At 35.5% G+C, this 72,089-nt stretch overlaps 2 pseudogenes; both read right to left on the minus strand.

Moving 5' to 3' along the window:
- Window positions 1–34,063: 34,063 nt before the first annotated feature.
- On the minus strand, window positions 34,064–41,224 carry LOC120116619 (annotated as a pseudogene).
- Window positions 41,225–41,699: 475 nt separating this feature from the next.
- On the minus strand, window positions 41,700–42,676 carry LOC120116620 (annotated as a pseudogene).
- Between the last annotated feature and the right edge of the window lie 29,413 nt (window positions 42,677–72,089).

Genomic DNA, 72,089 nt, shown 5'->3' on the forward strand with positions numbered 1-72,089 from the left:
ATATGCCGAAACATTTATTCACAACTTTAAATTTTTTTATGTGTGGTTTCATCATTCAATGTTTTATGCCACGGCATTTAAAAATTCTCTTATAAAATATTTCTAAGTTTCTCAAGCATGGAAAACATACAATCGTGTATTCAAGGGTTTCAAAGAACCAAGTCCTAGAGTTGGTTCTATCATCCTCAACCAGTCATGTACATTCTATCCACCATCAAGAATTCTTCATCATCGGGCATCCTTAATTAATTCTAGAAAACTAATTCTACATTTACTAATGTCATGGTATATTCATTATACTAATACTATCATTCAATGATTTGGAAGCCTACCTCCCCCAAACTTGAGAGAAGCATTGTCCTCAATGCTTACTAAAACTAAGGAAAATTAAACTACATGCTATGAAATGCAATGCAATACAAGGTACCTTAACTTCATGTTTTTGGTGGTGCGGCGGTCATGCGATGGGTGCGTTTGTGTAGTTGTGCAGAGCTGAAGTGTTCAGAGTCAGATGCTGGCGTAGCAGGGGGAGTACTGGGGCCTTCTAGGACTGTTGACAACTGGGGCTCCTTGCGCTTAGACACCTTCTTCAGTCGGCATCTACTCCTTCGCAAAGTAATTTGTTGTGGCATCTCAGATTATTTCTCCTCTATTGACTCTGTAGGCTGTGGCATGTAAGGGTGTTCCTCCGCCAGTGGCTCAATAAATTGTGGGGGTTCTGGAACATGTGCGAGTTGGAGGTTGGCTTCTCGATGTTCAGTTTGCGACACAATATGGAATGGATCAGTGTCAATTGGTTTTTCCTCATTGGCTGGCTGGTGAACCTCTTCACTAGCAGGCTGGTGGGCATCTTCATTTGCAGATTGGTGAACATCTACAGATGCTTCCGCATTTTCAAATGGTTACGAGAGCATGACAGGGATGGTTGGGATGTTAAAATTTGTATGCGAGAGAATCTCTAAGAAAGTGTTGGCAAGGAACTCGTCTCCACGCTTGGCATAGGAAATGTGGGTCATCATTTTGTCGGACAGCTGCCCGACTTGCTCTTGAGTGTGCTTAGTGACCTCTTCCAGGGCATCTGGTTTTACCCTGGCATGTGGAGTTGCAGCAGCACGAGAAGTGGTCTTCTCCTTTCCCTTGGTTTCCTTCAATGAAAGTAATATAGGGATCTTGACCTTTGTAATACCAGCCATGGCAGGTAAGATCTCGTCAAATTGTTCCTCTTGCACCTTCTTTTTACGACATATAGCCGTAATGGGATTTGGAAATACCAAGGCACTGGCAGACCGCTTCAGGCATGTATGAATTTGCTCCATAATGATTTTTCCTATGTCGATGGAACGCCCGAATATAATTGAATGCAACAGAAGCATCAGCTAACAGGAAACTATGGTGTTGTGGGAAGTCGGTAGAAGCTTCTGCTTCATGAAGTAATTCTATAATTTAACTTTCGGTTGCAACCGCTCTTGGTCCACTATCATTCGACTTATTTGCTGGCCATTCCACTGTGTGTCGGGAAGACAAAGGTCTTCTAAAATGCCATGGTATGTTTCATTTTCCGCCTCGTGCGCGAAAGTGGTGTGGTGGTCGACAACATCCTGTATTTTAAAAAAATGATTAATAGCAGTGGAAGTAAAGCGAATGAAAATGACACTAACCACCACGGCATGTTGATTCGGCTCAGTGATGTTGGTGTAGAATTCCTTCACCAACGATGCGTTTACGTTCTCAGGGTGCTTGGAAATTTTTTACCACTTGTTTTTGTTGACAATGTCGAGCACATTACTGCCTAGGTCGGCATCTTCCTCATTGGAGAAGAGAAATCCCAACTCAAAGAACACCCAACGGTTTTTAAGGTTTTGGAACCATTCTTGTGCGGCTTCATCCCCGAAGCGGGGTGGAGATGTTGCAACCGAGCTAGATGGACTGGATCGCACCATGATTAATGAACAAGACAAAGAAAGAGTGAAAATGCTTGGAGCTTTTCTTTTTTATGGAGGTTCGGCGCAAATGAGGGAAGAAGAAGGAAGAAAGTAAAGTGAAAAAGTGGGGTAAATAAGAACAAAATAAAATTTTGGGGGGATATTTAATGCGTTGGTGGGGTATAGGAGGGAAAATAACAAAAGTAAAAAAACTAAAGCAAAAGTAAAAGTGAAAAAAGTAAAAAAGTTAAAATTTTCCCTCCTCTTTTTCATCTTGTTACCGCCTAGTTTCTCTTTGCTTTTACCGTACATCTCACGTGCCGGCTGGGTGAATTTCATCTTACAAATGTATTAAAAATAATCACTAAAATAAAATAAAATAAAATGATAGCAAAGTAATATATTATTTATGCACATGAGTAAATCTAAAATGTCACAGCATCTTCAAGATGCTTGGCCAGTATCGACATCGTACAAGAGGAGTGCAAATTTCTCACACATGGGTGAGACTCCTTAATAAGCCTTTAGAAGCTGGCCATTGACTTTAAATATGGACCCATCGTCTATGTTTTTGATATCTAAAGCACCGTGAGGGTAAACATGGTGGACTTCAAATGGTCCCGACCATCGTGACTTCAGTTTCCCAAGAGCTTAAGCCTCGAGTTAAACAAGAGCACTTGCTGGCCAATATGAAAATGTTGTGGCAAAAGCATTTTGTCATGCCATTTCTTGGGTTTTTCTTTGTATAGCTTGGCATTTTATTATGCTTGTGCTTGAAACTCTTCCATTTCATTAAGATCGAGCAACCTTTTCTCTCCATCTAGCTAGGTGTCGAAGTTCAGCTTCTTAATCGCCTAATATGCCATATATTCTAATTCCATGGGTAGGTGATAGGCTTTTCTATATACCATCTTGACAGGTGACATTCCCAGAGGTGTTTTGAATGCCGTCTGATAAGCCCAAAGCGTTTCGTCCAGTTTTGGGGACCAGTCTTTCCGTCTAGGGTTCACCACCTTCTTTAGGATTTGCTTGATTTCCCTATTGGACACTTCAGCTTGCCCATTTGTTTGTGAGTGATATATCGTGGTAATTTTTTTATCTCACTCCATAATTTTGTAATTCTTTAGCAATTAGCTTGTTATCAAAGTTGGTGCCCTCGCCACTGATGATGGCTCTTGGTACTCCAAATCGAGTAAAGATGTTCTTGTGAAGGAATTTGAGCACCGTCTTAGAGTCATTCCTCGGTGTGGAAATTGCTTCAACCCACTTAGATACGTAGTCCACCGCAAGTAAAATATACAAGTCTCTAAAAGAAGATGGGAATAGTCCCATGAAATCAATGCCCTAAATGTCAAAGAGCTTTATCTCCAAAATATTTTGCAATGGCATTTCGTATCGTCTGGAAATGTTTCCAGTGCACTGGCATCTATCACATGCTTTGCAAAACTCGTGAGCATCCTTAAATAGTGATGGCCAAATGAAGCCTAATTGGAGGACCTTTGTAGCAGTCCTCGTACCTACAAAATGCCCTCCATAGGGTGTTGTGTGGAAATGGTGTAAAATGTCTTGTTGCTCCTTATCAGGGACACGTCGTCGAATCATTTGATCGGCGCATTATTTAAACAAATATGGCTCGTCCAAAAAATAGAACTTGGCATTATGCAGAAACTTCTTCTTGCATTTCCTGTTCAATTCGTAAGGAAAAATACCACTAACAAGAAAATTAACAAGGTCAACGTACCACGAGATTGTCATGGCATATAAAATTTTCTTATCACAGAATTCTTCTTTAATATAAATAATATCATGGCATTTTGAAATGTTTTCTAGCCTAGATAAATGATCTGCAACATGATTTTTAGTACCTTTCCTATCTATCACCTCTAGGTCGAATTCTTGCAGTAGTAGTATCCACCTAATAAGTCTAGGCTTGGCATATTTTTTGTTCACTAAGTATTTTATAGTTGTGTGATCAGTGTGAACAATGACTTTGGTGCCTATCAAGTATGGCCTAAACTTGTCAAATGCAAATACCACGGCAAGTAATTATTTCTCAGTGGTAGTATAGTTCAGTTGTGCCTCATTCAAGGTATGGTTAGCATAATATATAACATGGAAAATTTTATCACTACGTTGCCCAAGCACAGTTCCCACGAAAAAATCACTTGCATCACATATTAACTTGAACGGTGACGTCCAATCTGGGGGAACCACGATTGATATAGAGATAAGTCTTCTCTTTAGCTCATTGAATGTGCCTTGGCAATTGTGATCGAACATGAATGGCTAGTTCTGTTGAAGTAGGCTACATAAGGGCTTGGATATCATGGAGAAATCCTTGATGAATCATCTATAAAACTCAGCATGTCCAAGGAAACTCCTAATACCCTTGACAGAAGTTGGTGGGGTAGCTTCTCGATCACCTCGATCTTGGATCTGTCCACTTCAATTCCCCTTGTAGAAATTTTATGGCCTAGAACAATGCCTTCGGTCACTATAAAGTGACATTTTTTCTAGTTCATCACGAGATCGGTCTCCTCACATCGCTTGAGTACCTTTGCCAGGTTTCCGATGCATTTTTTAAAGTCATCTCCAGAAACAGAGAAATCATCCATAAAAATTTCTAGAAAATTCAACCATGTCTGAGAATATGGCTTGCATATAGTACTGAAAAGTTGTCGGGGCATTATAGAGTCCAAAAGGTATTCTTCGAAAAACATAAGTGCCATAGGGGCACGTGAACGTTGTCTTCTTTTAGTCCTCTGGTGCGATGGCAATTTGATTATACCCCGAGTATTCATCCAAGAAACAATAAAATGTCTTACCAGCTATTCGATCTAGCATTTGATCGATGAACGACAAAGGGAAGTGATCCTTTTTGGGGGGCTTGTTGAGTTTATGGTAGTCCATGCAGATTCGCCACCTAGTGACAGTGCATGTTGGTAGCAACTCGTTGTCTTCACTTGTCACCACGGTCGTGCTTCCCTTCTTTGGAACACATTGAACGGGACTCACCCAAGAACTATAAGAAATAGGGTATATCACTCTAGCGTCAAGCCAATTGAAAATCTCTTTCATCATAACTTCTTCATGATTGGGTTTAATCTTCCCTGCAGTTCTATGGATTTGACATTGTATTCTTCCAGCATGATTTTGTGCATGCAAATGGTTGGAGTTATTCCCTTCAGATCTGTCATCGTCTATCCTAACGCTCTCTTATGTTATGACAAAACACTTAGCAAACTACATTATTGGTTAGAAGTAAAGGAAAAGGAAATAATCACATGTAACATTTCATTACTACCCAGATAAGTATATTTAAGATGTTGTGGCAAATTCTTTAGCTTTAGGGTAGGTGTATGTTGTAATGAGGGCTTAGGAGGAACAAACTCTTCGTAATTAAGAGGTTCAAAGTGCGTACCTGGGCTAGCTTTGAAGAAACTAGCCTGCTGCTCCTTGGAAGAAAAATCATTAAGCTCTCCGGCCTTTAAATCTTCAAATAGCCTCTCATCAGCTTCTAACTGAATGAAATTGTCATGGTAAAATTGATTTCTTTCTCTTGCGATTTCTGTATCCACTTCAAAAATGCTCTGGCATTCTTCAGAATCATCCATGTATTTAAGATATCGGAAGAAATTCACGGTGACACATTGATCGGCCACTCTCATGGTCAGCTCGCCCCTCTCTCACTTGATAAGAATACGACATGTAGCTAGGAATGGTCTCCCAAGAATTATGGGTGCTGTGGTATTAACCTCACAGTCCAGAATCAGAAAATTGACTGTAAAAATGAATTTGTCAACCTGTAGAATGACATCTTTGATTCGCCCTTCAAGATGGACATGTGAACGATCGACCAATTGCAATATGATGAATGTGGGTCTCACATTTGCTATCCCAAGCTTCACGAAAATTGACTTAGGCATCAAGTTCACACTTGAGCCAAGGTCACATAGTACCTTCCCAACATATTTGTCTCCTATCGATCATGGGATGATGAAACTGCCCAGATCATGTCTCTTCGGTGGCAGCTTGCTTAAAGAAGAGAAAAATTCTTTTGTTGTGGCAATTATCTCATACTGCTCAGCCTTTCTTTTCTTGGTAACAATCTCCTTGAGGAATTTAGCATATGTAGGCATTTGTTCCATAGCCTCCAGAGAATAAACATTGATTTGAAGTTGACTCAGAATGTCAATGAACTTCTTGAATTGAATATCCTCGTTATGCTTCTTCAGTCTTTGCGGAAAATGAGGTGGGGGTCTGACTTCCTGTACTGACGGGGTGGGAACAGAATTTGCCTTGGCGTTTTTGTTGCCCCCTCAGTTGCTTTACTCGATGAACCCTTATCTTTATCATCTTCAACTGGTGCTTTTCCTAGTAACTCTTGATCAACTTGCACGGTTTCAGGGGGTGAATCATCCTTCGTTCTTCCCCCAAACTTGTCTTTGACATTGATTTTTGTACAACTTTGTAGAGTTAGCACACTACATTGTTCTTTGCCATGAGATTTTGTGACTTTAGTGTCACTCGACAGATGTTCTGGTCGTCATTCTTGTAATCTCACGGTAATTTGACCAACCTGACTCTCCAATGCCCTCAGCGACGAACTATGGCTCTGAAGCAGGGCTCCTTGGTTTTTTATAGAGGTTGCATGGTCTTACAGCAGTGTCTTCGTTGTTGCTAAGAACTCTTGCATTGTAGCCTCCAAATAACTGGTATTAGATGAAGATGGCCCTCCCTTATGAGAATTATGCCATGGTATATTTGATTGAAAACCATAGGAGTCATTAAAATTCTGCTACCGAACTGGTTGATAAGCATTGCTGGTTCCTTGATTTTCCCACGAAACGTTTGGATGCTGAAGCCATCCAGGATTATATGTGTTAGAATAGGGGTTGTTATTGCCTCGATTGCAGTTGCCCACATAGTTGATGGATTCTTGATTGGTCGGGCACACACTCTCATTGTGATTACCGTGGCATAATAAACATGCTGAATTAGCTGCCTTTACTTCTCTCACCTCACTTGGCCTTTGCAAATTCTTCAATATTTTGGTGATAACAACAAGTTGGGCGGACACCATATCCTTAGAATCTAGCTCGAAAGTTCCATGTGATTTTTGCCCAAGGCCAAGCCTTGTATATGGAAATTGATAATCATTGGTGGCAATCCTATCCAGAATGTAAAATGCCTATGTTGGTGATTTTTCAAGTAATGTTCCATTTGCCGAGGCATCTAGCATCATCCTCATGGTCGCATTTACTCCATTATAGAACATCACCACTTGTGTCCAATCTTGAAAACCATGATTCGAACATTTACAAAGCAATCCTTTATACCGATCCTAGCATTCATACATTGACTCGTCATCAACTTGACAAAAAGAGGCGATATCGTTCCTCGGTTGGGTGTTCATGTTCGAAGGATTATACCGTAGCAAAATTATTTTGCACAAATCAGTCTAAGACTCCATTGAACCCACTGGAACGCCACTCAACCAAGCCCTTGCTCAGTTACGCAGAGAATATAGAAATAACTTTAACTTTAAAACATCTTCATGCACTCATTGTTTACGAAAAGTATCGCATACCTCCAAGAAGTTATGAATATGTTTCTTGGCATCTTCATTTGGCATGCCCCAAATTGCCCTATGGAATTCAGCATATTGAACATGACAGGTTTGAGCTCGAAGTGGGCTGCCTGAATTTCTGGTGCCACAATTTCAGGATTTAGGTCATCTAAGATTGGGTTTAAGTGATCACGAATGACATGAGGTCTGGATGTATTCCCAGCACTTGGAATTTCCTCGACATCCTGATCTTCCTCATGACCAATTCCTTGATTTTCGGTTTGATACATGTTTGCACGTTGAACACATCTTATTTTCCTAAAAAGCCTCTCGATCTCAGGTTCAACCAGTTCTAATGGCTAGTCAGAGTGTCCTCTGGTCATACACCAAGAAAAACCTGAAAAAGATAAGAAAAATAAAAAAAATAAAACTATGTATAAAAAATAAACAAGTAAAATAAAAATGATATGACAAAACAAATTAACTTCCAGTTGCCAGTCCCCGGCAACGGTGCCAAAAACTTGTCTGACCTTGTGAGTACTATATATGGGTACGAAAATATGTGAAAGTATACACAATCGAACAAGTAATACAGTGATAAGTGAGTATCGTCTCCACGGGGATTGGAGGAAATTGAATAAGTTCTATCAAAGCGCTTTACTTTGTCACCTAAGTAAAGTTAGTGATGGTATGTACAAATGATAATGTTATGGTAAATTGAGATGAATATTGTGGAAGTGGAATGATAGAAGTATGGTAGAAAATGGATATGTTATGGCAAATTGGATGGAAATGTCTTGGCAAATTAACTTGTGTTGAGTGCAAACAAATGGAAATGTCAAGGTAAAACGCAATATAAATATGGGATTTAATTGATAGGAATTTGTCTTTCTCACACGATAAGTTACTATGGGAATGAGTGATATCAATTAATAAGGAAAACCTAAGTCTACTTCTTAGAATGGTCTTACTTATATGCCTTTTCTGCTCGACAGTGTCTATTAAGGTGCCATATGCTATCTGTAGTGAGGGACTCAATAGATTGAAGATCCCTTGGCAAAACTGGTTGGTGTAAACCCCTACAGTGATCCTATTGGTCCAGATAATAGGATATGTCTCGACAATACCATTTTATGGCAGTATTAATATCTAACCTATCGTTCATGCACAACTCATTTTAGTCGAATGAAATCCTAGCCTTATCTCTAAGGTGGATTAGGCCTAGTTACTATCTAGAACCCCTTGCTTATGTGGTTCCTCCCTAGTTTCTCTCGAACACTAAGGATGTGCTACCTAGATATTCTCTCGAACACTAAGTAATCTCATAAGGAATGGCTACTCTCGTAGCTCCTATAACCTTAAGGCACTAAGCTTAATAAATAAAATAGATTATAAATTAGAAAAAATACCATTCATTAAAGTAAAACTTAAACAACCAAAATAAACTCCCACCAAATAGGATTAGTTCATGGTGGGGTTCGATATAAGCAAGCATAAAGAAAGTTAATCCGTTCCTTACCAAATAATAAAATATGAAAGCAAAGGGAAGGAGAAAAAGCCTTCAACGTACACTGCCAGATCTTCTCTCGGTCACCACGAACTGTCCCAGCGAGCTAGCTCCTCTCGAACGCCTAGAGAGCCACTCCTTCTAGCTTGTCAATGGAGAAATATCACGACAAATAGGATTGGTGGAAAAAGGAGAGACCTTTTTCTCTCTAAATTTAAGCTCAAAACAGCGTGGAACAAAAGTCTCTACCATTATGGCTTCATCCTCTATTTATAAGGTAAGATTAACCCTAGGACTTGGTGTTGAAATTCCTAGGATACCTCAAACCATGCTTAATTCATGTGAGAATCGGGCAGATCAAACAGTGGTCCAGCTGGGCAGCTGGCATTAATCCAGCCTAGGTGGCTGGTTGAGTACTCGATAGAATCCTGTTGCAGATGGTAAAGGACAGACAAGATCAGCAGCATGGCGGCGTGGTTCAGCAAGATTGACTGTTGCAGCTCTGATCCCCTCCAGGCGAATCTTCATGTGGATTTCTTGCTCATGGTTAGAGATCACGTGAAAATAAGGACAACTGACTCCAAAAATATTTTCTTTCATTTTGTTTGCTCTCGAAATGCCAACCAAGTCGTCATTTTCATTCTGCTCAACAGTCTCCTTATGTCATGACATTTTCATTTTGCTTTTCCTTTATCTCAAATCCTACACATCACTAAACAAACAACTTCCCCATAAAGCAGCACTGATTACAAAATAAAATACCGCGGCAAACAGAATTCCACCACATGCAACTTTATGCTCCTAAATACATCTATATGGTCCTAAATGGGCTCTTAGACATTCAATAACTTAAGTGAAAAGGTCCTAAATATGACCTTTTACCGAGTTATCAGGTGCATTATTGGCATGAAATAATGCTATAGTTGAAATGTATATGGGTACATTACCAACAGAAAAGTATGATATAATTGAAATGTATATGGGAACATTTTGAACAGAAAAATATACTATAGTTGAAATGCATATGGGTGCATTATCAACAGAAAAGTATGCTATAGTTGAAATGTATATGGGTACATTTTCAACAGAAAAGTATGCTATAGTTGAAATGTATATGGGTACATTTTCAACATAAGAGTATACTATAGTGGAAATGTATATGGGTACATTTTCAACAAAAGAGCATGCTATAGTTTAAAATGCATAATGGTATATTATAATCATGAATGGAGGTTACAAATGAAAAGAAAGAATCATGACAATTGATTATAATAATTGGGAATAAAATATATATGTATATACAAGAGTTTATTTACTATATTATGATTCGTTAAGATAAACTTAATGTGAATATTTCCACGCGTAAGTAACAACAGAAATAATCAAGGAGTGAAGCCGTAGCAGTAGATATCATTCACCAAGTTTGACTCATCAGCAACATTAGGACGGTAGTAAACCTTTTGTAAACTTGTTGGCATGTAATTAGATTTAACATAATATTTTGTAATGTGTTTTAATGAATACTTATTTATTATGTTTATTTATGTGGAAATTAAGTTAAAACAAAAATTTTAAAGACTTTACAAAGTGAGTAAACCGGATTTAAGTGATGTGAAAATTGTATACGTATACGGAAAAAATATATACCTATATGGGTGTTACATTTATTGGTATAAAAGCTACATGTTTAGCCGATTCTTAGCCAAATCTAGTTCTATTTTAAAATAGAAAAAAGGATTACATGCCAATAAGGTTGTTAATGTTACTGAGATGGTGTCATTAGGAGGTGATTGATAATGCTCCTTACTAATGGTATTGTTATTATTATGAATGTTGCATTAGATGTCAAAATCTTCAAACTCGCGAAGAGCGGACGAACAAGAAATGCAAGAAGAAATGGGGAGTGAAAGTTATGAGGATAATAGTGCACCGCCTCTTCCTTCTAAAAATGCAAGCGCATCTGTACTTCAAGGGATTCCGGCGCCTGATTTTGGAACTTTCATGTAAGCCCTTGATTCCATACTGACTCGGTTTCAACCTCCCCCTGCTCCTTCAATACCTAGAATGTTGATTCCAAAGAAGTTAAAGAGTTTGAGAGCTCTAGAGTTCAGAGGAGATGAGGGTAAGGGTCCTATAGAGGTAGATATGTGTTTAAATGATGTGAGGATAATGCTTGAAAGCTTGAAATGTTTAGATCATTAAAGGTTTGGAGGAGTTGTATCTTTTTTGAGAGGATCATCTTGAGTATGGTGGTCCAACACTACGATGTATGCACCACCGGAACAAGTCACCTGCCAATTTTCCAGGAAGAATTCAAAAACAAGTATGTGAGTGAACAGTTTAAACAAGTTGAGTCATTCTTCCATTGAAGGTGTGCCAAATGACAAGGCAAGACGTGATTGGTTCATAGAGGGTTTGAGGCCAAAGCTGAAAGAGATGATGTTGCCTTTGAACTTGCCGTGTCTACAGGAAGTTATAAATAGAACCAAAGCTATCTAAAGAGCTCAGAAGGAAACAATAGCGGTGGAGTAGACTGTTCAAATGGGGAAAAGAGTGGGAATACCTTCACTCTACATTATGCTAAAAGTGGCAAAGACTCGAATAGAAACAGAGGGAGGGGTAAGTCCAGGGGACAGACAGAATCAATTTCGAAACAAGAGACTTGGGAAGTTGATAGAATTTACAACCTTAAGACCACTAAGGATCGAGATGACCTTGAGATCATAACAGGTATTTTCCATCTTTACGATGAACCTGTATTTGTTTTAGTTGACTCTGGTTCTACACATTCATACATTAGTACAAAGTTTATTAGAGCTAGTGGAATTCCTTTATAACCAATAGTGAGTGATATGATAGTGATAAATTCTATGGGTCACAGTGCGATAGTATCTAGAGTATGTAGCAAATGCCCTATAAAGATCCAGGAGATTGTGTTTTTGGCCAATTTAAGGGAATTGCCCTTCAATGAATTTGAAATTATTCTAGGCATGGATTGGTTGTCCTCACATTATGGATGGGTCAATTGTCGTAAGAAACGTTTGTTTTTAAAGAATACCGAAGGTGCATAAATTGTAGTAATTGGTGAAAGATAAAAATCACCCTCGAATGTGATATCTTCTATGACTACGAAGAAGATGATGTCGAATAGATGTATAGATTTTCTAGCCAATGTGATAGATACCAGAATTCCATAAGTTAGATTAAATGATATTCCTACAGTTAGATAATTTTCAAATGTATTTATAAGAAATTACCAGGACTGCCTCCAGATCGGGAGGTAGAATTCAGGATTGAAATTTATCTGGGTTCTGAGCCGGTGTCCATGGCTCCATATAGAATGGCTCCGACTGAACTACAAGAATTGAAAGCCCAACTACAAGAATTACTCGATAAGGGGTTTGTAAGACCTAGTGTTTCTCCTTGGGGAACACTTGTTTTATTTGTGAAAAATAAAGACGGGACTATGCGATTATGTATCGATTACCATCAGTTGAATAAGGTCACCATAAAGAATAAATATCCTCTTCCGAGGATTGATAATTTGTTTGACCAATTAAAAGGAGCATCGGTGTTTTCTAAGATAGACTTAAGGTCGGGGTACCATTAGTTGAAGATCAATGACGATGATATTTCAAAGACAACTTTTTGTACTCGGTGTGGGCATTATGAATTTGTAGTGATATCATTTGGATTAACTAATGCACCAGCGAAATTCATGAACTTGATGAATCGAGTTTTCCAACCATATTTGGATTAGTTCATGGTAGTGTTTATAGATGATATCTTGGTCTATTCCAAGTTAAAGGATGATCATGATTTTCATCTTCAAGTGGTCCTTCAGATGCTTTGTGACAAGAAGTTATATGCTAAATTGTCCAAATGTGAATTTTGGTTGTCTGAGATTTTCTTTCTTGGTTATATAGTGTCGGAAGAAGGCATTAGAGTGGACCCCAAGAAGATTCAAGCCATAGTAGATTAGCAATCTCCAAAGAATATTGCGGAAGTTCAGAGTTTCTTGGGGTTGGCGGGTTATTATAGACGATTTGTGAAGAATTTTTAAATGTTATCTCTGCCACTAACTAAGCTTTTACAAAAGGATGTGCCATTTGTTAGGATAGAAAAGTTCCAAGAAAGTTTTGAGATGTTAAAGAGAATTGTAACTAAGGCTCCAGTGCTTGTACAACCTGAGTCAGGTAAATAATATATCGTGTATAGTGATGCATCCCATAAATGGTTGGTTGTGTACTGATGCAAGAAGGGAAGGTTGTCGTTTATGCCTCCAAACAGTTAAAGAATCACGAGTGAAATTATTCGACGCATGACTAAGAATTGGTTGCACTGATTTTTGCTTTAAAAATCTGGCGTCATTATTTGTATAGTGAGCGTTGCCATGTTTACACAGATCATAAAAGTTAAAATATTTGCTAACTCAAAAAGAGTTGAATTTAAGGAAAATAAGATGGATAGATCTTTTGAAAGATTATGATTTGATTATCGACTACCATCTGGGAAAATCTAATGTGGTAGCGGATACACTCAGTCGAAAAGCGTTTCTATCTTTAAGGGCTTTAGATGCATTATTGTTTGTGGATGGAGATGGTGTTGTGATTTCTGAATTAAAGTTAAAATTGATGTTGTTGGATTGAGTAAAAGAGTTACAACGGAGAGATAAAAAGTGTTTGATGAAATTGGCGTTGATCAAAAAAGAAGAGAACAAAGATTTTGAAATAAGAGATGATGGATGCCTATATTACTGGGGAAGGCTTTATATTCCCGATAATGATGATCTGAGGAGAGTTATTCTTTACGAAGCTCATTATAGCCCTTTAACTATACACCCAGGCGGGAATAAGATGTATCAAGACTTGAAGAGTCGTTATTGGTGGCCTGGAATGAAAAAAGCAGTAACAGAATTTGTTGCTAAATGTTTATCATGTCAGCAAGTGAAAGCTGAACATCAGGTGCCATCCGGATTACTGCAACCTATATCTATTTTTGAGTGGAAGTGGGAACGGGTAACATTGGATTTTGTTTCGGGATTACCGTTGTCATCAGGTAAAAAGACTCGATATAGGTTATAGTGCACATACTGACCAAGAAAACTCATTTTATTCCGGTGCGAGTATACTACTCGATGAATAAGTTTATGGAGTTATATATAAAAGAGACAGTTAGACTACACGGAGTGCCGATATCGATAGTGTCCGATCGAGACCCCAGGTTTACTTCAAGATTTTGGAAGTCTTTGCATGAGACATTGGGTACTCGATTGAATTTTTGTACAACTTTTCATCATCAGACAGATGGGCAGTCAGAGCGAGTTATTCAGATACCAGAGGATATGCTTAGGGCATGTGTGATTAAATTTGTGGGATCGTGGGAAAGGTATTTTCCTTTAGCAAAATTTGTGTATAGTAATAGTTATCAATCCAGTATTAAGATGGCCCCATATGAAGCTCTGTATGGGAGATAATGTCGAACACCATTAAATTGGTTTGAACTGAAAGATCGAGATCTAGTCGGACCGGATTTGATGAAAGATGTGGAGGATAAAGTGAAAATTATAAAGAGTAATCTTAAGATAGCCTCAGATCGCCAGAAGTCATATACAGATTTGAAAAGGAAAGAAATAGAATTTCATGTGGAAGACAAAGTATTTTTGAAAGTATCACCTTGGAATAAGGTTTTACGATTTGGGCGAAAAGGAAAGCTTAGTCCGAGATTTATTAGATCGTATGAGATATTGGAAAGGATTGGACCCGTGGCTTATCAATTAGCTTTACCTCCGGATATGGACAAGATCCATAATGTTTTCCATGTATCGATGCTTAGGAGGTATAAATCAGATCCCTTACATGTTATCACTCTAGAAGAGATAGAAATCAGACCAGATTTAACTTATGAGGAAGAACCGATATGGATTTTGGCTAAGAAAACCAAGGAATTGCGTAGTAAAAGGATTTCGTTGGTCAAAGTACTTTGGAAAAATCATAAGGTGGAAGAGGCTACCTAAGAGAGACAGAAGGATATGAAAACACAATTCCCACATCTCTTTGCTTCAGGTATTTCTTTAAAATTCGAAGAAAAATTTTATTATGGGGGAGAATTATGATACCCCAAATACCGATTTAAGGACTATATTGAAATAATTAAAAAAAATATGAGGATTTATTCTTTTAAATAATAAAACATAAGAAGGATTAGGATTAATAATTTAGACTAAATTGTGATAATGGAGTATTAAGAGGGCATTTTGGTCTTTTAAAAGAAAAATAATTTAAAATGTCTTTTGATGGGTATTAAAGAGAAGGGAAAAGAGGGGTTAGGTTATAAAAAGTTTTCTTTCTCTCTTTTCTTCCTCTTTCCCGTAACCAAGTTCCTCTATAGCTCAAAGGTAAGTTTTCAAGTTAATAATTTATTTCTTCAATTTTTGTAAGTTATCAAATCATTGTATATGATGGAAGCTTAAGGAAGGTTTAGAAGAGATTAAAACTAAGTTATGAATGAGATAATAGAGATTAAAGAAAATTAGTTTTTGAGTGATATGTTGAAATAGGAGGGTTTAAGGATGTTTATTGGTAAAATTGACTTGTCAATGTGGTAAATGAAAGATTAGAAGCTTAGAATGAGCTTAATAACAAGTTCGAATTTTTGGTGTGATTCTAAGAATCAAATGCATTTGAGATATACTAGATGTTTTAAGTATCTGAATGAAGTAAAGTTAGTAGGGTTAAGTAGCGAAGTGTTACATAGTATTGTTAGAGGAAAATGAGAGGAAAATTGGTAAAAATTAGATAAGTTTCGGGTTGAAAACTGGAAAATCTGGGTAGGAGTATCGGTACTGATAGAACAGTACCGATACTATAGGAAAAAATTAGGCTAAATTAGCGGATAAGTATCGATATTGATTCAATCAATATCGGTACCGAACGAAGTGGTATCGATACTGGGTAACATCGAACCTAATTTTGGTATCGATACCATATAAGGGTATCAGTACCATAGTATAGTAGTATCGATACAATGGTAAGGGTATCAATACTGGGCCACATTGAATCTAATTTTGGTATTGATACTGGAAGGGGGTATCAATACCAAATTAGGGTAGTATCGATACCATGGTAGGGGTATCGATACTGAAGGGTCAGAAATTTTAAGTTGGGTTGATATTGTTGTAGAAAGGTTAATAATAAGTATTTTGATTAATATTTAAGTTATAATTGTTAGGAAATACACTAACAATTGATATTACACATGTATTTAATGAATGTGGGATAAATCGAAGTCAAGCTCCCGAGGCGAGTAAGGCGAAAGGCAAGGGTAAAGTTCTGGAGTAATCATCCTTGCTTTTGGACACTTAGCGAGGAAAGCCAGGTGAGTACATTTATTGTATTTAATATAGATGAAAATGTTTAGAAATAATTTAATATGTGTTGTTTAAATGTTAATGTATATTTTACTGTAATTACTATGTTTTATTGAATACATGGAAAGCATATTGTGTATGCGTTTTAAAGTATAAATTGCCCTAAAAGAAATGAAAATAATAATAATGCATATGGATGAATTATTGGCATGAAAAGATGACATAGTTTAAATATACATGGGTACATTATCAACAGAAAAGCATGCTATAGTTGAAATGTATATGGGTACATTTTCAACAGAAAAGTATACTATAGTTGAAATGCATATGGGTGCATTACCAACAGAAGAGTATGTTATAGTTGAAATGTATATGGGTACATTTTCAACAGAAAAGTATGTTATAGTTGAAATGTATATGGGTACATTTTCAACAGAAGAGTATACTATAGTTGAAATGTATATGGGTAAATTTTCAACAGAAGAGTATGTTATAGTTTAAAGTGCATAATGGTATATTATAATCATGAATAGAGGTTACAAATGAAAAGAAAGAATCATGACAATTGATTATAATAATTAGGAATAAAATATTTATGTATATACAAGAGTTTATTTACTATATTATTATTTATTAAGATAAACTTAACGTGTGTATTTCCACGCGTAGGTAAGAGCAGAAATAATCAAGGAGTGAAGTTGTAGCTGCAGATATCATTCACCAAGGTTGACTCATCAGTAACATTAGGACGGTAGTAAACCTTTTGTAAACTTGTTGGCATGTAATTAGATTTAACATAACATTTTGTATTGTGGTTTAAAGAATACTTATTTATTATGTTTATTTATGTGAAAATTAAGTTAAAACAAAATTTTTAAAGACTTAACAAAGTGAGTAAACCGAGTTTAAGTGATGTGACATTTGTATACATATACGGAAAATGTATTTACGTATATGGGTGTTACATTTATTGGTATCAGAGCTATAGGTTTAGTCGATTCTCGGCCAAATCTAGTTCTATTTTAAAATAGAAAAAAAGATTACATGCCAATAAGGTTGTTAATGTTACTGAAATGGTGTTATTAGGAGGTGATTGATAATGCTCCTTACTAATGGTATTATTATTATTATGAATGTTGTATTAGATGTCAGAATCTTCAAACTCACAAAGAGCAGGGAACAATAAATGAAAGAAGTAACGGGGAGTGAAAGTTATGAGAATAATAGTGCACTGCCTCTTCATTCTTAAAATGCAAGCGCATCTGCACCTCAAGGGATTCCAGCGCTTGATTTTGGAACTTTCATGCAAGCTCTTGATTCTATACTAAATCAGTTTCAACCTCCCCTTGCTCCTCCAATACCTAGTATGTTGATTCCAAAGGAGTTGAAGAGTTTGGGAGCTCCAGAGTTTAGAGGAGATGAGGGTGAGGGTCCTATGGAGGCAGATATGTGGTTAAATGATGTGAGGATAATGCCTGAAAGCCTGCAATGTTCAGATTAGGAAAATTTGGGAGGAGTTGTATCTTTTCTGAGAGGATCAGCTCGAGTATGGTAGTCTAACACTATGATGTATGCACCATCGGAGCAAGTCACCTATCAATTTTTCCAGGAAGAATTCAAAAACAAGTATGTGGGTGAACAGTTTAAACGAGCAATGTTGATGAAGTTCCTTAATTTAAAGTAAGGGGATCAAGCCGTTCATGAATTTGAGGCTGAATACAACAAGTTGAGCCATTTTTCCACTGAAGGTGTGCCAAATGACAAGGTAATACGTGATTGGTTTATAGAGGGTCTGAGGCCAAAGCTGAAAGAGGTGATGTTGGCTTTGAAATTGTTGAGTCTACATGAAGTTATAAATAGAACCAAAGCTATTGAAAGAGCTCAGGAGGAAACAATAGCGATAGAGAAGACTGTTCAAGTGGGGAAAAGAGTGGGAATACCTTTCACTCCCCATTATGCTAAAAGAGTCAAAGGCTCGAGTTCCAGATTCTTTTAGAGAGATAGTTTTGCAATAGCTTCACAGAAAAGTAGGTAATCCCAGGCTTTCAAAGTTAGCTAGGATAGAGCTTCTGGGGAAAGGAATCCATGTCAAACCTGTGGTAAATTGTACCAAGGAGTTTTTAGATTTTTCGGTGGAGCTTGCTTTCTATGTGGTGATATAGGTCACTTTTTCGGAACTGGCTTAAGAAATCTGGTGATAATTTGGCATAGTCTGAAATATCAGTGACAACCTCAAATAAAAATAGAGGAAGAGGTAGGTCCAGGGGATAGACAGAATCAATGACGAGACAAGAGTTTCATGGAGTTACTAGAATTTACAACCTTAAGACCACTAAGGATCGAGACGACCCTGAGATCATAACAGGTATTTTCCATTTTTACGATGAACATGTATTTATTTTAGTTGACCCTGGTTCTACATATTCATACATTAGTACAAAGTTTGTTAGAGCTAGAGGAATTCCTTTAAAACCAATAGTGAGTGAGATGATAGTGATAAGTCCTATGGGTCACAGTGCGATAATATCCAGAGTATGTAGCAAATGCCCTATAAAGAGACATGGGATTGTGTTTTTGGTCAATTTAAGGGAATTTCCCTTCAATGAATTTGAATTATTCTAGGCATGAATTGGTTGTCTTTACATTATGGATGTATCGATTGTTGCAAGAAACGTTTGTTTTTAAAGAATACCGAAGGTGCATAAATAGTAGTAATTGGCAAAAGATCAAAATCACCCTCGAATGTGATATCTGCTATGACTGCGAAGAAGATGATGTCGAAAGGATGTATAGCTTTTCTACCCAATGTGATAGATACCAGAATTCCAGAAGTTAGATTAAATGATATTCCTACGGTTAGAGAATTTTTGGATGTATTTCTGAGGATTTACCGGGACTTCCTCCAGATCGGAGGTAGAATTCATGATTGAGATTTATCCGGGTACTGAGCCAGTTCCATGGCCCCATATAGAATGTCTCTAACTGAACTGCGAGAATTGAAAGCCCAACTACAAGAATTACTCGATAAGGGGTTTGTAAAACCTAATGTTTCTCCTTGGGCACCTGTTTTATTTGTGAAAAGGAAAGACGGGACTATGCAAGTATATATCAATTACTGTCAGTTGAATAAGGTCACCATAAAGAATAAATATCCTCTTCTGAGGATTGATGATTTGTTTGACCAATTGAAAGGAGCATCGGTTTTTTCTAAGATAGACTTAAGGTCGGGGTACCATCAGTTGAAGATCAAAGAAGATGATATTTCAAAGACAGCTTTTCGTACTCGGTATGGGCATTATGAATTTGTAGTGATGTCATTTGGATTAACTAATGCACCAGCGACATTCATGGACTTGATGAATCGAGTTTTCCAACCATACTCGGATTAGTTCATGGTATTGTTTATAGATAATATCCTCGTCTATTCCAAGTCAAAGGAGGATCATGATGTTCAACTTCGATTGGTCCTTCAGATACTTCGTAACAAGAAGTTATATGCTAAATTGTCCAAATATGAATTTTGGTGTTATGAGATTTCCTTTCTTGGTCATATAGTGTTGGAAGAAGGCATTAGAGTGGACGCCAAGAAGATTCAAGCCATAGTAGATTGTCAATCTCCAAAGAATAATGCGGAAGTTCAGTTTTTCTTGGGGCTGGCGGGTTATTATAGACGATTTGTGAAGAATTTTTCAATATTATCTTTGCCTCTAGCTAAGCTTTTGTGAAAGGATGTGTCATTTTTTTGGACAGAAAAATGCCAAGAAAGTTTTGAGATGTTAAAGAGAATTGTAACTGAGGCTCCAGTGCTTGTACAACCTGAGTCAGGTAAAGAATATGTCGTGTATAGTGATGCATCCCATAATGGTTTGGTTGTGTGCTGATGGGTGCATTATTGGCATAAAAGGATGTCATAGTTGAAATGTATATGGGTACATTATCAACAGAAAAGTATGCTATAGTTGAAATGTATATGGGTATATTTTCAACAGAAAAATATACTATAGTTAAAATGCATATGGGTGCATTATCAACAGAAAAGTATGCTATAGTTGAAATGTATATGGGTACATTTTCAATAGAAAAGTATGTTATAGTTGAAATGTATATGGGTACATTTTCAACGGAAAAGCATGTTATAGTTGAAATGTATATGGGTACATTTTAAACAGAAGAGTATACTATAATTGAAATGTATATGCGTACATTTTTAACAGAATAACTAAAGGCGAGAAGGGTTATTTGTCCATAAAAACTTTCGAGTTCGATTCCATTCAGCTCGAGTGTGTATCCACCGCATGGTAGCAGCGAGGAACTACTTTTCGGTTGAAGTTTAAATTGAGGTCTTTAAGTCAAGAAGAAGACTTGGGTTGGCTGCAATTTAGCAAAAAAGAACTAGTTCCCAACCCAATTTACAGCATAGCTCAAGGCGAGAATGGCTATATGTCAACAAGGACTTTCGAGTTCGATTTCATTTAGCTCGAGGGCTTATTAACCGCATGGTTATAGTGATGATCTACTTTTCGGTCAAGTTTTCATACCAAGGTCTTTAAACTGAGAAGAAGACGAAGGTTTACTAAGATTGGCAAAAAAGAGCCATTTTTCGATTCAAATTTTGAATTACGATTTCAACTTCACAATGAATGATATCATTGTTTAAAGACAACTCCTGAGTCATCCAAAGTATGGCTCAACAAGAGGAAGTCGTCCCCCTTTATTTTTCAAATCTCAATTCCACAGCGGAGGGTAGTTGATAATAATTCAATGGCAACCTTAAGTTGAATTTCAAGCTTAGAAGTCAACCATTCTCACAGAAGCAGACTGCCCATATGCACCGAATGAAAATTTGTGTCTTTTTGTCTTTTCCCTATTTTCGTTACACGCAAAGAGGGACAGTTGCAGTCACTCATTTTTTCCCAAGGGTCTATATAATATAATATAATATAATATAATATAATATAATATAATATAATATAATATAAAATAATATAATAAATATAATATAATATAATATAATATAATATAATATAATATAATATAATATAATATAATAAATATATATATAATATAATATATAATATATATAATATATAAATATATATAATATAATATAATATAATATAATATAATATAATATATATATAATATAATATAATATAATAATATAATATATAATATAATATAATATAATATAATATAATATATAATATAATATAATATAATATAATATAATATAATATAATATAATAATAAATATAATATAATATAATATAATATAATATAATATAATATAATATAATATAATATAATATAATATAATATAATATAATATATATAATATAATATATATAATATAATATAATATAATATAATATAATATAATATATATATAATATAATATATATAATATAATATAATATAATATAATATAATATAATATATAAAGTTTTTCAAATATATATATAATATAGTTTTGAAAACATTTTGAATATATATATATATAATATATAGTTTTGAAAAATATATATAATATATACTTTTTGAAAACATTTTGAAAATATATATAATTTTAAAACGTTTTGAAATTATATATAATATATAGTTTGATGTATAAGTTTCGAAAAACACTTTTCCGTATTTTTTTTTACTTTTTCTTTATTTTTTTGTTTTTTATTCATTTATTTATTCATTTTTTTTATTTTATGACCAATTAAAGTCCAGCAGGAAGCTCAATCTAGTAAGCCTGATCCAGCAAACCCAAATTAGGTGGGCTTGACCCAACCCAGAACCCAAAATTAGGGTTTCATCTTAAGCAACGGCGCCGCAAGGGAGCACGTGTGGAGTCACTCGCTCGAGCATATCGAGCACAGGCCGAAATTTCTCGACCCTTGAACAGGGAATCAGAATAGTAACTGGCCAAGGATAGGGACTGAACCATCCCTAAAACCCCAGCCAACAACACATAGGAAAATCGGAACAAGTAACCCACAAATCCCCTCCCGATCGGGACTAAAAAACAACCTAAAACCGAGGCTATAAAAAGCCACCGACGAAGTTAAACGAGAAACACAACAAGAATCATCACTGAAACAACGGAAATGGTAAAAATCCAAAAGCAAGCAATATCCAAGCATAAAACCACCAAAATATCCAAATACCATTCGACCATACAACCAAAACACCGAAAAAACCAACAAGCAAAGTTCAAACATAAACAAAATAGGCATATATCAACAGCGAGAGTACAAAAGGAGCATATGTTAATTTTTTAGATTTTGGGGAGTATTTATAAGGGGGACTATGTGTAATTACAAGATTTTAAATTATTTTTGTAGTCCTTGTAAGTTTGAAGTGTAATTCATTTTGGACACCTATTGTAATTTTCCCCTAAATTTCGATTTGTTTTGATTTAATCCTTTTTCAAGTTCTTATATTTTACAGATTAACCCCTCCTAATTCACTTTGCACTCAATACCGGAGAAAGACAAAATCATTATCTATTAGCAGATTTAAGTAGAATTAATCTAGAAAAACTCCAATAACAAGATAAAACCATAATCAACAAAAACATTTTGTAATACAACCTAAAAATCTATATAAAAAAGTAGTCAACAAACCTGTAAAAAATATAGAAGAACTAACAGAATAAACTAAAAACAAATAGAGCAAATTTAAACGCAATGTCAAACCTTTAATGAGATTTTTCCAGTAATGACGAACATCCATGAATTCATACGGTAAGCAATTTCACAACATCGAGTGGACAAAAATTCTCTGAAACCACATGGATCAAACGATGGAGAGTAACTTTCCAAAAATAAAAATATTATGTTTGAATTAATTAATATATACAAAACATAAATTTATAAATATCAAACGTTATATCAAAATAATATATATATATATATGTATATATATTAAATAATTTTTATGCATATTAAATCAAAGAATTAAAATTTACAAATACTAAATCAACATATAATCAAATCACTAGATCAAATTCATATTTGATAACATTAATTAATAAATACATTTCAAAAATTAAAATAACATATTTGAATAATTAAAATCTATAAATACTTTTGAATAATTAATAAAAATATTAATATTATAGATCACAACATATTTCTTAGTAAACTATGACATTCTTGACGCAACCATATTTCTTATATATATTCATAACATTTTTCAGCTTTTGACTTATTTTCTTATCGTAGGAATGTCTAAGACCTCATCAGCTTAAACTTTGGTAACCTTTTAGGCGAAACCTAAAATGTTAATAGTATCCATATCATTTACTGATTATAGCTCATTTTCTTACCATGTATAACATTTTAGTGCAACTTGTTATGTTACTCTGACTGATAACTTTTTTTGTTCTGATTTATAACATTTTGTGCTTCGCTTTTAACCTATTACCTTTTTTTACCGATCACGCCATTTATTAGCCTTATTTTAGGCCCTTCACAGCATAACTTTCCACGAGCCATCTACATCCAATTCTAAATACATTACATGGTCGACATTGTTGCCTCATTCGACTGGGGAAGCATGAGAATAAACTCAAGCTAAGATAGAGGGACTGCAACAATATATACTTGTGAAGTCATATCTAATATCTAACGGATACGAAAACAAAAGCTTTATCGGTGTGCAGTTGTAGGAAACGATGGATAAGAATTAATAGTATCAAATTAAAAGTAATTTATATAAATTAATTAACTTTTTAATTATTTATTTTAAAATAAAATATTTTCTCTTTTAATAATTAATAAATGCCAATGTTATAAAGTCATTGCATAAATATATAATTATCATTTACGAGATATATCTTGAGAATATTCCAAAATAATATCTAAAAATATTCATAAAATAATATATATATCTAAAAATATTCGTAAAATAATCTAGATATTTGTAATATTTGATATTAAATATAGAATTTTCTATAAAAGATTCTCCATATTTATGAAAATTAATAGCTAAAATATTGATATGTATCAACAATCCAATTAACATTGAAATCTATAAATATGAGATGAGAATTATCATTGTTACTGAAGTAGTGAAGAGTGTATCCACCCTGAAAGTTGTGTCTATCCTGTAAATTTTATCAAAATTTTATGTAATTAATATATATCTTGAAAATATTTCTAGAACGCCACTGACAGAAAGAACACAACAAATACTTATAAAATCAGAGATTAGTGAAGGAAAGCCCATAAGTTTTGAAAGCATGAAGAGAAAAGAGAGGGTGAGGATCTTACCTTAGACGGAGCGCCGTGTCACTGTCATTGAAGATACTGTCACCACTGTCGCGAGTCACCAGAGTTTAAAGCTTGGTCGAGACTCCATCTTGAAGGTGAATGTCGTTGTAATGCATTGTTTGTTTGGTTCGAATAGAAAATTGATATTGGTATGAAGAGATGATTGTCCACGGGGATTGGTTTTTCTTCTTCTGAATTTAAAAACAAGAAAGAGATAGGTTTTTGAGGAGAGTTTCGGATCTAGGAGAGGAAATAGGGAAGAACATGCATGAGTTCTTATGTTAGTGGCAAAGATTGATCCATAAAAACATTTTTTTTTTAAGAGATTAGGAGGTATTTCGGATTGAAATTGGCTTCAGGAATAAAAAATGAAGAGTCTTTATGTGTTTTTTTGTTCCGATAAAAAATGTTAAAAGATTTTATTTAAAAAAAAAAAGAAAACGGATAGAAGAAAGAGGAAGAACGACTCCACTGTGTTGGAATGTAAAAGGAGAAGAAATTGTATTTTGTGTTTTAATAAAAACAACAAAATTGTTTTTTTTTGTCTTTCATAGATTGTTTTGGGTAAACCACCATACAGGTCACTACATTTCTACGTATTTGTACCACTAGTCCCAAGTTTTGTTTCCTTCCATCTTGAACGTATGATTTGTTTTCTTGAATTTTCAAATTTGGTTCTGATTTCAATTCCATATGCTTTTTATTTATTAAATGTGGCTAATTGTTAAATATGATTTATAGTTTTAGAACCTTTTATTTAGGTCCAGCAAAAAGAATATATCTTGTAATGTAAACACCAAAGAGTATTTATCATCAACATTTTATGTATTAAGCATCACTTCCAATATAAAAGAGACTATAAGTTCAACAAAAGTTTTTCATTTCATTTACCTTTAAATTTTCGATCCAAAAGCAAATGACATAGCATTTTATCATACAATATGAATTTTTTATATTAGACAAAGCTACTTATATAATAATCTCAAAAATGATATTTGATAATATAAAATCATATATAATCATATTCCTCAACCAAATTTGTCTCCATATCATATCCATCAAGTGAGTGGTAGCCTTCATCGTCTTCCTCATTTTCATCTCCATCTCCTTGCCTTAGGGATTCATGTGAAGAACTACCATTTCTTCATCCTAGTGAGCTCCTTCTTGATCTCAAATTAAATCGCTCTTCATGAACTCCAGTAGCAGTCGCAACATATCCCCAAGTAAGACCTTCATCCTCTTTGTAATCACCAATTTTATCCCAAAATCAAGTAACCAATACCTTGCTACCACCAACTTACCTTCTGCAGCAATCATCCCGTGGTCATGCCTCAACCATCCCCAACTGAGATGCCCATACCTTGCTGCTCCAACACATCCACCAACAACAAATATTTTTTTTACATATGTAATGGGCTATAAAAACCCCTGTTATGTATGGCTCATAAAAAGTCTCGTTGTGGGGTTACGAATTATGTGGGTTGGGGGTGTGGGGGCGCAGCCCCCGCGGTACGGTACAGGGTTGATTTTGTAATTATGTACCAGGGTTTTCTATTATAAATAGAGATGTAACCTAGACCTAAAATATCATTGAATAAAACTTCTAGCGCCGCCTAGGCACCGAGGACGTAAGCACATTGCCGAACCTCGTAAAATTCTCGTGTTCTTTCGTTTTCTTTACCCGTTTTCGTCAACAATTGGTATCAGATGTCAGGAGCAAAATTCGAAGTCGCGAAATTCGATGGTCAGGGTAACTTCAGATTATGGCAAACGAGGGTGAAGGATCTATTGGCGCAGCAAGGGATCTTGAAGCCTTTGCGACCTACAAAGCCGGCGTCGATGGATGAGGAAGATTGGGAAGAATTGCAGCAGCGAGCGGCAGGAACCATACGATTATGCTTGGCGGACGAGGTCATGTATCACGTCATGCATCTATCGTCTCCAGACGAAATTTGGAGGAAGTTGGAAAGTCAGTTTATGTCCAAATCCTTAACGACAAAACTGTATCTGAAGCAGCGGCTGTATGGGCTGAAGATGCATGACGATCACGATTTGGCGCAACACGTGAATGTCTTCAATCAAATCGTTTCTGATCTGGCTCGGCTTGATGTGAAAATTGAGGATGAAGACAGAGCGATGATTCTGTTGTGTTCGTTGCCTTCCTCTTACAAACACATGGTGACTACTCTTACATATGGGAAAGAGACTATCAACGTTGAGGAGATTACTGCAGCCTTGTTGGCTCACAACCAGCGGAAGCAGAATGCAGGGGAAAGCTCTCAAGCCGATAGCTTATATGTCAAGGGTAATCGAGATCGTGGACGGAAGCCAGAGAAGGCAGGGTCCGGGAAGCGGAATTCCAGATCCAAATCCAGGGATAAGAAGACGATTCACTGTTACAAGTGCAAGGAGGCGGGACATATGAAGCGAGACTGTCCGAAGTTGAAAAAGCAGACCGATGAGAAGCGTGATGGCTCATCCAAGTCTGTGAACGTGGTCGAGGATGATACTTCTGATTGCAGTGAGGGTGATATGCTTTCTATTTCAACGATACAATTGACGGATGCTTGGATTCTTGATTCTGGATGTTCTTATCACATCACGCCAAATAGGGAATGGTTTTCGACATACAGGCCGGTTAATTCTGGTTCGGTTTATTTGGGTGATGATCGATGTTGCAATATTGTTGGTATTGGTGATGTCAGAATTAAGATGCACGATGGCTCCGTTCGGATGTTGAGTGGTGTTCGACATATCCCAGACTTGAAGAAGAATTTGATTTCCTTGGGCACTTTGCACAAGAATGGTTTTATCCCTAAGGCTGACGAGGATAGGGAAACCATTCGGATTGTTAAAGGAGCATTGACTGTGATGAAAGGCAAGATGACTGCAGGGAATATCTACAGATTGTTAGGGAGTACCGTTGCAGGTGGAGTTCACTCTGTTGAGTCCTGTGATGATACGACAAAATTGTGGCATATGCGCCTTGCTCATCTTAGTGAACGTGGTATGGCAGAATTACACAAGAGAAACTTGTTGCATGGTGTCAAAAGCTGTAAGCTCGATTTTTGCAAGTATTGTGTTCTTGGTAAACAGACTAAAGTCCGTTTCAAGACTGCGAAGCACACAACTCAAGGGATTCTTGATTATGTGCATTCTGATGTATGGGGGCCTTCCACGACATCGTCTTTGGGTGGATCTAGGTACTATGTTACTTTTATTGATGATTTTTCACGGAAAGTTTGGGTGTATTTTTTGAAACAGAAATCTGAAGTTTTTGAGAAGTTCAAGCTGTGGAAAGCTGAGGTAGAAAACCAAACAGGACGAAAAATCAAGTGTTTGCGGTCTGACAATGGTACGGAGTACACAGATTCACAGTTCCTACAATTCTGTAAGGAGCATGGGATTCAGAGGCATTTTACAGTGCGCAAGACACCACAACAGAATGGTGTTGCGGAACGAATGAACAGGTCGTTGAATGAAAGAGCCAGATGTTTGCGGTTGAATGCGGGGCTTCCCAAACACTTCTGGGCTGAGGCTGTTAACATGGCGTGTTACCTTATCAACAGATCGCCAAGGGCATCGCTGGCTGGGAAAGTTGCAGAAGAGGTATGGACTGGTCATGATGTTAGTTTTGATAACTTACGGATTTTTGGTTGTCCTGCTTATGTGCATGTACCTGCTGATGAGAGATCCAAACTTGATGCAAAATCGAAGGAGTGCATTTTTCTGGGTTACAAGAAATGTGTCAAAGGATTCAAGTTCTGGGATCCAGTTGCGAAGAAAGTTGTGATTAGTAGAGATGTCGTTTTTGATGAACAGTCTATGTTGCAGCAGAAGCAAGACACGACAGTGGTAGATTTCGAGCAGTTTCCAGTTGAGAAACCAGAAACTTCTCAACCGACTTCTGGTGGTTCCACTACGGATGATTTGCAGGATTATAGTCTCGCCAGAGACAGGGTGAGACGGACGAATATAAAGCCTCCGAACAGATTGGGTTTTGAAGACTTGGTATCTTTTGCACTTACTGTTAGCAATGATGATCCAGTTACTTTTCATGATGCCGTTACTAGTCAGGAAAACGACAAGTGGATGGCAGCCATGGTTGAGGAGATGGAGTCTTTGAATCACAATCGCACATGGGAGTTAGTTCCCCTTCCTGAGGGTAAGAAGCCGATTGGTTGCAAATGGGTGTATAAGAAGAAACCAGCAGTAACAGAAAAAGAGGGGGAGAAGTTCAAGGCTCGTTTGGTAGCGAAGGGTTTTTCACAGCAGAAAGGAGTTGATTATGATGAAATCTTTTCTCCTGTGGTCAGGCACACTTCAATCCGAGCAGTACTTGCATTGGTGGCTAGTTGGGATTTGCATTTAGAGCAGATGGATGTTAAAACTGCTTTTTTGCATGGTGATTTAGAGGAGCAGATCTACATGCGGCAACCTGAAGGTTTCACTCAACCTGGAAACGAGCATTTAGTTTGCAGATTGAAGAAATCTTTGTACGGGTTAAAACAGTCTCCGAGACAGTGGTATAAACGGTTTGACTCCTATATGATCAAGATTGGCTACAACCGATGTGAGTATGATTGTTGTGTCTATGTTAAGAGCCTTGATGATGGTTCTTTTATTTTTCTATTACTGTATGTTGATGATATGTTGATTGCTGCGAAGAACATGGATGATGTTATCGGTTTGAAAACTTTATTGAGTCAGGAATTTGATATGAAAGATTTAGGTGCTGCAAAGAAAATTCTTGGAATGGAAATTTGCAGGGACAGAGACTCAAGGAAACTGCGGCTATCTCAACGGGGTTATGTTGAGAAAATGCTAGAAAGGTTTGCGATGAGCAGCGCGAAACCAGTTAGCACTCCATTGGCGAATCACTTTAAGCTATCATCAGAACAGTGCCCTAAGACAGATAAGGAAGCTGAAAAAATGGCAAAGGTTCCGTATTCTAATGATGTTGGCTGCTTGATGTATGCGATGGTATGTACTCGTCCTGATTTAGCTCATGCTGTTAGTCAAGTTTGTAAGTACATGTCTAAACCTGGTAAGCAACATTGGGATGCAGTCAAGTGGATCTTTCGGTACTTAAAGGGTACTGTGGGACATGGAATTGTTTTTGGGAGTCAGCGGGATAATCCTTTGGTTGTAGGATATGTGGATTCAGATTATGCAGGTGACTTGGATAATAGAAGATCTACGACAGGGTATGTGTTTACTCTTGGTGGAGGGCCTATTTGCTGGAAGTCTACTGTTCAATCTGTCGTGGCACTATCTACAACTGAAGCTGAATACATGGCAGCGGCTGAAGCTGCAAAAGAAGCTTTATGGCTTACTGGTTTAGTGAAGGAGTTGGGTGTTCAACAAGGTGGAGTTCAGTTGCTTTGTGATAATCAAAGTGCTATTCACTTGGCTAAGAATCAGGTGTATCGTGCTAGAACTAAACATATTGATGTAAGGTTCCACAAGATTAGAGAGTTGGTTGCATCTGGAGAGGTTTTATTTCAGAAGGTACATACTGATGAGAATGCCGCTGATATGTTCACCAAGCCAGTTACGACAGACAAGTTCAAGCATTGCTTGGACTTGTTGAATGTTTCGAGTTGTTAAAGAAGCAAGGTAACCCAACCCACATTGAAGTTTCCAAGGGGCAGGATATTCGCCAAGGTGGAGATTTGTTATGTATGGCTCATAAAAAGTCTCGTTGTGGGGTTACGAATTATGTGGGTTGGGGGTGTGGGGGCGCAGCCCCCGCGGTACGGTACAGGGTTGATTTTGTAATTATGTACCAGGGTTTTCTATTATAAATAGAGATGTAACCTAGACCTAAAATATCATTGAATAAAACTTCTAGCGCCGCCTAGGCACCGAGGACGTAAGCACATTGCCGAACCTCGTAAAATTCTCGTGTTCTTTCGTTTTCTTTACCCGTTTTCGTCAACAACCCCCAAATCAGTGTAAAAGAATGGGGACCATTTTTTTATCATTAAGAACTGAATTTTCTCAGTAAAAAAAAGAGCCGATTATTTCTCAAGCAAAAGGTATTCTAGCTTTTCTTTCGTTCTTTATATATTTGCTAAATTATTACAATGTAAAAAATATAGTTAAATTCATTGTTTAGTTCGTTTTTATGCAAATTTTACGATAAAAAATAAATAAGATTAGGGATTTCGGTTTACCTTGTTGCCGTTGGGTTCGTCGGGGTAGTAGCGTCGTCGAGAAGAAGGTAGACTAGTAGGTTGCTTTGGGGTCGAAAGGCCACCGCGTATGGTGGTCCGAAAGGCCACCGCGTATGGTGGTCGGTCCTTGGCTTGTTTCTCAGGCGATAAGAGAATGGCATGTGAAGGGGTTCGTTGTGGTATTCCCATGTCGTAAACCATCGAGTGTGGCCGAGGTGATGTCGGCTCCGGCTCACCGGAGCCTTGTCTCATTGGGGGCTGTCACCGTAAGAGCGAATAGACCAGGGGAAGGTGAATGAATGTTTAGGTTTAATTTTCGGGCAGACTGAAATTGAGGAGAAGAAATATAATATATTTAGGGATTTTTGGCAAACCACGTTAAGGTCCCTGGACCTTTAGTCTATTGTTTTACATTTAGGTCACCAAATCATAGTATAATCACCCCAAGGTCACTAGTTTATGGGTAAATTGCGTTTTGGGTCCTTGTGTTTAGTATAGGTAGCTTTTTGGACATTTGGTTGTGAGGAAATCTCTCTTAGGTCCCCCAATGTTTGCCGTGCTTTAGCATTTTGGTCATTGAACCTCCCTTTTCTAATTTATTGCATTTTTATCATTATGTTTTATTTTATTTTAATTTAGTCACTGTTTTATTTTGCCATTTATTCAAAATTGATCACTTATTCTTGTTTTATTTTATTTTAGTCACTTGATGTATTCTGTTTTATTATTTATTCTTGAATTTTGTGTTGTATTTTTAATTTATGCACTTCAGTCACTATTTATTTATGATTCGACTACTACTATTTTATTTTATGCATTTTAGTTACTATTTTTTTATTTCTTATTTGGCTATTGTTATTTTATTGTATGCATTAGTCATTTTTTATTTATGATTCGGCTACTATTTTTTTATCTTATTACATTTTGGTCTCTTATGTTTCAGCAATTTAATTCTAGTCCTTTAATAATTGCACTCTAGTTTCTGTTTATTTTATTTTAGTCCCATAAATCTATATATGCATGTTTCATATTTTTTATCACATTGAATGCCTTATTTTGTTATCTTGCATTTTGGTCATTATGTTATTTATGATTCTATTTTATTTAAGCACTTATACTCGTGTGATACTTATTTTTTGGCCTTTTCTTTTTATTGTGTTTATATTTTTACCATTCAAGGATCGTAACTTAAATTTATATTTGAATTCTTAGATTTTCACTATTAGAGACAATTTATAATCGGTGGGTACTAATTTTGGGCGTTGTGGGGGAGTGCTTATTCTTCCCCACACGTAATCGATCCCTGAACCCCTTTTTTATTACAAAAAAGAATGAATATCTGGTTACACGTAGATTGGTGCATTTTTTAAAATGACGTTTTCTTAAAAACTATTTTGAAAGGCAGTTTATGGGTATTCGACCTACCTAACGAAAAGGTCGATGACGACTCCTCACATTTCAAAACCTTTTCAAAGAAAACCCAAAGTCGTACTAAGTTTTTCCCCGCCCGGACGAAAAACGGTGTCGACAGCTTGGCAACTCTATTGGGGAAATTGGAGGGTTAAACCCTAAATCAATTATATATTTATCTCTATAGTTGGAAATTAAGAATTCAATTTTATTTAATTCATGATTCTTTGGATTTCTTTCATTTCTTTCATTTCTTTCAATTCTTTTATTCTTTTTTATTTTATTTTATTTTATATCCTTGTATATTAATATTTGTATTTGATTGATTTTCAGATATTGAAATTGTAGATTCATTTTAGCTCGATTTTAGTGTGGTTGCTTGTCAAAGTTTGAGAATTTCTCCTCACACACGACATTTACATTACATAACATAAGCTCTATACTTGATCTCTTTCCCCTTTAAGTGAGAGTGAAAACGACGTCTTCGTGAGAATTTATTCTCCGTGTTAGACCTAGCAAGTAGCTTCCGGGGTTCATATGTCCTATGTCTTCGTGAGAATTTATTCTCCATGTCAGGCATAGGGAAATGTGCCTTCTCAAATTGAACTGATCCACTTAAGCCTATAATGAGTGAAGATTGAAGGCCTAGCTCGCCCAAGGGGGAACCGACAAGGACAATTCGAGTACCTTTACTCCTAGAACAGAAACTCTGCATATAATAAACCGTAGAAACCCATTCGATCTAAGACCATGCTGAAACTCTATCCATAGGTACCCAAATTAGTTCACATAAAGGAGAAATTATCTCTAACCTTTTTTCTTTTAATTTATTCGATAGTTTCTTTTTGAATAATTACATGTGAACTAGAAATTACGCAGTTAGGGTTTTAATTTCCTTTGTGTGTTTTATTCATTGTATTTTATGGTTCATTTACTAGTTGAATTTAATATTTTCATATTTCACTAACATAGATTTCCTCTATTTGATTATTATTTTTGCTAACATCTTTTCCTCGTCCTATTGCTTTGTTGGTGCATAAACATGTTGTTAATACTTGAGTTATTTATCAAAATTAGAAGGCTTTTAAAATGACAATGCCACACGAAGGGGTAGATATTTTTTATCCGCTTTGACATGTTGGGACGTTGTGAGTTCTTTGAAAGTTGTTCTAGGATAATTACCTTGGAATTAACACATGTTTCATACATATCATGTCATAGAATGTATTGATTCCTGAGTTAATAGTCACACTAGAAGGCTTTCAATATGACAATGTCACTCGAAGATGTAAAATAAAAATGCAAAAACACATCAATGGTCTAGAAGGGTGCTCAAGGAAACAGCTGAATAGGTACATCAAGCTGGAATACATGTCAGAACCGTCTTTCGGTTGGGTCTGAAATTGGGCTTCGACTTAAAATAATTGGTTAGAGTCACCATCGATCATTTTTAAACATTTAGGTGGATCGAACACCGTCTTACCTGATCTGCGTTACCAGAAATATGTCGGGCTCGAGAGTCAGTTACAGTCAAGGAAGGATTAGCACCCTTGAACTGCCCTTTAGGTACCAATTAATTTGTCGGTTGTCTTTAATTGTGAAAATTAGAATTAAAATTTAAAAATTCGATTCAAATTACTTACCTTTGATTGGTTGAATTTTTTTCTAAAAAAGCCGAAAATGTTAGATAAGAAATAATAAATAAATATTAAATAAATTAAGGAAAAAATAAAAATAAATAAAAAATAGAAAATAGAAAAAGAAAAAAAAATAATTGAAAACAATTGCAAAATTAATCAAACATGAAGAAGGAAGCAAAACACAAATCATATCCATCTAAAAGTCAATAAAAATGCGTAACAGTGACCTGATTAAACCGTAACCAGTCCCGCTCTGACGAATCATAGTGCGCCAATGCTGGGTGAGTGTGTTTCAAGTAAGTTATCATGACGAGGAAGACGTTGACAATGAGCAATGGAACACCATAAACGCAAATAACCCAAGCCAACCCTTTAGCCAAGACGAGATAGTACAGCCTGTAGGCGATAGCGAGGACACCGACATCGGATACATAGATTTACAACCGTTCGCGACCGTTATAGAAGGGGCCGTAAGGATTGTAGTGGCATGCAAATCCATCATAAGGCCTGCCTGCTACGTTGAACATCAAGTAAAGAGGCCAGCCGAGGGTGGGTTGAATTGTGACTGAGAAGAATCGACCTAGTGTATCGTTGAGGTACTTCGCCCGCCATTTAATGGAGCTACGTTTCTTCGGGACAACACTTCATCGCGTTCAAGGGAACTGCTGTTGGAATGGTGACCACGGTGGTTGTATTTCCATCAGAAATACGGGATGAGGAGGGCCGAGTGAAGGATGAGACCGACGGTATGATCGAACCATTGGTAGTCGCTATAAGCGTGGTGGCTGCGATTTTAGAACCAAACTTTGATCTATTTAGGTTCGATGTTAGAGAGGATAGGGCACTCACGAATGAGCTGTTGGCGACGCATAGAGCTTGGCTTGGGTCACTTATGGTAGATGTACTCCAAAGCTTCAACTTGCTTGGGCATGTACCGCACGTACTTCCCGTTGTCCATTGTTATCTTGGTCCCTTCTTTGCAGGCTGAGCTCACCACCATCATCGCGTCATTTTACTCAACTTTGAAGACATAAAGATCAACAACTATACCTCAAAAATCCATCTAAAAAAGTCCTTACTGACGTGTCCTCTTTAGAAACAAAGGAGTATATTTTTACGAGGAAACCTCTGAAACATGTTCCAAACAAAAGATGAAGAACAACTGTGTTTAGTTGGCTGTTGGGAAGTGAATTTTTGGTATCTCCCCCTTTGGGTTTTCTTTGTTCTGCTTTTTAAAGGAGAAATGAAGAAGAGAAAGAGAGAGAGAGAGAGAGAGATCGTAAAGGAAGAATGAAAAGTTAGTGGAGTAGGTGGGTGATTAGAGGTGGGGTAGTGGTTTAGTGATTTAGCTGCCACTCTTTGCACATTTTTGTGTTAACAAGAATAGGGAAAAGATAAAAAAGACAACAAGTTTTTGTCTGAATCTCTTTGGTTGGAGACTTGATAGTGTTTGTCGTGACACTAAGTCGATCCATTGGGCACGATATCCTTCTTCGTGAAGTTGAAATCGTGGATGACTCCTTTGTTGTGAAGTTAAGTTGAACTCAAAGTATTGGGAAGTAGCTCCTGGATTGTCTTCTAGCCCAATATACTTTGGTGGTGAAGCTAAAATTTGACCTGAATGAATCAAGTTTTTTATTGTTGTGTCACAGATGACTGCTTCGTCGTGAAGTTAAGTCAATCTTTTGGGTACGATATCCTTCGTTGTGAAGTTGAAATCGTAGGTTTGATGACAGAAAACTCTTCTCGCCTTTGAGTTATGCTGCAAATGATGTGCCTCGGAGCTGAGCGTAGTCGAACTCGAAGGTCTTTGTGTTTTAAGAGAAAAAATTTCAAAGGTTTTTTTTTTCAAGAGAAACGACTTCAAAGGTTTTGTTTTTGTGTTTCAATAGAAACGCTTTCAAAGATTTTTTTGTGTTTCAAGAGAAACTTTATCCAGGGATGCAAAATTTTGTTTTAAGAGAAACATATTCAGAGATCGTTGTTTCAAGAGAAACTGTCTCAAGAGAGACAAAACTTTGTTTCAAGGGAAACTATCTAAAGAGAGATAAAATTTGTTTCAAGAGAAACTATCTCAAGAGAGACAAAACTTGGTTTCAAGGGAAACTGTCTCAAGAGAGACAAAATTTGTTTCAAGAGAAACTGTCTCAAGAGAGACAAAAGTTAGTTCCAAAAGAAACTGTCTCAAAGGAGACAAAATTTGTTTCAAGGGAAACAAATTTAAAGATTTTGTTTCAAGGGAAACTGTCTCAAGAGAGACAAAAATTGTTTCAAGGGAAACTGTCTCAAGAGAGACAAAACTTTGTTTTGACGGAAACTATATCAAGAGAGACAAAATTTGTTTCAAGAGAAATTGTCTCAAGAGAGACAAAACTTAGTTCCAAAAGAAACTGTCTCAAGGAAGACGAAATTTGTTTCAAGGAAAATATATTCAAAGATTTTGTTTCAAGGGAAACTGTCTCAAGAGAGACAAAATTTGTTTAAAGGGAAACTGTCTCAAGAGAGACAAAACTTAGTTCCAAAAGAAATTGTCTCAAGGGAGACGAAATTTGTTTAATGTAAAACATATTCAAAGATTTCTTTTCAAGGAAACTGTCTCAAGAGAGACAAAATTTGTTTCAAGGGAAACTATCTCAATAAAGACAAAATTTGTTTCAATTGAAACTGTCTCAAGAGAGACGAAGTCTTATGTTTCGAGGGAAACTATCTCAAGCGAGATAAAATCTTCTTTAAAAATAGTCTTGAGTGAAATGAAATGCATTATTTCGAGTGAAAACGATCTCAAGCGAGACAAATCTTATTTTAAGAAAAACAATCTTGAGTGAAATAAATCTTCTTTCGAGTAAAACAGTCTCAAGTGAGACAAAGTCTGTTTTAAGAAAAGCAATCTCAAGTTAGATAAATCATCTGAATTAAATGAGACTGTCTCAACCGAGACAAAATTTATATTGGAAATGTTGAATATGAAGATGAATGTCGATCTTTCAATATGTCAAGTTGGTTGAAGTGTAGCTTCTTGCTGCTAAGTTAAGCAATCACCATCAACCTTTAAAGGTGCTTTTGAATCGAGTATCCTTAGTCTTGAAGTCGAAACTTGACTCTAAAAGCACCAAAAATTATGTATGTGATAAATGTGATGCTCTTAAGTATGTCTAACATGAATTAGGATGGAGCCTCATTTTTGTCTGTTGATCTGGTCCTTAGGATCGATCGTGCCCCATTTGCTTCACGAGCTTTGGCTTTACAGACCTTTTCATGTTTGAGACTGTTCTGTTTGAAAATGTTTTTCCTTTTTTCTTGTTTTAGGAGGGAAATGATAAAAAATGATGTACAATATTGTTTGCAATTGAATCAAATTATAAACATGAGTTCAAAGAATATCAAAAGAATCAATAGCTCTTTTAATGCTTTCAGAGTTACATCTCTTTGACAAATGTTCAAATGGATAAGTTGGCTTTAGGTTGGCCTCTTTTCTAAGGTTTCAGTAACCCAAAATGTCATTTTTTTGAAATATTAGCAACATGCTTTTTTGGTTTGGCATTTTAATTGGGTGCGGACAAAATGACGCAACTAGCATGATAAATTACTAGATCTTTTATTTCGGTCCTATGAAATCTTCCATTTGTTCAAGTTTTGTAAGCACCTCTAACAAAGGTAGTGTAGAAATATCGGTCTAAAAATGAAATTCTTGAGCGCTCATGTGAATTTGACTATAATAGGTGTTCATTAACTCCCTTAGTCCATCATTACCGAAAATTTCTTGCTTAGATAAATTTGATTTAACTTGTCGTTATCTGGCTAGCTGAATCCATAAAGCCGGGGCATTTAACCAATTGCTTTAGAGGGACAACTTAATATTATATTCACTTTTATCAAGTTAACTGAAGGGTTCATCTCATCACAGAGTCTTCGGCCTGACAAAAGCAGTGGAGCAAACATCGAATTGCCAAGTGTCCGAGCAATGTCATGGTTTGAATGCAATCTATTCATAAAGCCAAGGCTTTCGAGTTTCCTCTGTAACCAATTGCCTTATTGGAATAGCTCAGCTTTACGGATTCAATTTCTTAAGATTGTCAAGAAGAACCTGTTATAGTCTAGGTGTTTTTGAAAGTCAAGGAATCTCATCTTTAAAGTTCAATTTCCAAACAACTGACTTAAATTAGATTCACCTACTTGACTATTCCATCTGTGAAAATCATTATCATCACTGAACGTCTTAAACAAAAAGTATAAAAATATCATATGCAAAAGATGCCCCATGTTGTCCGCACCTATGCATATCTAAATACCAAGCCTCTTGTTTATACCCTGATAAGAGGAGAAGGCTATATCAGTTCTTGTAAGAGAAGGATATGGTGTTTGAGTGTATATTCTAGGTAAGGTCAAAGTCCTTTGTTTTAATCGTGTTACTTTGTCAAAGATCGGTAACTTTGAATCATTTACAGAGTTTTTTAATTCCGCTGATATTCAAAGAATTTCAAGTTGTAAATTCGATTCAATGCTCAGTGTATATTCATTGAAATATCCTCATAAAAAGAAATATGTTAAAGTTCAAAAGCATGTTTCAAAAATAAATATGAGAAAGTTAAAAAAACAAGTCCAAACAGGATGTTGCAAAATGGAATAAAGCCTCATTAGGATGCCCCGAGAATGTTGAAGATTAGGGCATTCATCTGCACTTGCTCCCCATTTTTCAACCGTTTCACTTGCCGGGGCTCCTTTTGATGTACTCTCAGATGAACAAATTTCTGCTTCATAAGTGTCATTTCTTGAGGTGGTACCTCCAGTATTTGTGCCTTTTGATGAGACATGCTTCTGTTAGTTGATGCGAATGTAAAGAAATGAAAATAACAAAATACAAAATATGTTTAAATGCATGATGCATGCAATGTTCGAGGCATTGATCCAAAAAATATTTATGTTATTATAAATAATCCTTATTTGGGACAAAAGTGTTACGTCTGAAGAGACAAACATTTTGATGGTATAGATCCCGAACAGCCTCTGACAAATTGATTCGTCTTCCGTCTTTTTTTTGTCATTGGTTGAATATCCTGTCAAACTGTTCCGGCTCCTTTGGCTAAACTGTGCAAGTGATGAGCTTCTTGCTCCAAAAAAATAACTGCATCTCCGGCTTTAATTCTCTGCTGAGCTTGTTCCTAAAGAAAACGTCATTGGAGCCCTCCATTTATAGGAGCTATCCGAAGCTTGCTTCTTGAATTCGTCAATAATGGTCTCCAACTTGGCTAGGGTTTCACCATCTTGTTCTTGTTGTTTTTGAAGGGATCCTCCAGGTCAGTAACATTTTCCTCGTCTTGCCCCTGCAACCTTTGCCCCTGAGTATTCTTTGACCATGGTTGGACTTCTAAGATTTTCATCTTTGTATTATAACCCCTTTGTCCATTAATACAGATTATTCATGTTTAACAAACACGTTTTTGGTGGATCAACACCTCTTTTAAATGATGCAAATGATGAAAACAAAATAAAAGAGAACAAAAATAAAAAAGAGTTAGTGAGGTAAATCAAAACAAAAATGAAAATGAAAAATCCTACCCCATATGATATCTACCCCACATGCTTATTATTTCTACCCGGACATGATCTTTATCCCGCATGCTAATTTTAAACAAATCATAACCTCATATTTGTCCAGTTCGCATGCTTTGAACAGAAAGTAAAGCAAGAAATAATTCAGGCATCCTAGGTTTTGAAATGAGGTTTTGGAGTGGGCTCTAATTCTCCATGGTCTCCTGGTTTTGGTTCTAAAAACGGTACTCGAGTTGTCCTTGCTGGTGCCCCCTTGGGCTTGCCAGACCCTTAGTCCTAAGCCTATTACAAGCTTGTGTGGGCTAAGTTAAACTCGAGAGGACACATTCCCTTATGTCTGTGCGGTGAATAAATTCACATGACGACATAAGATATATGAATCCCGAAGGCTACTTGCTAGGCCTGTGCGCCGAATAAATTCACACGAAGGCATCGCTTTCACCCCCACTTAAATAGGGTTTAGAGCTCGGGTATAGAGCCAAAGATGAAAGTTTTTCAAATCTGAAATCATTGAAAGAAAATATCAGTACAAATATTTATTTAAAAAAATAATCAAAGGTAAATAATTGGAATCGAATAAATAAATTAAAATTAAAATTTACCATTTTCGCATAAAAAGACAACCGAAAATTAATTTCGGCCTCACTCACTTACCTGTCCCAGTAGAGTCGCCAAGCTGTCGGAACCGTCTTTCGGTTGGGTCCGGAATTGGCCTTTGACTTGAAATAATAAGTTAGAGTCGTCACCGATCATTTTTAAACATTTAGGTGGATCGAACACCGTCTTACCTGATCTGCGTTACCAGAAATGTGTCAGGCTCGGGAGTCGGTTACAGTCAAGGAAGAATTAGCACCCTTGAATTGCCCTTTAGGTACCAATTAATTTGTCGATTGTCTTTAATTGCGAAAATTAAAATTTAAAAATTCGATTCAAATTACTTACTTTGATTGGTTGAATTTTTTTTAAAAAAAACCAAAAATGTTAGATAAGAAATAATAAATAAATATTAAATAAATTAAGGGAAAAATAAAATTAAATAAAATAGAAAAATAGAAAAAAAAATAATTGAAATTGCAAAATTAATCGAACATGAAGAAGGAAGCAAAACAAAAATCATATCCGTCTAAAAGTCAATAAAAATGTGTAATAGTGACCTGATTAAACCTTAAACAAAAAATGGCATGAATATTATAATGAACCTATGGTATTGACTAGGTTTCAAAAGGAAACTACAAAATAACAGTTCAAAAGCTTCATAAAGATAACTTCAAAATAGTTAAGTAGTTCGTCCATGTGGCAGCATAAGTTTTCAACACAAAATCAAAAAGTGAATCAGCAGAATCCAAGTTATCATAAAATTCCCCGGGTTTATTCCGACAAAAATGCCATACCAAAGATCGCCCGTGATGAATGAAGTAGCTCTCTCTACCGCACCAAGAAATACACCAGGGGCAAGTGTTGGAGGCAAAGGATGGAATATTTTTTGATTTGGGTAATCCAAGTCAACTGCAACATGGCGATTCGTTGCTCGTTGATGCATGCGCACTCCAGTTTAGTTAGTGGAATTAGTGGTAGTAGTTTCAGATGCACCATTGGCAGCAAAAATTCCACTACCAGTCATCTCTTTAATTTTGTAACCAGAGCAAGGCTTCCTTCTTTCCTTTTTGAACCACCATCGCTCCCGGCAACCCGACATTCGAGTCCACCGTGAATTTCGATGTGTGATGAACCCTTTCGGCTTTAACTTTTGCCTTCTTCGACCAGTCCTTCAACACTTCTCCTTTGCTTTTCCTTGCAGTAATTTCTATGCCCATCTAGCTCACCAAGTTAGTTGGAATCAAATCCTCCTCAGTACCATGCAAACAGAAAATCAAATGAGATATATATATATATATATATATATTAGTCGATTGGAACAAATGGGTATAAGAACCCCAATCAAATTGTAAACAGGGGTCCCTCTTCCCTTCAATTTTACAGAAGCAAGCAATAAAATACCAAAAATTTCCTATGGAAGAACCATCAATTTTCTGGCAGTAACATTTTCTTATTTCCTTTTTACATTCCATTGGCATCATATAAATAAAAAAGTAGAGAAGAGGGATTAGTTCTTTCACCAGTTTTTTTGTTTCTTCTCAAGAATAGAAATTGGCTCCATGGCAATTGCTTTGAACTGGCGAGAAAGTGTTACAAACTCGGGATCTTGTTCCACTTGCTCCATCTCAGCCTTAGTCATCTCAAGTGGAGATATCTTCGCAGTGCAGTAAGGTCCTCGTGTGCTAAGTTCCTCTATATTGAATCTGCATAAACCTTCCCTCTTGGCTCCCTGATCTTTCTCCTCTTCATGGTTCGAAGATGGCAGAAGATGTGAAGAGTAGAAGCCTCCATTGCGTGGTAATGCGGCATCGTCAAAAACCAATGGTGTGATACGTGAGTGCCGGTTATGTTATGGAATACCTTGTTCAGTATCCCGTAATTACGGTCAACGGTTGCCAGCGTACCCCGTAACCAGTCCCGCTCTGACGAATCATAGTGCGACAATGTTGGGTGAGTGTGTTTCAAGTAAGTTATCATGACAAGGAAGGCGTTGACAATGAGCAATGGAACACCATAAACGCAAATAACCCAAGCCAACCCTTTAGCCAAGATGAGATGGTACAGCCTGTAGGCGACAGCGAGGACACCGACATCGGATACATAGATTTGCAGCCGTTCGCGGTCGTTATAGAAGGGGCCGTAAGGATTGTAGTGGTATGCAAATCCATCATAAGGCCTGACTGCTACGTTGAACATCAAGTAAAGAGGCCAGCCAAGGGTGGGTTGAATTGTGACTGAGAAGAATCGACCTAGTTTATCGTTGAGGTACTTCGCCCGCCATTTAATGGAGCTATGTTTCTTCGGGACAACACTTCGTCGCGTTCAAGGGAACTGGTGTTGGAATGGTGACAACGGTGGCTTTATTTCCATCAGAAATACGGGATGAGGAGGGCCGAGTGAAGGATGAGACCGACGGTATCATCGACCCATCGGTAGTCGCTGTAAGCGTGGTGGCTGGGATTTTAGAACCAAACTTTGATCTGTTTAGGTTTGATGTTGGAGAGGATAGGGCACTCACGAATGAGCTGTTGGCGACGCATAGATCTTGGCTTGGGGCACTTATGGTAGACGTACTCCAAAGCTTCAACTTGCTCGGGCGTGTACCGCACGTACTTCCCGTTGTCCATTGTTATCTTGGTCCCTTCTTTGCAGGCTGAGCTCACCGCCATCATCGCATTATTTTACTCAACTTTGAAGACACAAAGATCAACAGCTACACCTCAAAAATCCATCTAAAAAAGTCCTTACTGACATGTACTCTTTAGAAACGAAGGAGGATATTTGTACGACGAAACCTCTGAAACATGTTCTAAACAAAAGATGAAGAACAAATTTTTTAGTTGGCTGTTGAGAAGTGATTTTTTGGTATCTCCCCCTTTGGGTTTTCTTTGTTCTGCTTTTTAAGGGAGAAATGAATGAGAGAAACAGAGAGAGAGAGAGAGATTGATCGTATAGGAAGAATGAAAAGGTAGTGTAGTAGGTGGGTGATTAGAGGTGGGGTAGTGGTGTAATACGTGGGGTTTAGTGGGTTGGTAGATTATGTTTCCTATTTTTAGGGGTTATATGTGGGCCCTGCAAAATAAAAAATAAATAATAATAATAATAATAAATAAATAAATAAATATTATAATATATTGTTTTTGTAGACCCGGATAAAAACGGGTGTCTACAATACATGAAGCTCAAATGATGCAGTAAAACAAACTTTTCAAGGGTGCTACGACGATGTTGATACAACTAGCCAAAAAGAAATAATATGTTTGAAGTCATCAAGAAACATTGATAGCCAACACGAGACAATGGATGATGACAATCACATATGGTCGCTCAACAAATGCATTTATGGAAAAGAAGTCGAAGCTTTGGAATTTTCCATCAAGCCAAGGGTAAAAGAAGATTGTTTCCTTGTATTTTCGATCAAAATTGAAGAAGTCGAGCAATATGACGTGATTTTTAGTTTCCATCTGCCTCAGTGTATTGAAGCATTGTTTGTTCTTTGGAAGTTGTTTTATGACAATTAATTTGGGATCAATTCCTTTTTAGCATTTACATTTTGTATTTTGCATTCCCATTTTTGCATCTTTGCATTTGCATGAGCATCTTTGCATTAGCATCCATATATCGTACATTGCATGATATACATTGCATCTCAACGTGCATTAATCATAGATTCTGGGATTAACCAGCGGAATCTTTTGAGGTAAATTGAAGTCACCCCTTCGTACTTAAAAAAGAATTGAGAAATAAAAACGTGATATTAGCACCGTCTGAAGTTTGAGGCATGTCATTGAGATATGTGGGGCATCGAAGAGTAGGGTCCAGAGTTTGTTTGACCCAGGGGTATTGAATTTTAAAGTGTCATGAGACATTTTAATGCCGATCAAGAAAAAGTTCTTTCATTCATCGTGAAACCATATTGTATTATCATTGTCTTGGTTGAATTTGTTTTTGTTCTTTCTTTGTATACTAAATAAATATTGTGTTGATTAAATTTATGTCGTTTCTCAAGGTTATGAGCAATAAATCAAGTTTTAATCTCACAATTCTTTGAATAAAAAATGAATTAAAAGTTATTTTACTACTTCATTAATTATATGCTTTTTACAAGGGGCAATATTATACTTTTCATACCCCATCCAAAGCCGAAAGAACCACTGTTGGGTTCCGTACCCGAAATAAAATGCACTTACTCCCAAAAGACCGAACATTGACATCACTTTCCTTTGAAACAATAAAGTCAAGCCCTTATCCCCGAGACACCAAATCCTATACTTTTACCTTCCCAGACAGAAATAACATTTCCATAACATTACCTTTTTTTAGAATTATGACTTTAAAATCACACATTTCTCTTCCTAGACACGAAACTAACATTCATTTCCTAACCTCAATTAATCCTGGGGGCATAACAAGAACCATTACTGCAAGAAAGACAATATGGTGTGTTACAAATTAAGTTTTTGCAAGAGAAATAAAATAATCGGGGCATACTATGAACAAATGGAAGAAGAAAAAATGAAATGAATCATTGAAATAATTTTATCATGCATTAATTATATTGTTTTCATGTAAATAAGGTTAATCCTGAATACTCATCCCTTTGGGGATACATATTTTACAAAGACTTCCATGTATGAGATGATGAACGACTTTGTTTTATTTATCCTTTCAAATATATGTATATATATATATCCCTTGTTGTCCCCTTTTGATCCTATAATTTTTTTCTCTTATGATTAACCCTAATCAAGGATCACCCTCCACACTGGGGGCAAAGTGAAGGACATTTGTTCGCATGAGTGAAGATCATCAATCCAGATTTTTCTACAGAAGCAAGTCATGATGGAATAATGTGAGAAATAACAAGATATCGCGAGGTAGACTAAATACGAAGCATTCGAAGATCAAATCTTGTTGACGACACATAGAGAAATAAGAAAAGATATGGCAAAAAAAGACATAAAATATAGAAAAAAGGAAACAAAAAAAGGAAAAAAGGAAAAAAAAAGAAAAAAAAAAAAAAAAAAGAAAAAAAAGAAAAAAAAAAAGAGAAGAAAGAAGAAAGAAAACCGATCAAATACTTCAAGATGGACGGTTCAAAGATTTAGAATCAATTCACCCGAAAATCATGAAACACCAAAGGAAAATAAAAAGAGAATAAAAAACACACAAGCAGATTCAAATCGAGCAAGAAAAGATTGAAGACAACAGAATGAATTGATCCTTGGTTCAATAACCCTTAAACACTTATTTGAGCCTATTTATCCTTTTCTTTCATAACCATGAGCCCTAGCCTACGTTACATGCCTGAAAAGACCCTTCTAATCATAAATGGATTTCTAAGTGGAGAAACTATCTTCAGATTTCATTCCGCTCCTCAGGGTTAATTTGCAAAATTAGTTTTCTAAAATTTTTAATGCATGATAGAGAAAAAAATAAAATAAAAATAAAAGAGGGTTCAAGACGTAAAATTTTAGATGATGTCTTGAAACCAAAGGAGAATTCGAGTTGAAAACCTGAAAAGATGGCTCGAACACGAATTGTCAATCACTGCATAGAAGATGGTCTTATACATTTTGATAAAGCATTACACAGTACAAAGGCGCTCACGAGGACTGAGAACCATTAAAAATTTCCAGAAGAGAAGCATGATGGTTGCTTTATCAGGTCAATAAACACCATAACCGAGGACGCAAAAAGCCAACCTGAAACCTATTACCTCCCCAGATTAACTTGAAACACATTACCTTCCCAAGTCAGCCTAAGCTTTATATCAACATTAATCTTTATAATTTGCAAATGTATATAATTTTTGAAGGATTAAAAGGAAATTTGACTTATTTGATATTCAGTGAACTCTTGTTTTACAATTTGTTTTGATTGTAAGCCGGAAGAAAATGACAACATTTTTTAATTTTATTCAACATTTTTTCACATTTCTAAAATAAAAGAAAGAAGAGAAACATTTTCAAACAGGACAATCTCAAGTGAAAAAGGTCATTGAAGTTGGTGAGGCTCATTCTGTCTCTATCTAAGAAAAAGAGCTAACGATAACAGAACAATGAAGTGTTTCTTGAAAGCAAATAGTCAGAGAGATCATAAGGACTAGAGGACAGAACTTCTAACACTTCATTGTGATGTTTTCAAGAGGCAAATGACCACCTTAGTTGAAGACAACTTATATCCCATCTCATAAAAAATGAAAGACAGTTATGATCACTTCTTAAGTATCTATCTGGTTGTGGCATCATGAAGAGGATCCCTCAAGCTATTCGTTAGCATTACTGATTAGCGATACAAGAGCAAGACCATTCGAGATTAAGATTTTGGCACGAAGAGAGCCACGAGTACCCACATTGGGGAATTACCTAAACCAGATGTCATTAAGATCATAAGATTCAAACCAAACAGACATGGTGAACGACCCCGTCGCTTGGAGTGCCAGGGTTGAAAGATGAACAAAAAAAGAGATTACCTTGAGTTGAACCATTCATGTTGCAGTTAACCAATGACTCTTGAGAAATAATTTTGATTGAAAAATCGAGTCAAAGATGTGTAAGGTTCCCAGTCATCTACCTGATTGCAACGAGATTTTAAGGAGGAAGCACTTCTTCTAGAATCATGTTGAAGAAGCAAGACAAAAGATAAAAGATGGGATGGACATAATTGTTCTGGGTGATTAGTTTGATCATGCTGATGTTGGGGGAAGACTCCATACAAGAGTGATCAAGTGAATGGAGACTGAGATCTTTATTTTGAAGTCAAAAGAGGGTTACTGATAAACATTTCTACATATAACAGAGTCATGAATCATATGTAGATACATATTACATTCACATTTCATGCATCAAAGCATATCTTTACAGATTTTTCAAGAAAAGAAGAAAAGGAAAATTCAAAACTCAAACCTTGAATGAAGGGAATTATATTCCAAATGATAGAACCTCAAGAATTGAGGAACTCAATCCAAGAATAATCATTATTTTGATGTGGGGCACGTTACCCAAACAACATGATATTTTCAAAGCAATTTTAAAAGAATCTAAGCCTAATTTTCAAATGAGTTTTTAGAAATTAAGCCTGATTTTCAGGGGTTTCTTGATGATGATTTTCAATGAGTTTTTAAAAGGTAGTTAAGCCTAATTTTTAGGGGTTCCTTGACAACTAAGAAACTAAGCTTGATTTTCAAGGGTTTTTTTGATTAATAAGTCCTTCGGGTCATCAGTAAGTCTTTCAAGCATGATGCTTAAATCCTTCGGGTCATCTATAAGTCTTTCGAGCAAGATGATAAGTCATTCGGGCCATCCATAAGACCTTCAAGCAGTATGTTTTCAAATGAGTTCTAGAAACTAAGCCTGATTTTTAGGGGTTTCTTGATGATTATCTCCAAAGAGTTTTTAAAAGGAAGCTAAGCCTAATTTTTAGGGTTCATTGACAACTAAGAAACTAAGCTTGATTTTCAAAGGTTTCTTGATGAGTAAGTCCTTCGGGAAATCAGTAAGTCTTTCGAGCATGATGCTTAAATCCTTCGGGCCATCTATAAGTCTTTCGAGCAAGATGATAAGTTCTTCGGGCCATCCATAAGACCTTCAGGCAGAATGCTTTCAAATGAGTTTTTAGAAACTAAGCCTAGTTTTTAGGGGTTTCTTGATGATTATCTCCAAAGAGTTTTTAAAAGGAAGCTAAGCCTAATTTTTAGGGGTTCCTTGACAATTAAGAAACTAAGCTTGATTTTTAAGGGTTTCTTGATGAGTAAGTCCTTTGGGCCATCAATAAGTCTTTCGAGCATGATGCTTAAATCCTTCGGGTCACCTATAAGTCTTTCGAGTAAGATGATAAGTCCTTCGGACTATCCATAAACCTTCGAGCAGGATGTTTTCAAATGACTTTTTAAAAACTAGGCCTAATTTTCAGGGGTTTCTTGATGATTATCTCCAAAGAATTTTTAAAGGAAGTTAAGCCTAATTTTTAGGGATTCCTTGATGACAACTAAAAATGAAAGATTTGTATAAACTGAGCTTGATTTTTAGGGGTTTCTTGATGTTTTTAAATGAATTTTTGAAAGAAGCTAAGCCTAATTTTAGGGGTTTCTTGATAACTATAAGTGGATCTTTTTGAAAAAATAATTACTGGGGAAAGATCCTCCCATTCACAAGTCAAGAATTGCAAGAATACATTCAGGTATGGCAGATAAAGAAGACAATCAAACCAGGAAAAGAATGAAGATTACTCTAGCAATGAAGATTGTTCTTGCAACAATTTCCAACAGACCAAGAAAAATTGCATTCATACATGAATTAGCATCTTTGCATCATACATTTTATCATTTCATACACATGATAAATTTTGATTTCCCTGTCATGAGGATTCCTGTAAAGTTTATTTTGAAAAACTATTTTGTTATTCTTAGGATCATTTTTTCTAGAGAATTGTTTGAGTCCTTTTTAGGACCATTTTTCTGGGATGTCGCATGTGTCTTTCTTAAGATTTTTCTCTAGATGCATTTTCAATTATGCCTTTATTCCAACTTGACTTTTCTAGGTCACTTCAATGAGAATGAGCAGTGTCGTTTCTAGGATGGACCCCACAAAGATAAAAATTCAGTAATTTGCAATATTAGGGAATTCAAAGAGCCAACAAAGATTTCATTTCACGACTTCAACAGAGAATCGATCCATATTTTTCACCATTTAAAGAAATGGATCTCAGCAAAATTCAAGGACTTTTATGTCATTACCTTCAGGTACTTCAAACACAATTATTACTGACACATGATAATCTTTTGTAGGTTTAAAAATCTTCAAAGAGAGGGTAAACCAATCAACATTTCCAATGGAGAGTTCATATTGAGAATAACTCATCTACAGAGGGAGAAGAAGTTCATAACGAGAAGAGTTTGTTCGACCTATTACTCAATTACAACATTTCGAATTAGTGACACTTCACTTGAGGGATTGACATTTCAAATGGAGAGTTCATAATGAGAAGAACTCATCCTACAGAGGGAGAAGAAGTTCATAATGAGAAGAGCTTGTTCGACCTATCACTCGATTCACGTTTCGAATCAGTGATGCCTCGCTTAAGGGATTAACATTTCAAATGGAGAGTTCATAATGAGAAGAACTCGTCCGACAGAGGGAGAAGAAGTTCATAATGAGAAGAGCTTGTTCGACCTATCGCTCGATTCATGACATTTAAAATCAGTAACACCTCACTCGAGGGATCAACATTTCCAGTGGAGAGTTCATAATGAGAAGAACTCATCCAATGAGGGAGAAGAAGTTCATAATGAGGAGAACTTTTTCAACCTTAGCTCGTTTCTATCACATAAAAAGTTGGAACAACACCAATACTTGGCTCATCCATCGCATATGGAGTTGGATTAGCATCATCAACATTGTCATTCTTGCTCGATTCCATCACAGAAAGAGGTGGATCATTGTTTCCAATAGAAGAGTTCATAATGAGAAGAACTTGTCTAAACAGAAAAGTGAAAGAGCTCAGAGATATCAGATGACTAAATTGGATAAAATTGGTGCTTTATGTCTTCGCTCCATTCCTGTTTCACAACAATGAGCGAAGAGGGACAGCTGTAATCACCTATTTTATCCCAAATCAAGTAACCCATATCTTTCTGCCACCAACTTACCTGTTGTAACAACCATCTTGTGCCCATGCCTCCAACATCCCCGACTGAGAAGCTCATACCCTACTTCTCCAACACATCCACCTACTACAAATATTGTTTTTACATATGTAATGGGTTATAAAAACCCCAAATCAGTATAAAAGAAGGGGACCATTTTTTATCAATAAGAACTGAATTTTCTCAGTAAAAAAAGAGCCGATTATTTCTCAAGCAAAAGGTATTCTAGATTTTTTCGTTCTTGATATATTTGCTAAATTATTAGAATGTAAAAAATATAGTTAAATTCGTAGTTTAGATTGTTGTTTATGTAAATTTTACGAAAAAAAAATAAATAAGATTAGGGATTTCAGTTCACCTTGCTGCCGTTGGGTTTGTCGGGGTAGTAGCATCGTCAGGAAGAAGGTAGACTAGTAGGTTGTTTTGGGGTCGAAGGGCCACCGCATATGGTGGTCGGTCATTGGCTTGTTTCTCGGGCGATGAGAAAATGGCATGAGAAGGGGTCCATTGTGGTATTTCCATGTCGTAAACCACTGCCGGAGTGGAGTGGCCACCCATATAAGGTGGCCAAGGTGATGCCGGCTTCGGCTCACCGGAGCGTCGACTCTTTGGGGGTTGCCACCGTATGAGCGAAGAGACCAGGGGAAGGTGAAGGAATATTTAGGTTTAATTTTCGGGCAGATTGAAATTGGGGAGAAGAAATAGAATATATTTAGGGTTTTTAGGTAAATCACGTTAAGGTCCCTAGACTTTTAGCGTGTTTTTTACGTTTAGGTCACCAAATAATGGTATAATCACCCCTAGGTCCTTGAACCTTAGGAATTTATTTGTATCATGGTCACTAGTTTATGGGTAAATTACAGTTTGGGTTAATGTATTTAGTATAGGTAGCTTTTTGGGCATTTGTTTGTGGGGAAATCTCTCTTAGGTCCCCCAATGTTTGTTGTGTTTTAGCATTTTGGTCATTGAACCTCCCTTTTCTAATTTATTACATTTTTATCATTCTGTTTTGTTTTATTTTAATTTAGTCACTATTTTATTTTGCCATTTATTCAAACTTGATCACTTATTCTTGTTTTATTTTTATTTTAGTCACTTGATGTATTCTGTTTTATTATTTATTCATGAATTTTGTGATGTATTTTTAATTTAAACATTTCAGTCACTTTTTATTTCTGATTTGGCTACAACTATTTTATTTTATACATTTTAGTCACTATTTTTTATTTCTGATTTGGCTACTGTTATTTTATTTTATTCATTAGTCATTATTTTTTATTTATGGTTTGGCTACTATTTTTTTGTCTTATTACATTTGGTCTCTTATTTTCAACAATTTAATTCCAGTCCTTTAATTTATGCACTCTAGTTTCTGTTTATTTTATATTAGTCCCATAAATCTGTATATGCATGTTTCATATTTTTATCACATTGAATGCATTATTTTGCTATCTTGCATTTTGGTCCTTATGTTATTTATGATTTTATTTTATTTAAGCACTCATATTCGTGTGATACTTATTTGTGGGCCTTTTCTTTTTATTGTGTTTATATTTTACCATTCAAGTTTAAACTTTCATCACCTAGCATGATTAATATAATTTGGATTAATTGGTTTAATTTTTATTTGGTCAAATCAAATTATTTTAATATCGAATTCTTGGGAGAAATTATTATATTCTTTTCATTTCAATTGGAAAGAGAAATATTCGTCCTAAATTATTTTAGGGATTATTTTCTCTACGATTTGAAATATTAGAATATTTTCTATTTCTCCTTAGAATTTCTCGTTAAATAAAAATTGTATGGTTGAATTTGGAATAATAGGATCGTAACTTAAATTTATATTCGATTCCTAAATTTTCACTATTAGAGACCATTTATAATCGGTGGGGTACTAATTTTGGGCGTTGTGGGGGTGCTTATCCTTCCCCACACGTAATCGATCCCTAAACCCCCCTTTTTTATTACAAAAAAAAGAATGAATCTTTGGTTACACGTAGATTGGTGCATCTTTTAAAATGATATTTTCTTAAAAACTTTTTTAAAAGGCAGTTTGTGGGTATTCGACCTACCTAACCAAAAAGTTTGATGGCGACTCCTCACATTTCAAAATCTTTTCAAAGAAAAACCCAAAGTCGTACTAAGTTTTTCCCCGCCCGGACAAAAAATGGTGTCAACACTGTTCGAATACAAACTCATGTTGGGCATCTTCATATGTCCTTCTTGTCAACTATTCGTTTCTATCATCAATATCTTTCAAAGCTATTGGATCAATTTTATCACGTAACTTGAATCGTTGAATCAATGCTCGATTGTATTTGACATACGCGAAATCATTTAGCCTAAGATTGTGGGAGCCTATTTCTCTTTTTGGTGTGAATATGTGAAACAATGATTTTTTTCAGTTTATAATTATCAGAAGATGAAGAACTTATCATTTCTAAATAAATAAATTTAGTTAACGACAATGACTCACATGTTCAAAAGTGCTCCAATTTCTTTCACATCCTGATGCACTACATGTAAGGATAAAAGATTTTATGACAAATTGTTGTAAAGTAGTTGTTGAAGAACCATAACATGCCCACCATTCAACTGCAACATAAAAATATCATATATCAATAATTTGTATATATTACTAACCATAATTTAAAGAATTATTATGAAAGCAGTAAGCATTTAACTATAACATGCCCACCATTCACCTTATTTAAATGTGTAAGCCTTATCCAAAGTGAAGGCTATTAATAAATAATATAAATGAAATTCTTATTATGACAGCAGTAAACAATGCACTCAACTTTTAGAAAATCCAGCAGCAGTAACCAGTGCTACTAATGCACTCAAACATTATCCAAATGTCGATTATTCATATATTGCTTCATCAATATTCATTATATTGTGTCGCTTTAAATTTCCTATGTCTAACAGCCAATGGATTCCCAAACAGTCCATATATTTGTTTGTATGTAGCGAGCTCTTCCATATTTTTATCTTGCTTGTCAAGTGCAGGGACTAACTTTAGGATACATTCATACAAACCATTTATCACTTTTTCACATTGTTCAAGTTGAGGATTATCATAGAAGTACTCCGAATTAAGAAAATGGTCCGCATCATATAAAAGACGATGTAGCTGGCATTCACATCTCTTATCTATCATTTTAAAGACTTCAGAGTACTTGTATTCATTTCCATTAAATGAAGCTACAATAGCTTTTTTAGCACGATCCATAATCTCATATATGTATAACAAGGCAGGTGTTTTTTTCTCCATGAACTTTTCTCAGTGCATGAACTAAAGGACCACTTAACTTCAATGCATATACAATACCATTCCAAAATGAAGGCATCAAAATAGTATCAACAACTCTTTTCCCCTGGTTCCTTGAACCATTTCCTATCTCAAGTTATCTTATTGTTTGTGTATTGATGAAAGTGTGATAAAGGCGGTAGCAAAACTTGTCTTCACTGAATTCCTCTGTTTGTTGAATTGTCTCATCATATTCAAAAGACCTGAGCGTTGATAAAAGAAACTATTAATCTGAACCACCCTCTTCATGACTTTATCGATAATAGGAATTGCTTCAATATCTTCAAGAATTAGATCAATATTGCACAAGAAGTCCGATACAAATGTGGATACTTTGCCATCAAGAGTGTACCTGTAGCTACAAAGTTGCTCCCATTATCTGTAATAATTTGCACAACATTGTCTACTTCATCCACAATTCTACTTAGCAATTCAAATAACTTATCTCCAGTCTTTGAATAGCTTGATGCATCAACGAAACTCGAGGAACATGCTTTCTTTTGAACAATTAACTAAATAGTAATTGTTCTTCCACATCGATCAGTCCATCCATCTGACATGATAGAACATCCTATTTTCACCCATTCTTCTCTATGGTTTATCATAGTCTCATTCGTATTTGCAATTTTATTCTTCAACAAAGGAACTCTTACTTCATAAGCACTTGGTGGGTTCATTCCAATTCCAGCTCTAGTGATTGAATCGATTGCCACTTTAAAGCTAGGATGTTTGAGAGCATTAAAGGGAATTATAACATCATACATCCATTTAGCAAAATCAACACATGCTTTCTCCCTCTGTTCCTTCTTGTAGGTCTCACTAATGGTCTTTTGCTTACCCATTGTTTGTGTAGGAGATTTGATAAAAGCATCCATTGGACCAACTTGTCTCGCCCTTTTAGCATTTGAACTCTGTCGAAACGGGGTTTTTTTGGGATGAGATTTTGAAAACCACACCAATATTAATTATTCTCTTCAGATTAAATTTAAAATAAAAAAATGAATGTGATTAAAAAAACTCTCGTTTTGAAAAATTTAGAATTCCTTTTGAATAAAAACGTATGGTTTGAGGAGTCGCCACCAATCTTTGATTAGGGTGTGATTGGACACCCAAAAATAAATTTGTCATTTTAACAAAATATTAATTTTAATTAAAAAGACAAACTTGGGGTATGCGTTACCAAATTTTGAGTTCGGGAGTCGATTACGTATGGGAAGGATTAGCACCCCCACAACGCCCTAAATCAGTACCTAGTTGATTAATTAATTGTCTTTGCAATAAAATGTACAAGTTCGAGTTTAACTTAATTTAAGATCCCCTAGAATAATGTTCTTTGAAATTTTTTATGAAAGATACAAATATTTAATTATTTCCTATCGAGAAGAATCGATCTATCATACCTTGAAGCAATCAATTCTTACTCCAATCGAAATAAAGAAATATTATAATTCCATTCTAAATTTAAAAATAATAATACCTAAAATAATGTTAAGATTGAAAACAATAATATTTAATTATTTCAGATCGAATATTTTTAAAAAAAACTTTTGAAAACACATGTCAAAGTTAAATAAATAAATAAATAAACATATTAAACAATTGATTAATTATTTATTTTACCAATATTTAATGAGAATAAGGATATTCAATTAATTAAATATATCGAGACGAGACCATAGATTCGATCTAATTGTCTTTTCTCGATGAATTTAATTAGAAGAATATGATCTTTTCCACAATCCTCGAATTTTAAAAAATGGATTTGATTTAATTGGTATTACTTGACGGGATATACTTTCATTTTAAAATTATCGAAAGTAACTTTCTTATACGTTAAGCAGTTACTTTATGACAATATTAAAATGTTCGAATATTACCCTTAATCAATTTATTTTGAATCAAGTCCAGTGATGCTGATGAGGATATCATGCGAATTACAACACTACTAATTAATAGAATGATACAAAGAATATCAAAGCAAAAGTAATTATATTAACAAAAATAAAAAAACAATAAAGTTTAGGATTAAAAACATATATTATAATGACATTTAAAAAAAAACATGATGTTAACTTGTTAAAGTAAATAAAAGCAGGATTTAAATCTATTAATTAATATATACATAGATAACAAACTAATTAATTACTATTAACTTAACAAAATCATAATTGATTAAAATCTAAAAGAAACTTAATCAATTAAACTCTATACTATAAAAAATGATTTAAAATAAAATTATAGTTAAAATTATAATCCTACACATATCGAGACATGAATATATAAAAAAAATTAAATATACGTAAAACTCAAGGTTCAAATCGAAATTTTTTAATAACCATTTAAGTACTAAATTAATAGACAATCTATTGAATGACTTAACATGTAATTAACCCTTTCTTCCAAAACACATGTGGAACATCATTAGCCTAAGCGTTTTTTTTTTTTTTGCGTGAACTCCATTTGATTCCAAAACATGGGTCAATTCTTTTAATAATTTAGTGGGTGATTTATAAATTATATTTAGTGGGTGAAAAATACTATAATAATTCTATATATATTATTAATAGTTAAACACCAAACGTGACTTAAATTAGGGAAAGTGGAAAAAATATTATAATAATTCTATATATTTAAAAAACTAAACCACTATAGTTTAAATTAAGAAAACATGTTAGGAAACAAATAATATAATAACTCTATATATTTTAAAAAAACTATATCACTATAGCTTAAATTAAGGAAACAAATGGGAAAATAAATATTATAACGATTTCATATATTATATATCTATATATATATTTTTTTAAAATGATATAAAATAAAATAATATAATACATGTAATCATGAAAAATAAAGGATCAAAACACAAATAGTAAGCAATAAGAATACTAGAATCGGAAATAACACTAAAAAATATTTTAAAACTAAAATAAATGTAATAAATTATTATACCAAAATTAAAATAAAATAAGGGGATCAAATTAAAATAAATAAAAATTGCAAGACTGAAATTAAATAAATATAATTTTCGAAATATAAATATATAAATATATAGGGGATGTAAATAAAATAAACCCAAAAAATAATAATCAGGCTTAAAAGGGAAAAATTAAAAAAAATAGTCCTTTCAGGGACTAATATGCGAAACACGCTTAAACTTAAGAGGGTTGAATTATGATTTTACCAAAATAAATTAAACTACACGTGAAAATGATTAAAATTCAATTTAGGTCCTTATTGGTGACCATTTTGTAAAACACGCGTAAAATTTGAGGAATTTATATTATAGTTTTACCTTTAATTTCATCTATATATAACACTATTTTATTTTTTTTCCCATTTGAGTGGTTTTGAGGGGAAAAAAAGAGAGATAGAGAGGATAGATATCCTCTCCCCTTGGGCTCGGCCGGCTAACTACCGGCCACTGTGAGCCACTGTCGGATTCCGTCCGGCCACCGTACATGGTGGTCGGAATTTGAAATTTACTCAAAATCACCCTCTTGCTAAGATCTAAACTCCTATCTATTTATTTTTGGCTAAAAATAACCTAAACGTCCCAAAACAAGCGTCAAAGTCTCTCAACCTTTAAGTTTCTCATGCACTCCGGCTACCTTTCGATGAATCATGTAAAATCCTTTTATTCACTTTCGGTTTTCTCCTAGTTTTACATGCAAAGTTTCGGTCTTTTTTTTTATTTATACAAGTTTTTATTTTTCATTCAAACATATGTATGAAAAATACAAAAATAAAATAAAGATGATACCTTTCGAATGCTATTGAAACTTTCTGATTTATTGCTTTGTATTCTGTTTCTGGAAAACTCCGAATGGGTCGAACTCTTCTTTTTTTGTATTACATTGTTTCAACGAGATTTTATACAAGTTTTTTTACAAGTCTAAAATAGTAATCTATTTTATTTATTATTATTATTTTTTATTTGTTGATGATTCACTCATGGTATGGCCAACTCTGATTAGTTGCAGTGGCATGGGAGTGGTTGGAAGCAGTGGTGGCTGTTGAGTGGTCTAAGCGGTGGTGGCTGTTTAGTGGTCCAAGCGGCGGTGGCTGTTGAGTGGTCCAAGTGGTGGCGGCTGTTCTGGAAACCCTAGCAGGAATCAATCTAGGACGTTGGATCTCTCCCAGATCTAACGGCCAAGAGCTATTGGAGGCTGATGGAACATAAAGAAACCCTAATCTGATTGGGCTGATACAGTTGGGCTTCGAGTATAACTTGTAATTTGGGTTTGGGTTTTGGGCTCACCAAGCCTATTATTGTAAATCTGTAAAATGAAATATAATTATAAATAATAATAATAATATAAATAATGACGAAAAAATGAGTGTCGACAGTTGCCCCTCTTTGTCCATTCTTGTGTTAACAAGAACAGGGCAAAGATGAAGAGACAAAACATTTTTCGTCCAGTCAACCTCAAGGTTTGAAATATGATTAAGGAATATATTATGTTGTTAGTCAGGGAATATCAGATTTGGGGATAATAGGGATTTGTTCCGCTTCTTCTGAAGGAAATATCAGATCTGAAAGAAGAGGTGACTCATTCCGCTATTCTTCAGGGAAAATTGAATTGAGGCAGACTTGTTCCACTTACTCTGAAGGGAATATCAAATCTTGAAAAAGAAGAGGTGACTCATTCCGCTATTCTTCAGGGAAAATTGAATTGAGGCAGACTTGTTCCACTTACTCTGAAGGGAATATCAAATCTTGAAAAAGAAGAGGTGACTCATTCCGCTATTCTTCTGGGAAAATTGAATTGAGGCAGACTTGTTCCACTTACTCTGAAGGGAATATCAAATCTTGAAAAAGAAGAGACCTGTTCCGCTTACTCTGAAGGGAATGTCAGATCTAAAGGAGTTTGATCCATTGAATGGGGCAAATTTGTTCCACTTACTCTGAAGGGAATATCAAATCTTGGGAAAGAGAGAGTTGTTCCGCTTACTCTGAAGGGAATATCAAATCTTGGGAAAAAGAGAGATGTTCCACTTACTTATGAAGGGAATATTAGATATTGGAGGAGTTTGATCCACTGAATAGGGGTAAACTTGTTCCACTTGTCTTTAAGATTGATAAATCTGAAAATTAAACATTAAGTTAGTTAGATTGTGTTTGAGGATTTAAAAACATCATACCTATAAGTTTCAGTGTAGTAATCTTTGGAAAGGATTTCTCTAGTGGGAGCTCTTCTTGTCACCATCACATATGAAAATTTGAAACACTTGTTTTTATGTTGAATCCTTACATCTCTAATATTTCCTGTAAGAACTTGGCATATCTATCATTATCATGCATTTTCATGTCATGATCCTATTTATGCCTATCATGTATGCAATGATTACTTTAAAAGTATTTTATTGTCTGATGCAAATTTTCTCTTGTTGATGGCCTTGTACTTCAATCGAATTTAGGGCACGAAAAAATGGACCACTTTTCATCCTGATTAACCATTTCGAATTGGATACTCTTTGGTTCTTTTTAACCTTTGAGCCCAAGCATGACTAGTTATTTGACTAGCGGCAATCTCTTGAATTATTCCATGTTGCTGAACTTTTACGTGTATCCCAAGGCTTTAGCTTTTCACTGCCCCGCATTGTATAAGCCTCATGCTAACACTAATTTCAGCTTCAGAATATCTGCCTTTTCCAAAAAAATTTACAATAATCTTATGTTTCCCGAATTAATTTACATGTTTTCATGGTTAATTAGGATGCTTGCAACATGATTTTAACACAAATAAATCATTTATTTATAAACAAAGAGTTTTTTTTGCAAGTACATGGCAAACATTTTATTGGAATAATCTAAAGAGACCCAAGTAAATGTCTTCTGCTATCAATAGTGAGAATGCTTTTGAACATGAACACCGCAGAATAGCTCGAGTGTATCTTCTGTCAAAAGGAATTTAAGGATGATGATAATGCGCAAGGGTGTGAAATCCCCTTTGTACTACTAGATTCCCTTAATGTTGAATATCATTAATCTCTGGTCATCCAAGTCTTTTCAATTTCCATTCCTAACCCTGACCATCATTAATTCAGAATCTCCACCATGTACGAATTCTGAATTTACACAATTCTCAAGTTTCCCTTTGCGGGTTTTCAACTTGAGGCTTCCCTTGATACTAAGACGCCCTTTACGAGTTTTCATCTTGAACCCTCCTTTTTGTTTTTCATATTTTTTTTCAAGCAAAGTATTTCTTGACTGCATCAGTATTCACAGGGTTAGGTAATTCTGGTCCATCCATATCAGTGAGAATCAAAGTTCCACCAGAAAAGGCTTTCTTTACCACATAAGGTCCTTCCCAATTGGGTATCCATTTACCTCGAAAATCTTTCTGAATTGGCAAAATCTTTCTTAGTACTAGATCTCCCTCCTGAAATTCTCGTGGCAAATCTTTTTGTTATGTACCCTTATCATACGTTTCTGATACATTTGCCCATGACAGATAGCTTTTAATCTTTTTTCCTCAATCAAATTCAGCTGGTCATATCTAGCTTGCATCCATTCTGTTTCATCTAGCTTAACCTTTGATAGCACTCAAAGTGACGGAATCTCAACTTCGATGGGTAATAAGGCCTCCATCCCATAGGTTAAGGAGAACGGAGTTGCCCCAGTTAACGTCCTTACTGAAGTTCGATAGGCAAATAGAGCAAATGGTAACTTCTCATGCCAATCTCTATAAGTTTCACTCATTTTCTGTATGAGCCTCTTAATGTTCTTATTAGCTGCCGCTATCGCTCCATTCATCTTTTGGTGATATGTGGTGGAATTATGATGTTTTATCTGGAACTGTTTACATACTGAACCCATCATCTTATTGTTTAAATTCAAGGCATTGTCAATAATAATCCTTTCTGGAAACCCATATCGACAGATAATTTCTCTTTTCAAGAATTTACAAACAGTTGACTGAGTAACATTTGCATAAGAAGCAGCTTCTACCCACTTAGTGAAGTAGTCTATTGCCACCAATATAAAGCGATGTCCATTAGAAGCTTTGGGTGTAATTTGCCCGATAACATCCATGCCCCACATAGAGAATGGCCATGGATCAGTCATCACGTGTAATGGATGTGGATGAGTGTAGAGCTTATCCCCGTAAATCTGGAATTTATGACATTTTCTGGCATAATTGATATAATCGGTTTCAAGGGTGGACCAATAATACCCAAATCTCATTATTTGTTTAACCATTGTGTATCCATTAGAATGGGTACCACATAATCCCTCATGCACTTCTTCAATAATCATTCTAGCTTCTTTGGTATCTACATATCGTAACAAGACCTGATCATGATTTTTCTTGTACAAGATCTCGCCATCAAGCACATATCTTGAAGCCAACCTCCGAATAGTTCTTCTCTCATTCTTAGTTGCCTACTCGGGGTAACTTTGATATTTAATATATTTCAGGTTGTCGTGATACCATGGATTCCCATCCTCTTCCTCTTCTATACTATAACAATGGGCTGGATATTCATAGGCTTGTATTGTAATAGGCATCATACTCGAATGTTCATTGAAGTTGTAAGCTGTTGCTAAAGTGGCCAGAGCATCTGCCATTTGATTTTCCTCTCTAGGAAGATAATGAAATGTCAATTTTTCAAATTTTGGGATAAGCTCTAGGATCAAATTACGGTATTCCACCAACTTGGTATCTTTTGTTTCCCATTCACCTCTGAGTTGATAAATTACAAGGGCTGAATCTCCATACACTTTGAGTGCTTTTACTTTACGCTCAATGGCAGCTCTAAAGCCCATAATACATGCTTCATACTCGGTCATATTATTTGTGCAATCAAAATTCAATCTGCTTGTGAAAGGACAGTGTTCTCCACTAGGTGATACCAGAATTGCTCCAATCCCATGCCCCAAGGTATTCGATGCACCATCGAAAGTCATCTTCCAATACTCATCTGTAGAAGAAACTGTCTCTTCAATTGTGATAGCCATCAAATTTTCATCCGAAAAATCTAAGTCTAGGGGTTCATATTCTTCAGAAGCCCTACTAGCGATGAAATCGGCAACAACACAACCTTTAACTGCTTTTTTACTTACATATTGAATATCAAATTCAGATAATAAAATTTTCCAACAAGCCAATCTTCCAGACAAAGTGGGTACCCCTATTAAATATTTCAAAGGGTCAAGTCTAGAGATCAACCATGTAGTGTGATACAACATATACTGCCTGAGTCTTCGGGTAGTCCAAACTAAAGCACAACATAACTTTTCTATTAGTGAGTATCTTATCTCGCAATCAGTGAACTTTTTGCTGAGATAGTAGATTTCTCTTTCTTTTTTATCGGTTTGGTCATGCTGCCCTAATACACACCCATCGAATTCTCAAAAACTGATAAGTATAGGATTAACGGTTTGCCAGGTACTGGAGGCATTAGGACTGAAGCGTTTGAAAAATATCCTTTAATTGCTTCGAAGGCTCCTTGGCAATCATCACTGCATACCCCTGGGTTATTTTTATAGAGAAGGCAAGAAATGGGATCGCACTTCTTAGTTAATTGTGAAATAAATCGGGTGATGTAATTTAATCTTCCCAGGAACCCCCGAACTTCTTTTTGTGTTTGCGGGGGTGGTAAATCTTGAATAGCCTTGACTTTGTCTGGATCTACCTCGATACCTTTGTTGCTCACTACAAACCCCATGAGTTTCCCAGACATTACCCCGAAGGTACACTTGTTTGGATTGAGTTTTAACTGGGATTTCTTTAATCTTTGGAAGAGTTTCCTCAGATTCTTGATGCGTTCTTCTTCCGTTTTAGCCTTGACAATCATATCATCGACCTAAACTTCTATTTCCTTATGCATCATATCGTGAAACAATGTTACCATGGCTCTTTTATAAGTTGCTCGTACATTCTTTAGCCTAAATGACATCACCTTGTAACAAAATGTGCCCCATATAGTGACAAAGGTAGTCTTTTCCATATCATCTGGATGCATCTTTATTTGATTGTAACATGAAAACCCATCCAAGAATAAAAATAGGGAATATCCAGCAGTATTGTCTACCAAGGTATCTATGTGTGGTAGAGGGAAATTATTTTTTGGGCTGGCTTGGTTAAGGTCTCTATAGTCGACACACATACGAACTTTCCCATCTTTCTTGGGTACTGGAACAATATTTTCTACTCATTCTGGATACTTGGCTACTTTCAAGAACCCATCATCAAATTGTTTCTTTACTTCTTCCTTGATTTTTAGCAGCATTTCGGGACGCATCCTTATGAGCTTTTGTTGTACCTGTTTACATTCTGACTTTATTGGCAATTTATGTACCACTAACTCAGTGTCTAATTTTGACATGTCTTCATATGACCAAGCGAACACATCTCCGTATTCTCGAAGCAACTCAATCAACTTTTTTCGTCCTTCAGTAGATAGGGTGGTGCCCATTTTTATTTCTTTTTTATCCTCTTTTGATCCCAGATTCAAGATTTCAATGGGCTCTTTGTGGGGCAGAATCTGTTTATCTTCTCTCTCTACCATTTTCAGTAATTCATAAGGTAAGTCACTTCCTTCGTCATTATCATCACTCTCAACTTCCCCCTGACAGACAGGTAGCTCAAAATCTATCTCCGGGTCAGAGTCATCAGCATTTATATTATTGATACCAGAAGTCCTGAGAGGAAAACAATTGAAAGGATATATACATATAACCATACAGGAGAACACTTATCCCGTATCAAAATAGAATGGAATAATAATAAATAAAAAATGAATGAAAAGAATATGCATGAGAGAATATTTGCCATTTTGTGAATTGTCTGAAATGCATCTTTTATTAAAAATAAAAAAACATATAGATTAACCCTTTACATGAGATCACCTATTGTCTCAGGGTTTAGACAATAGAGAAAGATTTTTGTGCATTACTCTGAAACAGTTTTGTAAAATACAGGTAATTCTTCTGCAGTCCAATTGTTTAGCACAAAGCCTGGTGGTGCAGGGTAGATCCCTCTGGCTCTTCCTTCTTCAGTCTCTTCTACCGATATCATATTTATGTCCAAATTCTTCAAGGTATTTTCGATAATTGGTTCTTTAGATAATTGGGCTCCCTGAAACATATTACCTCCAGATATGAAAGTGTCCTGTAACAATGGGAAAATCATGGGTTCCCACTTAATATCCTCTCCAGTTAGCCTGACCTTTCTTTTCTCTTGACTTTTTTGAACATTTTTCAACTTTTCTTTTGAGGTTGGGTGATATCCTAAACCAAAACGATCTTTCTTGATGCCGAAAAATCTGGATTAACATTTCCCTGTAAGTGACTCCCCAGTCCTCTTCCAACTATGACTCCTCTACCCATAGTCATTTTCAATTCCATTTTGGTATAATTGGATAGCCTAGGCTTTGGAATTTTCTTTCTTTCAGCAACTAAAGTGGCGTTAACGAATTCCAAGGACCTGAAAGAGCACTTAACCGCTTTTTCATCCAGCTCAATGTAGGGAGTAGTAGTAGATATGGAAGCAATGATGTCTTCTTCAGCATTAATGCATACTAGTCTTCCATCCATTACAAATTTGATTTTTTGATGTAGAGTGGAGGGTACGACTTCTGCCTGGTGGATCCAAAGCCTTCCTAACAAGCAATTGTAAGTCGGCATTATATCCATGACGAGGAATTAAACCTCGTAAATTGATGGGCATATGGTCAAAGGGATATGAATTTTTCCCAGTATTTCCCTCTTCGTCCCATCTAAAGCTCGCACAATGTTTTGGCAATTTTTCATGTGTGTACTGTCAACTGGCAGCTTTTTAGAGTAACTAGCGGCATAACATTCAAAGATGAGCCATTATCGATTAACACCCTTGATAACACATGACCCTTGTATCCAATGGTGATATGTAGAGCTTTGGGGTTACCTATAATCCCAGACGGGATTTCATCATCAGAGAAAGAAAGAAAATTATCTGCCTGAATATTCACAACCAGTCGATCTATCTTTTCTACTGGCACATTTTTTGGTACAAAAGTTTGATTCAAGACTTTCAACAGGGCATTTCGATATGCTTCAGAGCTTAATAATAAATCCAAGATTGAGATACGAGCTGGCAATTTATGTAATTGTTCGACAATGTTGTATTCGCTATGTTTCAAGAATTTTAAAAAACTCTACAGCCTCAATATCGGTTACAAGCTCATTAATTATCGGCTCGTCATCTTTCAGTAAAATCTTGACCCTTTTTCCTTTATCGGCGACCACTTTTTTCCTAGGCTCACTGGTCTGGTTGGGAGAATAACACCTCCCGCTTCTAGTGAAGTGGCTTATCTCATCCACCTCTTCCTTAGCAGCCTCTGAACTCTCACAATTCTCTAGCTGGCATTCATACCTCCAAGGGACCTGCTTGTTGTCCTTATAAGGGAAGGATGACAGAGGTGTAATCACCACTTTAGGGACTACCTTTTCCATAGTTCGGGCCTTCGGTGTGATGACCAAAGGGTAATTAACATTGTAAACTCCCTTGGATGTGTCTTTAGAAGCGCAAACTTCTATATCTTTTTCTTTCGTAACTTCATGGTAAAATTCCATGTCTCTATTATCCATCAGCCCTTGAACCAAGGCTTTGAACTTATCACAGTCTTGAATGATATGATCCTCGCAACAGTGATAGGGGCAAGCTTGCTTATTCTCATTAGCATTAGAAATCAACCAACCTACTTTGACCATTTGTTCCCATATCTAATGCATGGGTGACTTTACTTCATTGACTTCGGTTATGACTCCATTCACTTTCTCCTCAATAACATCATTAAATTTTGTCCCTGCATGGTTTGGAAGTGGGTTCTGAGCCACATTGGGTTGCTCACTATCACCGAAGTTGATGACATTTCTCTGTTTTAATCGTTGTACCAACTTCTTAAAGGCCAAGCAGTTTTCGATTGTATGCCCCGATATCCCCGTATAATACTCACATTGAACGTTGACATCATACAATTTTGGGTAAGGAGGCTCGATTGGAGAAGTTTCATATGGGGACACCACATGTTTGTCGTACAAGATCTGGAAAAGTTCTTTATAAGTCATAGGGATGGGGTCAAATTGAACCCTTTTCCTTTCTTGTCTTGGCTCCTTTGCCCTTTGTTTAACAGGATTTTGTGTAGATGACCCAGTGGCTTGAGGTCGGGAAACTGTAATATTATTAGAATCATATTTCTTTACATTGTTGATCTCATTATCCTTTCTTCTTGTTGGAGGCTTTCGGTTAGATTCTCCCCCATCTATTTTCCCACTTCTGATTGTCATTTCTATCATTTCTCCACCTGTAACAATATCAATAATTTTTTTTGATGAATTCCCAATGAGGTGTCCAAAGAACGGAGCCCTTAGAGTATTTACAAAAAGCATATTTGTTTATTCCTCCTCTAACGACGGATGAACTTGTACAACTACATCTCTCCACTTTTGGACGTATTACCTGAAGGTTTCGTTGGACCTTTTTTCCATACTCTGAAACAGGATTCTGTTTGGTCTCACGTCTTTTACGAGTTTATATTGCTCTAGAAAAGCCTTAGCCAAATCCTTCCAGGATTTAATCTGAGCTCGACTTAGCTGATTGTACCAACGGAGTGCTGAGCCTGTCAGGCTCTCTTGAAAACAATGAATTAATAGCTGATCTTCCCTTACATAACCTGTCATTTTTCTGCAGAACATTGTAATGTGTGCAGAATGACAACGGGTACCATCAAATTTTTCAAAATCCGGCACTTTAAACTTCGGTGGCAATACTAAATCGGGAACCAGATTGAGTTCTTTAATGTCAATTCCATATAGGCTAGCATCTTCTTTCATAGCTCAAAGTTCATGCTTCATTTGTTCTTATTCTTTCTTGAGCTCTTTATTATGTTCTTTCTTGTCCTCTTCATCGAGATCAGGAACGTCTTCAACTTTCTGCATGTTTACAGAAGACCCAAGTATTTTCACTTGCATCTTTTCTGGTTGAACAGTCTTTTCTTGTTGTGCTCGGATATGCAGTGGTGTAAAGCCAGGGGGATACAATGGTTCTACAGAAGAACTAACAACTGGGGCTTTTCTAATGTCAGCTTGTGGTTCAGAACTTAGGGGATACATATACTCCTCAACAGCAGGATCAATAATTGGAGTCTCTTCTTGGATTATACTATTTCCTCGTATCAAACCAGCCAACCTTTCCATCATATCGTTTTGAGCCTTCATCATTTGATCACGCATATCCTCTTGCGCTTTCTTAAAATTCTCTTGCATTTCAGCTTGAACCTTCTCTATTTGGTCAATTCTGTTATCCATTGCCCTTTTTCGCGTGTTATACGGATACTTGTAAGTGTCCAGTATTCTGTCACGTAATGCTTTTATTATCATTGGTGTTTTATTAATGAATATGAAAAATAAATAAATGATATGTGGATGCAATGTGGATGTAATGCAAGGTGTCGATTCTGGAATGATTCCTTAGAATAACTTTTTATATAGAAAATGAAACTCAATTACAAGAATTAAACAGATCACAGATACAACAGAGCTATCTCTCCTAATTGTTGGATATGTCCTAGTAATTCCACAATCTTCTGGTTTTCTTCTGCATCTGGATCCAGTTCTTCGATCATATTATCAACTTCATGTGACAGGTCAACCAAGTACTGAGCCACTCCTTGAGCTTGTTGTAGGTATCTTGCGATGAGATCCTCCCTTTGCTTAACTCTCCCCTAAGCATGCTCCCAACAATAACGCCATTGCATAACTCCTTCATAAGGGACCAATGAGAGTTCATTTGCTCTTCTTTTCAAATCTTGAACTAAGGCCTCGAGTTCATTTACAGGATTCGTCAATCTTTCCACTTCAGCACGGTTTGAACTACTTTCTCTACTTTGATATCGTCGCAAAGAAGTCTCTAAGCTCAATAATTTATCCTTTAATTTCTCATTCTGGGTCTGATTCTCTTGCAGTTGTTGTTCAAGGACATTCTTTTCTCTCGAGAGTAGCTTTGCTTGATGTCTGCTCTGTTTGAGTTCTTCACTGCTTTCCCCAACTTCTCTTTTAAGTCCTGCCACTTCTTGTTTCCATTTAGCAGAAGACTTACTTGAACTAGCAGTTGTCTGATTCTTAACCATTTGCTAGAGGAATGACTGGAAATCATTGAAATCCAATCTAAGTTGTTTCTCTATGTTTTTGATCCGGTCAGCTCGACTCTTTTGGATGTCAATTTCTATGCTCTTGTGGTATGATTCATCCTTTAACCTTTGTAATGTATTTCTCCATTGTTTCTTCTCAGCCTCAAAATCAAGCTTAACTTGTTCTAGCGGGGATGGAACCACTCTGAGGTGTTCTTCCATAGGCTGAGTATTCTCTGGGTTGCTCATAGGAACATTATGATTGACTCTGTTGCTTCTCTACTCCTCGTACCCTCGAGATAGCCTTAAGTCAAAAGTAAATAGATTTACCTGATTGGTGCGTCTCCAAGCATTAGCGACCCCTTTAACTTTATTTTTGTACTGTTCTCCCCTAAATACGAACTCAGACTTGGATAACTCCCCTGTTGTCGGAATAAATTGCCTTGACCCAAACTGTCAAGAAACCAGTAACGAGGCATATCATACAGATCCCCAAATACCTAGTAATGGTACCCAATCTCTATCTCCACATCGATATAAAATGTCTGATGAGACGTTCCAAGAAGCTCGCCACAGAATATCATTGTCACGGATGTCTTTGAAGATTACCATCCACTTTTCCTCAGTGAAACCCTTAGGCCACTCCCGAGAAATGAAATCCTTCAACGGTGAGAAACTTTCTAAGAAGACTTGACCAGGTTCTCTCTCGATGTGTTTGAAATGACTAAGGATCCAGGTTAACAACAATGGTGCACAACCTATGAAGCGTCATTCCCCTTCTCGTCGGCAAGAGCTTAGAGAATGAAATGTTTCTGCCAGGATAGCTGGAACATGATCCACATGTCTCTCCAGTCTTTCGAATAGGTCAACCACTGATACATCAATATACCCGAGAACTCTCGAAAAAATGACCCATCCATAGATACCCAGAGCAAAGAATTCAATCTTATTTCTTCTTTCATGATGACGGTCAATCAATTCTCTCAGAAGGGTCCAAGTAATGCATTCACGTTCTCCTTTCTTTTTTATGCCTCTCATAACCCATTCTTCACTCATGCCAGTCATCAGGATAAGTTTCTTCTTGAAGGAAGGAGTATTTGGTGGTTTGGTGTATACTTTATCTACCTAGAATCTCGGACAACGAATCAAGACACGATAATCCTCTATAGTAGGCATCAGATCTACTCGGCCAAATGTAAAACAACTATAGGCGGGATTCCAAAACTGAGCTAGAGCTCTAAATAGATTCCGATCAATCGGGACATCAAGGAGATTTGAAATGTCACCATAGAGTTGATAAAACAACTGCTTATCAGACGCCTCCCATTTTCCCCAAATCTCTTTCAGTCCGTTCAGATCATTCTGACAAACATTGATGTGAGTATACCCTTTCATCTCTGATCCATACCCTGGCAATAAACTGTCTCCATTTGTTAGCTGAGATTGCTCAGACCGTATCAAGACGTCTTCATTATCCTCTACCTCTTTTTGAATCATTTGTTCCATAATACTAGTCTTCTATATAGATATCAGTCATGAATCAACACCAATGAGATGAATAGTGCAATGCAAGATGAGGACAAAATGAAAGAAAATCAGTCAGTAATCATAAATAAATTGATTAAACATAATTTAATTTATTTTTAAAACCTACCCTACATGTTAGCTACCCAATCATGCTTTAGTAGATCCTATCCAGTCATGATTTCTACCCATATGCTTTGTTTATAAAACATCCTAACCTCATGCCATCTAGTTCGCATACTTATCCAAGAAATTAAACCTAACCGCATGATTTCTAGTTCACATACATTTATTTGAGAAATTAAAATTTCACTAAAAAATGCTCAAATAAGCTTTTTCTTGTGTACTCTCCTCACAGGATCATATAGTCTGGGTAAGGTCATATATGGATTCTAAGTTTACTACATGTTGGGTTTGGTTCTAAAGTAAGCGGTCCTCGAATTGTCTTTTTTCGGTGCCCCCTTGGGCTACCGAACCCTCAATCCTAGCCCATCACAGGCTTTCAGATTGAGTTCAATTTGAGGGGACACACTTCCTTATGTCATTGCGGAGGTGAAAACCTCACGAGGATCATAAGGTGTTAGCCCAAAGAGCGTTTCACTATCCCGCACGGAGGTGAAAACCACACGAGGGAGTAGCTACTTACTCCTACTTAAATAGGACGGAGCGGGGTTTTAGCTCATGTTATGCAAATTCAGTTGTGCAGTGTGTGAGGAAAAGCAAAACAAAGCAAATAACATTGTATAGAAAATTCAAAACCATAAACTATTATTCACTCTATAAACATCAGCAAACAGATTAGTACAACTATTTAATGGTTAATCAAACATTAATTTAAACCCAATCGGGGATCAAAAACCATATTAAAGCAAACTTTATAAATTTATTTGCAAAGACAATTTATTAATCAACTAATGGCCTGACTCTCTAAAAAAAGTCCCCAGCGGAGTCGCCAAGCTGTCGAAACTGGTTTTTTTTTTCGGGATGAGATTTTGAAAACCAAACCAATTTTAATTATTCTCTTCAAATTAAATTTAAAATAAAAAAAATGAATGTGATTAAAAAAAACTCTTGTTTCGAAAAATTTCGAATTCCTTTTGAATAAAAACGTATGGTTCGAGGAGTCGCCACCAATCTTTGATTAGGGTGTGATTGAACACCCAAAAATAAATTTGCCATTTTAACAAAATTTTAATTTTAATTAAAAAGACAAACTTGGGGTATGCATTACCAAATTTTGAGTTCAGGAGTCGATTACGTATGGGGAAGGATTAGCACCCCCACAACGTCCTAAATCGGTACCTAGTTGATTAATTAATTGTCTTTGCAATAAAATGTACAAGTTCGAGTTTAACTTAATTTAAGATCCCCTAGAATAATGTTCTTTGAAATTTTTGATGAAATATACAAATATTTAATTATTTCCTATCGAGAAGAATCAATCTATCATACCTTAAAGCAATCAATTCTTACTCCATTCGAAATAAAGAAATATTATAATTCCATTCTAAATTTAAAAATAATAATACCTAAAATAATGTTAAGATTGAAAACAATAATAATTAATTATTTCAGATAGAACATTTAAAAAAAAAACTTTTGAAAACACATACCAAAGTTAAATAAATAAATAAACATATCAAACAATTGATTAATTATTTATTTTACCAATATTTAATGAGAATAAGGATATTCAATTAATTAAATATCTCGAGACGAGACCATAGATTAGATCTAACTATCTTTTCTCGATGAATTTAATTAGAAGAATATGATCTTTTCCTCAATCCTCGAATTTTAAAAAATGGATTTGATTTAATTGGTGTTACTTGACGGGATATACTTTCATTTTAAAATTATCGAAAGTAACTTTCTTATACGTTAAGACAGGTACTTTATGACAATATTAAAATGTTCGAATATTACCCTTAATCAATTTATTTTGAATCAAGTCCAGTGATGCTGATGAAGATATCACGTGAATTACAACACTACTAATTAATAGAATGATACAAAGAATATCAAAGCAAAAGTAATTATATTAACAAAAATAAAAAAATAAAGTTTAGGATTAAAAATATATATTATAATGACATTTTTAAAAAAAAAACATGATGTTAACTTGTTAAAGTAAATAAAAGCGGGATTTAAATCTATTAATTAATATATACATAGATAACAAACTAATTAATTACTATTAACTTAACAAAATCATAATTGATTAAAATCTAAAAGAAACTCAATCAATTAAACTCTATACTATAAAAAATGATTTAAAATAAAATTATAGTTAAAATTATAATCCTACACATATCGAGACATGAATATATATAAAAAAATTAAATATACGTAAAACTCAAGGTTCAAATCGAAATTTTTAATAACTATTTAAGTACTAAATTAATAGACAATCTATTGAATGACTTAACATGTAATTAACCCTTTCTTCCAAAACACATGTGGAACATCATTAGCCTAAGCTTTTTTTTGCGTGGAATAACTCCATTTGATTCCAAAACATGGGTCAATTCTTTTAATAATTTAGTGGGTGATTTATAAATTATATTTAGTGGGTGACACATACTATAATAATTCTATATAAATTATTAGTAGTTAAACACCAAACGTGGCTTAAATTAAAAAAAGTAGAAAAAATATTATAATAATTCTATATATTTAAAAAACTAAACCACTATAGCTTAAATTAAAGAAACAAATGGGAAAATAAATATTATAATGATTTCATATATTATATATATTTCTTTAAAAAATGATATAAAATAAAATAATATAATACATGTAATCATGAAAAATAAAGGATTAAAACACAAATAGTAAGCAATAAGAATACTAGAATCGGAAATAACACTAAAAAATATTTTAAAACTAAAATAAATGTAATAAATTATTATACCAAAATTAAAATAAAATAAGGGGATCAAATTAAAATAAATAAAAATCGAAGGGCTGAAATAAAATAAATATAATTTTGAAATATAAATATATAAATATATAGGGGATGTAAATAAAATAAACCCAAAAAATAATAATCATGCTTAAAAAGGAAAAATTAAAAAAAATAGTCCTTTCAGGGACTAATATGCGAAACACGCTTAAACTTAAGATGGATGAATTATGATTTTACCAAAATAAATTAAGCTACATGTGAAAATGATTAAAATTCAATTTAGGTCCTTACTGGTGACCATTTTGTAAAACACGCGTAAAATTTGAGGAATTTATATTGTAATTTTACCTTTAATTTCATCTATATATAACAATAATTTTATTTTTTTGCTCATTTGAGTGGTTTTGAGGGAAAAAAAAAGAGAGATAGAGAGGATAGATATCCTCTCCCCTTGGGCTCGGCCGGCCAACTGCCGACCACTGTGAGCCATCGTCGGATTCCGTCCGGCCACCGCTCCGGCCACCGTACATGGTGGTAGAAATTTTCAAATTTACTCAAAACCACCCTCTT

This window comes from Hibiscus syriacus, unplaced genomic scaffold, assembly GCF_006381635.1.
Source record: "Hibiscus syriacus cultivar Baekdansim isolate YM2019G1 unplaced genomic scaffold, ASM638163v2 tig00110299_pilon, whole genome shotgun sequence".
NCBI classification, from domain to species: domain Eukaryota; kingdom Viridiplantae; phylum Streptophyta; class Magnoliopsida; order Malvales; family Malvaceae; genus Hibiscus; species Hibiscus syriacus.